The sequence below is a fragment of the Myotis daubentonii genome, chromosome 4 (genome assembly GCF_963259705.1).
Source record: "Myotis daubentonii chromosome 4, mMyoDau2.1, whole genome shotgun sequence".
Classification (NCBI taxonomy): domain Eukaryota; kingdom Metazoa; phylum Chordata; class Mammalia; order Chiroptera; family Vespertilionidae; genus Myotis; species Myotis daubentonii.
Genome location: NC_081843.1, coordinates 108,575,738 through 108,647,826, shown reverse-complemented (window position 1 = coordinate 108,647,826; position 72,089 = coordinate 108,575,738).

Below are 72,089 nucleotides of genomic sequence, written 5' to 3'. Positions count from 1 at the left end.
TTAAAATAATCAAATACATAAAATTTTAAAAAGCAACCTTACCAGGCAGTGCTATAAATTGCAAGCATCTCAAAAGACACTTTGAGAACGGAAAATCTCAATTAACAGAACCTAAACTGCTGGCTCCTTTACTGTGATTTTCAGTGTTCTACTTCCTGCAAGGGTGAGAAAACCAGACTGTATTAAAAGATTCCTAAACAATGCAGGTTCCAGCAAACGCTGGGGGTGAGAACACACTCGCCCACTCCCCGGGCTTCTGCACTATGGTCTCTGTGTGAAGTCACAGGCTTCAGAGGCGAGAGAGTGACTGAATGCATTTCACAAAACTCTGAATAACAGTTTTGAAGCAAACCAGTGTCTTCCACATTAGCCACGGCTGACCACAAAACACTTGCCCCACTTCCTCGTCATCCTGACGGAGGCTTTAATGCACGCACACACCCAATGGAGCCTTTACCGTAGGGCACTGGAGTGTCCCACCCCATCTATAGACCACTGACTTAGGAACAACCTGTCTGTCATTGCTTCTGTTGCATGAGGTCTTCTGATTATCGAGTACATATTAGGGTGATTAACGTCTCACCAGCCCAATGTGGTTTGAAGCAGCTGAGAGGAAATATGCCCAGAAATTCACAGCATGGTCATTTCCCTGAAATCTTTACAAGTGTCCCTCAATCAGGCATAAACATGCATTATTCATTCAATACACATCCTATTCGCTAAGCTGGGGGAACAGCACCCCTACCATGTGATTTGGGTAAATATAGATAGATATTCCAACCGTGCCATTTAGTTCATTCCGATTCCTCTGTTTTTATACTTTGAGATCCTGAATGTATTTTATATCTTCCTTTTGAAAATAACATGTTATTAAATACTGGACTAGAAATTTCATTTTCGGCTTCCTTTTCTCTCCCTTGGTTGCCTGTGTCATGCTCACAATGAAGTCACAGGTGCACTTTGGAAAGCTTAACTCTGCTCCTGAGTCATGTTGCTGAGCAACCAAACTCCCTCCCATCCCAGGAGGCTCACTCCTCTCCAGTTTCTCTTTGCTTTCTAAGGACACCAGGGTAGGATGAGTAAACTACACTTACTGTCTTTCCAAGTATGCGGATTTTCAGTGTAATCTATTTCCGGAAACAATTGTGACAATACTTACATTATAGGACCCACTCTAATACACATAATCTAGTAAAAATCTGGAAGAATCTTTATATTTACACACATACACACACACACACACACACACACACATATTTCTTTTTTAGTCTGATAGAAAGAACCCAGGACTCAGGTTAGGAAATATGGGTTCCAGGACCACATAGACCCTTGCTTGTGCATCCCCTGGTCTCTGAGACCAGAGTCAGCAAGAATAGGTTGTAAACACAAACCCCAAAAAAACCTCATGGAAAGAGTAAAGCTATAAAGGCAACATCAAAGGGAAGAGGCCTATAGGATCAAGAAATTACACAGAAAAGATCTTGATTATTAATTTCACCAAGGTGATTTATTATATCAAGGAATCTGAGTATCTTATAGATCTGTCCATTTCTCTTCATTCCTCCTGTTAGTTTCCTCATTCAGGCTCTCAGCATGGCTTTCCCAGAGCATTGCAACATACCCTAAAGAGTCTCTCTAACTCCCAGACTTGTTCCCCTTAATCCACTACCCACTTTATAGACTGAGACAGTCCGCTGTTTAAAATGCTTAAGTGGCCCTGACCGGTTTGGCTCAGTGGATAGAGCGTCGGCCTGCGGACTCAAGGGTCCCAGGTTCGATTCAGTCAAGGGCATGTACCTTGGTTGCAGGCACATCCCCAGTAAAGAGTGTGCAGGAGGCAGCTGATCGATGTTTCTCTCTCATCGATGTTTCTAACTCTCTATCTCTCTCCCTTCCTCTCTGTAAAAAAATCAATAAAATATATTTTTAAAAAAATAAAATGCTTAAGTGGCTCCTCCTGCCCTCGGGATAAAACCAGTCTCCTTAGCATGGAATTTCAAGGGCTTTCTTTTTCTTAAAATTAAATTTACTGGGGTGATGTTGGTCGACATGATCATATAGTTTCAGGTGTGGGTTTCTATGTTACAAGATCTGTATATTGCACAGTGTGCCCAGCACCCAAAGTCAATTTTCTCCTGTTACCATATTTTGCTCCTGATTATTTTCCTAGCCTTATCTCTTGACCACCTCCTACTGTCTTGCAATCTAATCTCCTTTCAGACTGAATTACAGACACACCTCTACTTCTAAGGTCTTTGCATAGACCATGCTTTCTACCAGGGATGCCATCTCACTCCTAACACCTTCACTCTTATCTAGATGAGTCTTAATCATATTCCAGATTAGATGAGACTTCCCAGATATCACCATCCCTTATACCTCAAAACATAATTAAGCGACCCTCCAATGTACTAATTACCAAGATAACAGATATTGACTCATAGTGCAGCTTTCCACTCTCTGACTTCTGAGCAATTCACTAAATTCAGAAGTCCATAAGGGAGGGGACTGTGACAATCAGATGAGTTTTAAGATTACATGGTCAGACTCTAAAACTACAATAGGTATATTTTCTTTTTCCCTTTAGGAGAGTGGAGAGATAAACTCATGCATTCATTCAGCTATCTTGATGGGGAAGCCTGGTGCCACAGCTTTAAATGGTTTTCTTCTTAGCACATGAAATGGTTTTGATATTGAACCCACAAACTCAGAATACAAGAAATGTAACATTTTAAAAAATATATTCACATTCTACTCTGTGGTAGTAATTTAATCTAGTCAATTCTGGATCATCTCATTCAAGTCTAGGAGTCTCATCCCTTCTTTGACATTGTATCCAAATTGAGGGGACAAGGGCTGAAGTTATAAATAGAAGATGGGAATGGAGATGGAAATTGAATCCATAGACTATTCAATTACTAAAGAGAAAGGATAATTACATAACATGACAAAGGTGCTTATTACTACTACAATGACACATATTCAAATATATAAATGCATCAAATTAACATGTTTTATACCTTAAATTTACACAATATTATATGTCAAATACACTCAACAAATTTTTAAAAAAAGGACTCCATCTCAATCCATGAGTGTTTGTGGGGTTCCTGATGTGACAGATTTGCTACAGAGCTTAGAGCACTTTCAAAACACAGAAGAACGTGGGAAGGAAGCCAATATGGGCAGTTGCTTTGTCAAGCAAGACTTTCCACCAGAAAAACAAACAAGAATCCAGTCACCCAAAGGAGAAGAAATGCCATAACTGACATTTCCAAACCAGTCAATGATGCTTAACATTTACAAAAGGCTATGCAAATGGGAATTAAACCATTCAAACTCTTTTCTGTTTGTTATATCTAAAGAAGCAAACATGTATACAGATTAAGGTTGTGCTCAGCCATCTGTTCAGGGAAATACATGCTTGTTATTGCTTTTTCATTCTTTTCTATCTCTCCTTCACTCTTTCCTTCTTAGTCTTATTTAAAAAGGCATCTTCAACTGGTGACCAAATGCACAAAATTCAGCAGAATAGAAGTAAACACATGAAATAATTACCATAATATTAAAATGGAACTAGGAAAATGACATTAGGGAGAGGATTGCAGACCTGTTGACAGGTTGGCGCTGAGCATTTTAGTGGCTCACTGAGGCAACCTGGTAGTTACAAGATTTACAATATATATGAGATGAAAACAAACCAAGTTTTCAGGAGAAACATTTCAAAGAGAAGCATTGTCAAGTCATTTGTCTTGATCACTCTACACACTACAGGACCATTGCAATAGAACCTTCCAAGTTCCCCTGCCACATAGCAGAAACAAATTCCAACCTAATATGAATCTGTGTCAGAACATTTTTGTTGATGTACAATCAAACTCAAGGAACATTAACAGAATAATTCTCATCTTAGTCCGGAATTTGTTTGTTATTTTGAAGTACCTGCTGCTTTCATAGAAGGTGGAACTTTCTTGTTTTTACTTTATTTCATTGAATGGTTTCTGTCTGTCTATGACTTATACCCCTGCAATGAATCTGTTTTCATGCTGTCACCCTGCTTTTGTAGGTGTTAACTGATGAACTTTATTCTTGTTCAGTGTGTTGTCTTCCATCCCTACCCTTTTATTACCTAAATGTCAGCCCTTTCATCGTCCATCTCCTTCCCAACTGCTCTCAATATCCTTGTAGAGGCTTGAAGGCTAGGCTAGCCTGAAACTCTCTCAAATCAATGAGAAGGCAAAAAGCCAGTATAAACTAGGCTCTGAGCAGCCTGCTCGTTTCAGAAAGTTGACCTTGCACTGCACTGCATGGTGGATGAGTTCCTTCTAAGAATATCTCTCAAGCTCTTTACTGTGTGCACTGAAATCTTTAGATAGAGAGAACTTCATAGACACCTTGGACTCCCTATACCCCTTAAATATTAAGAGGATTTCCAGCGGCCTTGCTTTGCTCCTGCATCTACTCTTTAAAAACCTCAAGAGATTTGCATCTCATTCTCAATTACTACAATTTAGCAGCTTAAAACAACATCCATTTATTATCTAACAGTCCTGCAGGTTAGAAGTCCAGCACAAGCCTCAATAGGTTGATATTTGGTGTTAAAAGGGCTATATTGCCCTAGTCTGTTTGGCTCAGTGGATAGAGCGTCAGCCTGCAGACTGGAGAATCCCAGGTTCAATTCCAGTCAAGGGCATGTACCTCAGTTTCAGGCTTGATCCTTGGCCCTGGTTGGGGCCCGTGTGGGAAGCAACCAATTGATGTGTGTCTCTCACATAGATGTTTCTCTCTGTGCATCTCTCTTCTTCCCTTCCACTCTCTCTAAAAATCAATGGGAAAGTATCCTCAGGTGAGGATTAACAACAACAACAACAACAAAAAGGACTATATTGTCAATTACCACTCTTAGTAATGAAGAGTAAAAATCTCAAGTCAAAAATGAGAAATCATGATATATCATTAAAGTGCTTTTACAACAGTTTTCTTGGAGTTGTAATGGAGCTTCAAATTAGAAGTATAGTAAGAGTCTCACAGATAAATGGACTGAAAGCAATAACAAAATTCACAGGAATAGAAATTTAAATATATAAGAAACATGAAAAAAATGTTAAACCTCATTAATAATCAAAGAAATGCAAATTACCCAGTGAGAACTGTCTATGGGGGCACCTTATCAAGTTGTCAATGATGAAGAAAGAATAAACAAAATACTGGTGAAGCTGCAGTGAATGAGCACATTAACAGCTTTCTGTTAGTAAAAGATTTCTGGAGAGCTATTTGGCAATCTATCTCAACTGCCAAGAAAAAGTTCAACACTTTGATTCCTGAAGCCCACCTCTAGAAATCTTTCCTAATGTTGTAGTTGTAGTCAATCATTTATGTAAAGGATATGGGAATGTAATTAATAAGAAAGAAAGAAATGGAAGAAAGGAGCCATTTGAATGTCCATTTAGGGAATGACAAAACCATATCATGAAGCATTATGCAGACATTAAAAGTGGTGTTTTTAAAAACCCTGTAATATAAATAATAATATCATATTTTTAAATGATTATTTTTTAAAGTATAGTTGATAGACAATCTTATATTGGTTATATTAGTATCAGGTATACAATATAGGGATTCGACATTTTTACTCCTTACAATGTGATCACTTCACTAACTCTAGTAATCATCTGTCACTGTGTACACTTATCACGATATTGTTGACTATATGTCCCTTCCCCTTCTCACCGTTCCCCCATCCATCCCTTCTGGTAACCATCCCTTTGGTCTGTTTCTATGGGTCTGTTTTTGTTTTGTTTGTTTTGGGGTTTTTTTGTTTCTAGATTCCACATGTAAGTGAAACCATACAGTATTTGTATTTCTCTGCCTGACTTATTTCACTTAACATAATATCCTTCAGGTCCATCCCTGCTGTTGCAAATGGCAACATTTCATTCTTTACTTTTAATGTTACATAATATTCTATTGTATATTTATACCACATCTTCTTTATCCACCTGAAAGTCTCAGGGCATCTTGTAATATGAATATGTCCAGAAATGTTTACCATATGTCTACACAGGAACTAGATGTACAGGGTTTAAGAGGAAGTAAATTTGAGTCAGCATTTGAGGTTTCAAAACAGCATTCTGCACACTGAAATGTTGTAGGATAAACCAGATAGACCAGTATTTGATCCTAGGCCTCCTCTGAGGAACACATGTAGATTCCCTGAGATGACTGACCTCTTGATTTCCAAGAACAGTTGGCTGAGCTGGACACTTAGATATGGTGAATGGCAGGCTTGGAGTTCTAACCAATCCTCTGCTTCTCTTTCCACCACTTTCTGTTCTGACTCTGAATATCTACTTCCCTGTTGATATCAGCAATACCCACCAGCACACTAGTCAGTGGTAAGAGTGGGTAAACTCTTCTTGAGGTTCCTGTCTCTCCAACTGGAGATAACAAGAATATGTGCTTGTGGTCCAAATTAAGGCACTCACTTAGGACGGCCTCCAGCCTGCAAATCACAAAACTTCAGCCTCAGTCCCCACCTGCTCCACTAATCTCGGCTGAGTTATTTGACTTCTGTGTGCTTCAACTTTTCATTGTCACTCTGAGGGATTTGGAGAAAACCAGATGTTTTTAACAAAGAGTCATAGACTTAAGGAGGTGGTAGTGATGGGGGCAAGCGCTACAGACTCCCGGAAATGTAGTAGAAATTTAACTTGCTGCTTTTTTTTCTGAGAAAAAGCTTTAATCAGATTTTTAAAGTTTCGGACTTGAAATTGTTGGGACCCCCCCCCCCCGATTAAATATTTCCATAAACACATTGAACATGTTCAAGGCATTGGGTTAGGCAAGATGGGGGAAAAAATGAGTGAGATAAGTACCCAGATCATCAAAATCCTGTGACACAACATACTAGTGCCACAAAGTACAACAGACTGCAGTGAGTACTTGAAGAAGTGGGAGATTACAGCATCTGGAGGTGGGCAAGTGGTAATTAGAGAATGCTTCAGGAAAAATAGTTTGTGCACATTAAGGAGGCAAAGCATTTCAGGCAGGGGAAATAACATAAGCCAAACACAGAGGCCAAAAACCCTATAGGATGTGGGCATGCACTCTGATACATTTGGCTAGAAGATAGAGTGTGGGAAGAATAAAGCAGAAAACCAAACACTGTAAGTATCTAAAAAAATAAAATGTAACGTGCACATGATATGGGGTCCTGGCTACGACCTATGTCTATCCTCGTGCTTGGGTCTCTCAGTAGCTTTTAATTTTGTAGGAATATGTGCTGAGCTTCCAATAATGGGGAACATCTCACACTGACATTCCATACATAAATAGATGAGATAGAGATAGATAGAGACAGAGACAGAGATAGGGATACCCTCCTTCCCATTTACAGATTATATATATATATATATATATATATATATATATATATATATATATAATATAATCTATGTTGTATAATATGTATGTACAGTAGTCCCCCCTTAGTCACAGACTTGCTTTCTGCAGTTTCATTTACCCTTGGTCAACTATGGTCCAAAAATATTAAATGGAAAATTCTAATAATAAACAATTCAAAAGTGTTAAATTGCTCCCTCCCACCCGGATGTGAATCATCCCTTCATCCAGCATATCTACACATATACACTAGCCGCAGATTAGTCACTTAATGGCCATCTGTGTTATCAGATTGACCATTGCAGTATCACAAGTTTATCTTCAAGTAATCCTACTTTACTTAATAATGCCCCAAAGCCATTCACAGTTATAATTGTTCTATTTTATTATTTGTTTTTAAACTCTTACTATGCCTAATTTATAAAGTATACACATATATAAACATCTATATGTATATATGTCAACTATATATACATACATATGCAGTTGATTCTCATTATTCATAGTAACTATATTCTGTAAAGTTGCTGTGAACCCTGAATTAGTGAATACAGAGCCATTGTTTCTAAAGGAAATACAGGATTAGGTTCCCATGAACCTTTCTTCTGAGCCTCTTATGACATTTTCATTAACCAATCAACACAACCTTATTTTATTTGTGTTTGTGCTTAAAGACACTTTTTGAAGCATAAATAGGAACATGGGACAGCGCTTTAGCACTACACTTAGGGGCCAGTTTAAACAAAAACAAAACCAAATCACCAAAAAAGCACTGACATGCAAAAATCATGACACTAATTAGATCATGGAAGGATACTTGTTTTCAGTATGAGAGCTGAAAGCAAAAAAGCAGGGCACTGTCTTGTTTAATCCCAGCTGGAAATATATGTATCAAGGAATTCACGTTTTTTGTCATTTCACGCATGTCAGTGAATGATTGCAAACATGCCATGAGTATTGATTTGTGGTTACAAATAAATTTCAGTGACCTAGGTGTATTTGTAAATATGAAAACCATAAATAAAGAGGATAAACTGTATGTGTATATGTGTGTGTGTTTGTATGCTTACATATATACCCTCCTTGCAATTTAACAGATTTACTAAATAGGAAAATCCATGCATTGTAAATAATGATGTAACTTGGTTGTCTTCTAAACACCTTCATTACCACTGTGACATCATCATTCTAGCTATCAGCCTCCTGGACTCAGAAGTGTTTTGTAAACAGAGAAAACACATCTATCTCTCAGAGACAACTCTCAATAACCAGCTTAAGACAGATGACTAAATTCAGAAAACCAGTATAGTTCTTTATGAAAAAAAGCTACTCAGGGGACAAGGCACCATAACTCTCTAGCCAACACCTTTCTGTAGTAGCTGTCCCAAGTGGGAGACCAAATAATACTTTGAAGGTCCTTAGTAAGGATGAAACTAGTGAATACTAGTCATATGGTTTGACTGTGTACTAAGTATCAAGCCAAAGGTACAATTAATAATTAAGTATTGAGTAAGTTAATATTAAAAATGTGCTTTATATAAAGTTACTCAAGTGCCTGTTTGGCTATGACAGCCTGGATTTTGGACTAGTGTAAGGTGGACAAATATTTTTGCAAGTGTTTTAGGAAAGCAGGCTTGCTTTCAAGAGGCACCTACACATCCCATTTTATAAGTTAATTTTTTTTCTTAGAGAAGATCCATAGAGAATAATAAAATCATTTTCCTACTGGATCAGAGGAAGAAACTAATGCAGCCAACATGGAGAAAGTGAGGCTGAATGCAGGCAGAGAGGCCTGGAGGAGAGAGAATCAGGGGACAAGGTCCTGCATCTGACTTCCAATTGGTGATAGGCAGGTGCCATCAGGAGTGAATCTCAATCTCTCCCTCATCCCTCTCACCTAGCTCTGCTAGCCTTATCTTGAAAGCATATCTCGGAGAAGGCACATTTCTCTCTACTCCTTACTCATGGTATCCTAGCCATGCTGCATTCTTTTATTTCTTGGATGATCCGATCTCTCTCCTTCCCATTTTCTCCTCTACTTGCAAATCTTGCCCATTAGCTCCTCAGTGGATGGCTGATCACCCTCCTTCAGGCCCCAACTAAAACGTTTCCCCTCAGCAAGCCACTCTCGTCTTACCCATCTGATCCTACTTTTCATTTCCTTGCTATAGGCTGTAGTGGTCTTGCTTAGTTATTTGTTCACGTGATCACTATCCAGCTCCACCTTCTGTTGTGTAAGCACCTTAAGGATAAGAAACACATCCCCTCATTTACATTACATCCCCCAAATATGCAAAAAAGTTTGCCTCAAATCAGATATTATTTATTGAATAAGTGAATATGAAGCCTACCTAGTCACCTATTATATTTAGTAATCTTACAAAATAAAGAAAAATGAGTGAAATCATAATTTATAATTACAAGATTTCAAACCTCTGGTTGCTTTTTATGGCTTTTCAAATTGAGGTCAGGGAAGTTCAGCTCATAATCCTAACCAAGCTGCTAAATGTGGAAAGTAGGCTGTTGAAGGCCAGCTCTCCAACAAAACCTGTTGATAAATCAAGGCTGAGTTTATTGCTTAAAGCCATAATGGAAAAATACCATCATCACAGAGCTTTGACAGTGTCTTGGGGAGGATAAGGTAAGATTGATATTTATTTAAATTTGGAAGTTTTGTGTAAAGTGGGTCTTTCAATAGAGGAGCAGTGATTAGAATTGAGTAAAAATCAGACAATTTATCTGGATTAGTGGAAATAGCAAGATAAGAATTTTAACACTACTGATTCCAAGATTATCTAGCAATGTAGACAGTGGGGTTTTGGGTAAATGTTTTTGACTCTCGGAGTAAAGTTTGGATCACAAAAATACTCTATAAATCCCATATTTCCACCACTAACCCAAAGACTTTGAAAAACACATAGATTACCTTTCCCCAATCCTCAAAAGTAAACATTTTTAAAACAAGTTTCCAGGGGAAAGCTTATGTATTTAATTTGATGAAGTAGGACTATTTTACTTTTTAAATATTTTTTATTTAGATTTTAGAGAAAGAAGAAGGGAGAGGGACAGAGAGATAGAAACATCAATGATGAGAGAGAAACTGCCTCCTGCGCACCCCACACTGGGGATCTACCCCAAAATCTAAGCATTTACGCTGACCAGGAATTAAACCAATGTCCTCTTGGTTCATGGGTCAATGCTCAACCACTGAGACACACTGGCCAGGAAAAATAGGACTATTTTAAAAGGGCAGAAAATATGGATTCCATTCAAATTACTATGCTGCTCCTAATACACCACTGAGGATGGCCAATTTCAATAAACTGATAAAAAGAATTCCATAAATAGATATTAATATTTAGTCAAATCAGAAAATAATAATATAGTCACTTAAAATGCTTTATGCTTATTTCAAGTGTAACAATAAAACACAAAACTTCAATAGTAATGTCATAAGTGCATATAAAACCTATTTCATATGAGACCCAGTCTATGTGTATCATTTAGTGCCTAAGGTGGGGTCAGATATCTTGTACTGCTGAGCTATAAAGTAAAGTGACTTTTGATCTAACTGCCTGATGAAGCCAATTAAATAGTATGTGTAATTGATTGTGTTTCTCCCCCTTAAAAATAACCTTTCAGACTGAATATACCAAAACCTCAATGGAATGTTATGAAAATATTTACAGCAGGATAGTCACTCTTCCAAGTCAAAAAGTTTCAAAGGAGGTTTTTACAGGTAGCCATAAATGCTCTCAAAATTAGAAAAATTTAGGTTGAACCACATGACATGGCCATTCTGAAGGCAACATCAGTCAAATACTATGATTCATGTCATACATTTTAACAGAATTTGAGAGTTAGATGGTATCTTCAAAAGTATATGGTACAGCCTCGCTCCTATCAGAAACTAACACTAATCAGAGATAAAGTTTGTCAGAGTCACCTGGTCACTGTCTGTGGCCAGACTTAGACCTCTGAGAGTCAGACCTACCCTATGTCCCACTGCGTTCTGCTCACAGATCGTGCCTTGACTTCCTGACAACTTTGTCAGAAAGTAAAGTATTTCAAAAAGAAGTGTTGCATTTGGACAAGCTAGGTTGCTGCTTTATTCAGTATGTTTTGCTTGGAGATGGTTGGATGAGAGCACACGGATTTCTGCTTCAGTTCTTAATCAATAGGAAATTATTTCACAGAAGTGAGATTGTCACATCACTCAGCCAGGGCTCACAGGCCCCTGGGAAATTGATTTTGGAGCAGCTAATCTTTGCAGTAAGCTTATTGTCCATTCTCTACGATTCACGGGCACAAAAGCAGTCGTCCCTGCTAACTGGCTAATGACACACAGACATGACTCAAATGTTACTCACAACCCTCTTGTGCGGCATTGATGTCTGTGGAGCTGTTCAGTTCCTCAAGGAATTTAAGCAATGGCAGATCAAACTGATATTTTTCCAATAATTCCTTTCATACAGCTCTTTCAACAGGTTGGGAGTCACTGCATAATTCACGAGAGAGCCCCTTGTACAGATGTTAATGGCAGTCTGCTTGCGGCTATTAGCTAAACTTACATTAGACTTTGGGCTTGAGTCACCAGGCGGAGAGCATCAGACACCCATGGCAGCATTCTCTGCATCAGCCTGTGCCCTGTGGCTTGACATGAGGATGGGAGACTGTAATTGCTTAAAGAGGAAATGAATACGCTCAGTGCCTCCCATGCTAGATGACTGCATGTTTATAACAGCGCATTAGAAAGAAAACCTCCCTATTTATGTCTATGTTTGTCCTTATCTGCTGATTTATGGCTCTCTAATGCTGTACGCTTTAACTACCTAGAATTTAATGCCTACTATTTTTTATGATATTTGACTACATGTAATAAAAACCCTTGCAAGCAACTTCTAAAATGGCAGAAGTTATGAGTCTAGGGAGACAGACAATAAACATGCATTCCCAGTGAAGGTCTTGGACTTGTGAGTATATCTATTCAATATTAAATAGCAAGCTATAAAATTTACAGAAAAATATTTCTTATAATAGTAGTATCTCCGAGAAATTGTCCCCCAAATCTGGAGATGGTTATTAAAATTGATTATTGCCTAACAGGAATGTTATTCCTAAGGTTTGTTTGTGGTTAATAATTAAAAATAAATTTAAGGAAATGGATTACATATCCCCATCCAGAGCTCCTTGCCTCCATCAAACTGTGTATGTATTAGCTATGATGTCCTGTCAGTTAGAGGTGTTGCAAATGTCTTCTCCAATTCTGTATTTTGATTTTACACTTATTGACATCTCTTGATTAATAGAAGTTCTTGTTTTTATGAAGACAACTTTATCAATGTTGTCTATTAAGAATAGTGCTGTATTTTTTACTTAAGTATTTTCCCACTGTAAGTTCATGAAAATAATGTCTCACACTGTATTCTGGAATTTTATTGGTTTACCTTTCATGTTTAGATTGAAAATTCAATCTGGAACTTATATTTTGTGCACAATGTGAGGCAAAGATCAGTTTGACCTGGATTCTTTTTCACATGAGTATCTAGTTTTCCCAGTAACAGCTGTTAAGAGGTCTTCTCCTTTGTGCCTTTGCCATACATCAACTGTCCTAATGCCCACTGATCTATTTCCATACCATTGGTCTACTTGTCTATGTTTGCAAGACTCTTGTTCCCCCTCACTCCTTAGATGAAGCAATATTTGGGATCTCAACCCAGTGTTGAGTAAACTCACCATGGTTTTTTCCCACTCATAAAACCTGAACTCATGTGCCTTTCATTAACCTCACTCTCAAAAGTGCCACTGAGTCTCATGTTTACCCACAATAAAATTAACAACCATCCCCAGGAGAAATATATCCCCACGTGCATGATCTCTATCCTACCCCAAATACTGGCCTAGTAATTCTCCTATCTTGTTAGCATTTCAGTTACATCAAGTAGACCTTTAAATGTGCTTGGACCAGATTTTCCCCTTGTCCTCAGTGGGAGGGTTGTTCCAAATTACCTAGTGTGCCATTACCAGAATCAAGAATGTGTATCATTTTTCCTTACACATACACTTAAATGTTTATTTCTAATTCTCTTATCTTTACGCAGTATTTATCTCCCAACTTTTTATGCATATTTTTAATGCTTCAATCTATCAAATGAAAATCTGTGCTTCTGCCTTTCTTTCCACATCTCCTGTCCCCTTTACTTCCCACCCAACATGAGCTTTCGCAAAAGGCATTGTTTTATATCCTTGATGATGGCTATTGGACATAACCACTGTAAACTATGATAATAAAAGCATTATATGTGAATTAGACCAGACAGACAAATGACCTTCCAGACATCATTCCGAACATCCTTCTGAACGAAGCCGTGGTGGCGGGGGCTAAGGCAGAGGTGATTAGGGACGATCAGGCAGGCAGGTAAACAGTTAGGGGTGATCAGGCAGGTATGCAGAGTGGTTAAGGGTGATCAGGTTAAAAGCCAGTTGTCCCAGATTGTGAGAGGGATGTCTGACTGCCAGTTTAGGCCTGATCCCGCAGGGATCCCAGATTGCGAGAGGGGTCAGGCTAGGCTGAGGGACACCCCCTCCCCCCCTCCTGCCCTCGTGTACGAATTTCGTGCACCAGGCCTCTAGTTTTTATATAAATGACTTCTGCACCCCACCCCTCCATACTGGGGATGGAGCCCACACCTGAGCATGTGTTCCAACCTGGAATTGAATCTGTGACCTCTTGGTGTATGGGATGACACTCAACTACTGAGCATCCCCAGTTGGGCTGTTTGCCTCCCTTCTCTGTTCTGAGACTTAAATCCATCATATGATGAGTTTCACAGAAAACAAAAAGAATTATTTATGAGTGTGAACCAAGATTGCCAAGGGGGAGCCATTTAAGTTGAGGGAACTAAACTAGAGCCAGAAGGTAATGAACAAGTTTGTCTTATACACATTCCACACAGCATATTCCTCCAGGAACTTTTGAGCTTATCAGCTGTGCCTGAACTTTAGCATCTCTTCACCATGACAACCAGACCATCTGTGGTTCTTACTTTGAAAGGAGACAACTTATTTTGCCAACAAGCATCCTTCTTTGTATATTGGGCTCAACCAATCCCTATTAACTTAGCCAGAATCCTTCCTTTACATAAAGAATACTGGACTGGGGACAACGCATGCAACCTTTATAAGCCCTGCATTTCTCTGTTCTCCCTAGAACACAATTTATGTTGATACTGAATCTGTGTCCCAGATTGCAATACTTCCTTTGTTCAAATAAACACTTTCTGTTCTTTATTACAGCCTATATATTTTGCTGTTATTGTTGTTAACAAGAGTTTTAATTTTTGTGTACTTCCAACAAACTTTTATGTGACCACAATAACACTTGCTATGTACTCTTCTTTGTCTCTAGCGATGCATTCTACATTGTCCAATTCACCAAACAAGTCCTCATAAATGTTACATATTTCAGGAAAATATACTCCATGATGTATTTTATTACAATTTATGAACCATCTGTGATTGGGAAAAGTTACACACACAGTCACATTACAACCTCCCACATTTGCACATTTCTTTGATACTTGTGCTTTTTGAGAAATTCATATACCACATGCTATTTGTCTTAGAAAAGATTAAAAAAAAAGATTAGGATATCGGAAAGAATTAGCATGAGATTCCTGTCCATGCTCATTTCGTTTTTCCTTTTATCTAGGTGAGTGGTGTGGCACTGGGAATATGACTTCACAATGGAGGCCATGCCAGGAAGACAGATAACCGAAGAATGTGCTGATATTGTCAAACAATCACTCACCACAGCAAGAATGCACTTAGGCGTATAAGAGATGCATCTCTACATGCCTTTTAAAACTGCCTAAGTGTTGGATAATTCCGGGAAATTATAGTTTCCTGGCAAACAAGCTGATTTGGCACTTCCTATAGCCAAAGTGCCAAAGATAGACCATGCACAGAGGAAGTGAAAGCCCCAGAGGAACTTTCCCCCCTGGCTGCTTTCACGACCTCATTGACAGATAATGGTTAGAAGGTAAATGCTTGGCATCATTTTTGGCAGGTGTGGGAAAGGCAAGGTGAAGAGGAGCTGAAAGTTTTTCCTGAAAAGGTATGCTAACCTTTGTAAAGAAATACCTATCAATTCAGAAGCTGGAAAGGCAGAAAAACCTTCATTCCAAGTGGCAGGTAAAGTAAATTCAGAAACTGAGAATGTTTGAACCCCGAAAACTAAAGAAAATACCCTCATGCTGAGGGTGTCTGCATCATGGAAACATTCTTTCTTTCTTTCTTTCTTTCTTTCTTTCTTTCTTTCTTTCTTTCTTTCTTTCTTTCTTAAATATATTTTTATTGAGTTTAGAGAGGAAGAGAGAGGGAGAGAGAGAGAAACATCAATGATGAGAGAGAATCGTTGATTGGCTGCCTCCTGCATGCCACACACTGGAGATAGAGCCCACAACCCAGGCATATGCTCTGACTGGGAATTGAACCGTGACCTCCTGGTTCATAGGTCGATGCTCAACCACTGAGCCACACCAGCCAGGCTGGAAACACTCTTTTCATCTCTGAGTTTCCTTAATAAACTCTAGCGTTCTCTTTGTAAGCTGGATGGTACCATGGAGTTACCTACCTAACAAATTACAGAGATCACACACAGCACATAGAATTAAGGAGTATCTTTCATCTATTTCTCTCAGCTTTGGGTTTTGGAAAAAATTACAAAACAATTAGAAAGTCCCACTGTATATTTGATGAAATGTATATTGAGTGATAATAATGAAGCTATAATGACAATGCTTCAGGATTCATATCTATCAACCTCCATTCTCTTAATATTTATGTAATACTATTCAAGGCCTTTTATAAATGCATCCACATTGAAAGAGCAAAATTAGTCACTGTAAACAAAACAAATAAACTACCAACATATCTGCCAATTTTATTTTTTTAACTCTCTCTCAAAAATTATAAATGACACAGCAAAACTTCTTAAAGGGCCATGTATTTTGAGATATCTATCTACAAAAAATTGTGTTTCCACTTGAAAAAATAAAAATAATGTTGAAATTCTGAGGTGATTTTATAGATAATTCCAACATCCCTTCTTTTTTCATAAACTCCTGAAGTTAAGCTGTTTTCCACATGTTAGCACCAGAGACCTAGTCTGACCCCTTAATAGTTTACTACCGAAGACAAGCCAGCCCAAATTGACACAAATCCAGCAAGATACGGTTCGCTTTAACACATCATTACATTCTGATTTCCCCCGTTTTCTATGCTGCTCTACTGCAGTAAGATGTCCACCTAACGGGGCATATCATATATACCCTCTGTCTCACATTTCAGTCTCTCAGAAACTTTCCTGGCAGCAAAAAACACATACTGACCAGTGTGCCCTCCTACTCACTCCCCACTCCACCCCACTACTTACACCACTGAACAGGTGTCCTAGAGCTTTACCTTTGCCCATGTTAAGCTGGATCAGAAACACTGGGGTAGGGGGTGCAAAGAACAAAATCTTCACTGTTTTACATCTAGTTCTCCTCACTTGGGAGGTTGACATAGACAGGTGTGTAGCAAATGAGTTTTGAAAAAAGAATAGAGACTAGAACACCTGATTTGGGCGTGATCAAAAATTTTTATCTAAGTAGTGATTCAACCATCCAAATTTACATTTACCTATGAGAGCATTTCATATGTAAGCATATGTAGCACATATGTGCATATCGTTTCCAAAATCTCTTAATGTGGTCCTACCAGGGAAAGTCAGACCAACAACAAAAAATGCTTCTTTCTCTCTCTTAGAAAATGTCAAAATATCAGTTTATTACACAGGCCACCCTAACTGTCTGATGGCCCTCTAAGTCAGCGGTTCTCAACCTGTGGGTCGCGACTCCTTTCACAGGGGTCGCCTAAGACCATCGGAAAACACATATATAATTACATATTGTTTTTTGTGATTAATCACTATGCTTTAATTATGTTCAATTTGTAACAGTGAAATTGGGGATCACCACAACATGAGGAACTGTATTAAAGTTTCGCGGCATTAGGAAGGTTGAGAACCACTGCTTAGTCTAAGTCAGTGGTTCTCAACCTTCTGGCCCTTTAAATATAGTTCCTCAGGTTATGACCCAACCATAAAATTATTTTCGTTGCTACTTCATAACTGTAATTTTGCTACTATTATGAATCTTAATGTAAATATCTGATATGCAGAATGGTCTTAGGCGACCCCTGTAAAAGGGTCGTTCAACCGCCAAAGGGGTCGCGACCCACAGGTTGAGAACCGCTGGTCTAAGTAATATAATTCTCTCTTCAATTCCTAAGAAAAAAATAAAGTTTATGGCTAATGAGATAACAGTAACTTCCCTTTTAAATCATAGTCCAGAATTTAGTGTGCCCTGCAAATCAAGGAGAGGAGTATAGTGTGCCCACAAGATCTCCCTGGGCAATGACAGTGTAAAATTTGTAGTCATCACTTAAATTTGATGCCAAGCCAAGCAAATGTTGTGATCCAGTGCCCACACTCTAGCTTCTTTGTTATGATCCTGGAAAATGTGTTGAGATCCAGAAGGCTAAGAGAATGAATTACAGAGATTGGCACGGCATGATTACAAACCAGGCAGGTGGCCTGGATTGGAATAAGAAATGGTTTAGGAGATGGTCAGCAAGCTAACAGAGAGCTGAATTGTTGTCAACAGATTTAATTTCATTTTCACTTGAATTATGCTGACTTCTGAGGTCAGTTTGCTAGCCTTCCTTCCTTCCTTCCTTCCTTCCTTCCTTCCTTCCTTCCTTCCTTCCTTCCTTCCTTTGTCCTAAAATGAGCATAGGCAAAGAGGAGGTGTTGCCTTTTGACACAGGTTGTTCACACTACCTGGTGACCCTCACTTGATTCCCTGGTACTTGGATGTCTATGGAGTGGCAGAGCCTAAGAGCTAAGCGCTGAGCGTTCCCAGCATACATTCAGTGGGTATAAGTGGGAACAACATGATGAAAATGTCCTCTGTGCAGGAAAGACAAGTAAAGATTAATTTTCACTACAGAAACTAAAAACAAAAGTAGCTATCTATTCAAATTTATCAAAAGCAAATTTTTCTGATGTCTGGAGGCCTATTACTCCTGATGTGTTCTGCCAAAGTTTTCAAACCAGAACAAATATCACCTCCTTTGTGACCCTTTCTCCAGAACCTGCTAGAAAATTCATCTACCCTCACCTCTGGACCCCCAAAATCACCATCCATCTTTCTAACATTTACTCCATTATGATATACTTGCGTGACTGCTTGCTGAGGTGCTTGAGTAGGCAATGAGTTTGCAAACTTGTGAATTAATTTGTAAACAATGAGTGGTGTGTTAGGACCATCTCAGTTTTAAAAGTAAACCATGGCCCAGCTGGTGTTGCTTAGTGGTTGAGCATCAACCTATGAACCAGGAGGTCATGGTTCTATTCCAGTCAGGGCACGTGCCTGGATTGCCGGCTTGATCCCTAGTGTGGGGAGTGCAGGAGACAGCCAATCAGTGATGCTCTCTCATCATTGATGTTTCTCTCTCTCTCTCCTCTCTTCCTCTCTGAAATCAATAAAAATATATAAAAATTAAAAATAATAAAAGTGAACCATGAACCCCACCACCAGAGCCAAATGAGAGCCTTGTGGTTCAAGCTGTGTCTTCATGGGGCGTATAAAACGGCACCTCTTTTTGATTTCTGGCCTACATTTTTCAGGTGGCAGCAGTTTTTTCATCACACTAGCATTCATCAAACAACTGGTGTCAACTGCCACTTTGTAAATAAAATATAGGCTTCATTTTGAGCCAACTTCAGGGATATGACAACCTCATTTGTTAAGAAGAACTACTCAATTCACAGTCAGTTCTTGAACAGCTCACTTTTAAGAAATTAGATGCCAAATAATGGGCGTGTTAAATAGAAAATGTCAAAAACAGACTTCTAATATGACTAACAGGTGTTGACTGAAACAAAAGCAAATATCTGAACCCAATGGAATGCTAATCTCATATAAATATGTTTATGCTGGCAGACACAATCTAGATGAAGAGCACAACATATTCTAAAACAGTAATCTCACATCAATATGCTTACACTAGAAAATGCTAAAATTAAGATGGACAACATTTTTTAAAATAGTAAGTTAAATTCCATCTCTTTGAAATTGATTTTTAAATTTTTATAGGAACATATCCTAAGAAACCCAAAACACCAATCAGAAAGAATATATGCAACCATATGTTCATAGCAGTGTTATTTACAATAGCTAAGATTTGGAAACAGCCCAAATGCCCATCAGTAGATGACTGGATAAAAAAAGCTGTGGTACATTTACACCATGGAATACTATGCAGCTCTAAAAAAGGAGGATCTCTTTCTCTTTGAGACAACATGGAGGGACCTGGAGAGTATTATGCTAAGTGAAGTAAGCCAGTCAGAGAAAGACAAGTGTCACATGATCTCACTAATACGTGGAATCTAATGAACAAAATAATCTGACAAACAAAATAGATCCAGAGATATGGGAGCATACAACAGACTGAAGATTTTCTGAGGGAAGGGAGAGATGGGGGGAAGGAAGAGATCAACCAAAGAACTTATATGCATATATGCATAACCCATGTACACAGACAATAGTGGGGTAAAAGTCTGGGAAGGGGAAGGGAGTGGAGAGGAGGGGATAAATGGGGGGAAAAGAAAGGTACATCTGTAATATTTTCAACAATAAAGATAAATTTTAAAAAATAAAATAAATTAATTTAAAATCTCAGCCTGACTTCATGCTACAGTGTTTGATTAGTAACTACTAGACTGAATCCATGGGAATTGGTTTGATTTCCAAGATTAATAGAGATTTCTGACAGATGTTTTGATTGAATTTCCCTAAGAGACTGTTAAAGAAAACAATGGATGCAAAAACAGCAACCCAGTGGTTAAAATAAAAGGTTTGAAGTTTGATGATATGTGCTAAAATTCTAGTTTCCACACTTATTAGCTCTAAGATTTTAGATGTTATTTAACCTTTCCAAACCTTCTTTTTTTAAAATCTGTAAAATAGGAGTAAAAACACCTAATTCTCTGGATTGTTTTAAGGATTAAATTAGGTATCATTTGTAAAACCCTTAACCCAGAGCTTGGTCCCTAGCAAGTAAGTGCCAAGTAAATGAGAGTTTCTATTATAACTTCAATTGCTTTGCCCAGAAACTTTCCATGAACTCTTACAGAAAGATATTCCCAGATGCTTGTTATGTTCTGTGCACTGAAATCCTAGAAACATAATGTGTTCTCATTTATTACAATTCCTCCCATTTCCTTTATCAAGATTAATTTAATTCATCTTCTGCCATCGTACTAAAATATTTCAAATTTAAGACTGTTTCTTCTACACAGTTCTTGTCCTCCCGCCAATAAATAGTATGGCCGTGCTTTACAAGTGAAGAGATTTGATTCCATTAATTTCCTCAATTTTCTCTTTCAAGAAGCTTCATTTGCCCCAAACCCTTTAAGATTCCTAAATTATCTATTTACTGATTATATGCTATCTATTATTAATTTACTCAAAGCTTTTCAGACAGAAGCTAATTGAGGAAGTCAACTAACTTATTCCAGGATGATGCTGGGTTATCTTGACCTTGAGTTCAACTTCAAGTAGAAATTCAATTAGATTTTTGGAGCCAAAAAGTTCTTCACTCTGTAATCCCAAATCTCTCTAGGGAGTTTTATCATCCATCCCATTCCCCATGAAAGACTGCTTTGACCCCCAGTCATCCTGCATAATCTGATGTTTTGGAAAAGATAGTTGTTCTCTGTTCTGGAAGACCATCCTTATTTTCTTACATTTGGCAAGAAAAAATTGCGAAAGGCCCCAAAGATTGAGAAACGCACAGAATGAAGCTCTAGGATCAGATTGCTTTGCCAATGGACTTCATTTTTCTTGTGTATGCCTTGGTTTGCAAGAGTCCTCCCTCCTTTCACTCTTCGTTCACTGTCCTTGGCAAAGCAGTCAGAATCCCTTCCTGTGTCATGAGATAGGTTCACTGTTTTACACTGTGACCCTTATCAAAGCACTTTTGTTATCCAGTCTCGGACATGCAGTTTCCAATCTAAAAAAAAAAAAAAAATCACCTCTGACCCTTGGGAAGGAAAAAAAAAGCTTTAGAAATCTTGGTAAGTGGGGACAAGCATTAGGATGTGATCTAAGAGCACCTCCTGGGCACAGGACAGACTGTCTCTACCAGCAACCACTGCTGTTGCCCTACTGGTGGAGGGCAACCAGCTGAAGAGTGTTCTTGTCCCTCTTAGGTGGGTGCCTCCTGATAAATGGAGCTCTTTCTGAGGCAGCTAATGTTCTTCATCTGTACTTGTCAGACCAATTCTCAGCCCAGCCTTCTGTACTCTGGTTTTGAAAAAGTAATGCAAAGGTATAGCAGTGAGCAAAAGTTATTAAAATTCCATGAGGGATCTAAACAAGAAGTGACAGAAAACTGTGGGAGCCTTAAATCATTTCCTCTTTCTTGGCATCACTTTTTAAACCTCTAAGTGATTGGGGCCAGGAGGAAGAGCTCTAAGAACATTTTCAGCTCTGACATTTTATCTATTAACTCTACAGATATTTTACTTTAAAGATCTCAACACTTTGCCATTGGTAACTGTTATTTTTAAACTATACACACACAGACACACACACACACACACACACACACACACACCAAGTTTATCTGCTAATGAACTGTCCAACCTCTGCTCAATGTGAAGGTATCTTCACATTTGCTGAAAAAGACCTTCACCAAGACAGAGCCCCGGTTAACAGCTCAGGGTCATGGATGTTGGAACCGCAGCCCAAGAGCCTACAATTTGGACTCCTTCACAGCTGGCAGCTCCTACTTTATAAATTATCAGGTCCATGTGGTGTTCTCAGTAAGGCTCCCATTGTTACTTCACTCCTCAGTATTCAATGCTAAACATCAAAAGAGCCCAAACATCAAAAATGTCAAGTCCAGGGAGCAAATGTTTTAAGAGAATTTATCCTGGTACCAATTTAACTTTTCTCTGAAGTTCAAGAACAGGGTGTGGGCCTGGCATCGAACCAGTAAGTTAGATAGGATGCATCCAGTTCTGATTCCTACTCCCTATTACGAGGTCCAAAGACGCCATGCTACTCTTGGCACATGTAAGTTACTGACCGGACAGGTTGTACTAAACAAAGAAATCTCCCTAATTACAGATTATTTTTTTAAACCTGTGCTACAACTCTGAAATTTGTATTAGCATATCCTGAAGGGCAGAGGGTTTGAGAGAGGGCAGGGGGAAGAAACTGGCCGTTTATAACATTTCTATGGTGCATTTTTTCAGAAGAACCCAGAGTACCAGGAGCTTTGTTCTGTTGTAGTTACTTGTACACATTTATCTTTTTGCTTTTGCAAACTCTTCTTTTTATCTGTTCAATAAAAAACAGCCAAGGAATAGTATGATTTAGTTCTGGGTAAATGCGCAGTAGTTTCTCAAGTGGCTCTTTCCACAACCTATTTGAAACAAGTTATCCTTTTTTAAAGTCTTACTTCTCTTCTGCTTGCTAATTACAATACCAGGCCTGCTCTGCTGTTTTGCCTATTTTCTTGGATTTGTCTGAGTCACATGAATTGATTGTTTTAGTCTCATGATAGCAGAAAAAACAACTAAAATCCCGCAAATTTATCCTCATGAAGCGTACTGTGCACAGAGAACTGGGCCAGTGAGACTCCCACACACAAAGCTGTCAGACATCGAACAATGAGTGACAAGGTCATTAGGTTCAATAGAAGTTCAGGGAAGAGAGAACCCTCACAATACATGATCTGCTATGTAGATATTGTTATAGTCCAGGGAATAGGCTCATTGAGAAAATAAGCTTGCCCTGGAAAGCCGAATAAGGAAGAACTTCAAAATACTAGACCTGCAGTTTTGAGAGCTCTATGCATCTCCCACAATAGACTGGATTTAACCAAAACTTTCTGATGTCATCCAATTCTGCTCCACTTATCTAAATGAAGGTATATTTTCCCAGCTGAAAATACTTTTTCTTTTACAGAACAAGGGCTTTTAAATGTCAAAAGTTCTGTAATCTAGCTCGTTACACTTCTGAAGCCAGGAATAAGCAGGTCTTGTGAACCTGGAGAGCCTCATGACCATGAAACGGAGTGCACAATACCCATCCTAACATCCATTGCTATACCAATGGGCTTTGAAACAGGTAGTCTGTGTGATGGAGGCCATTCTTAATTTTTCCCAAAGCTGATATTTCTTGGAATGTTGAAGACAGCTCTCTGAGGATGGGAGTAAAATAAGGAGAAACGTGATCAGGACAAATAACACGGATTGAGCAGCTGCCTGTAGGAAAATGGTTATAGGTCAAAACACATGAGTTGGAAAGCTAGCGAGACACATAGGCAGCCTACAAAGTTCCAAATGAACCAGAGTTCGTTACCGAGCACATCATCCTGGTTGACTGTTTTTCAAACATCACAACACATACTTATCATACTTGCATGGCTTACTAACCAATTTTGAAATCTGGCACTTGGATTACAACAAGGATTAAATTTTTAATCTCAAAAAAATATAAAATGCAGATTTTTGTAGGATGTAATAGGGAACAAAGAAAAGAGGGTACATTCTCTAGAGCAGTGGGTCTCCGAGGGTGGTCCTGGAGCAGCTGCATGAGCTGGGAACTTGTTAAAGATGAAAAGTCTAACAGAATCAGAAGAAACGTGGGCGGGGGGTGGGGGGTAGCAATCTTTGTTGCATCAAACCTTTCAGCTAAGTTTTGAGAATCGCCACTCAATGGTAGGTAGGAAACACCATACTTTTTAAAAGTTCATCTTTTAAGAGAGCAAGGCTTTAAGTCAATCTATAAAGAATTTTCTGTGTACTTACTCTGCTGGTGGGAAAGGCTTATAAACTGGGCCTAAAGGAACAGTTTCAGCAGTTCATACAAAACAGATAAAGAACAGGTTAAAGATCAGCCAAAGCAAATATCTTAGCAGAGCTGCGAGGAGGCAGGTGGGTATAAGGCAGTGTGAGCTGGAGGCATCGGAAAGAGGAAAGGTAGGGTGTGATGGTTCCTTATAGGAGACTTGCCTAATAAGCCAGCATCTCTAATTCATGTGAGAATACTCACTCCACTTATCCAAGAAAAAGCTCCCCGCCCCCCACCCTCGGCAAAAAACAAAACAAAACACACAAAACAAAACATGATGAAGCTACACGCATCACAGCCATAGGGGTAGACAGTGTCCTTCTCTGGGAGCAAAGTGACCATCCTCTTCAGGTTGAACTTCCTGTCTCAGATATAGGGGCATTCACAGCCGCCACGGAGTGAGAACACGCCTGGCTAGGTGACCTTTGGCAACAGCCCAAAAAACCAAGTTGCCTCAAAAGTCTCCCTGGGGAGGAAGACAGTCCATTTGGAATTCCACCGTGAGGCTCCCCTTTGGACAGTGTTTACAGCTCCTAACAGCAGATGGGAGAAGGGCCCACTGTGGGGCAAAAGTAACAAAGCCATTCTGCCCCACCCCACCCCGTGTGGCACGGCCATGCGGCAGAACCAAACATTGGCCCAGTGTGTGAGAACATGGCCCAGCCAGCCCTGCCCAATCTTCTCCCCCAGGCAGTGGCAACAAAGGATGTGCCAGAAAATGGCATGGAGCCCTCTTGGCTTCCAACTCCATGTTAAGGAAATGGCCAAGTTTCCTTGAATTGCCCACTATGCATTGTTAAATGTGAATCTAACTAAAAATCCTTTTGATGTTACTCATATGCTCACAGAGGCCTGGGTTCAGCATTCTACAGATACACTTACTGACAACCCATTCCACAAATCTACTTTAGTTTTTGATAGCAGACTAGGAGTTGTGCCTTACTTTAATGTTCCAAAGCATGGATTGATGGCCACCTATGCGAGAATCCCTCAGTGTCTTGTTTAAAGAGCAGATTTCCAGGTTCCATTCCAGACCAATAAAATCAGAAATGCCTTAGGGTGGAGCTCAGGAATCTGAAATTTTAACAGAATTCCCAAGTGATTTGTATGCCCATTAAACTTTAAAACATGGATAGTTGGTTTTACAGTCAAACTGGCCTTGCAAAATTTCAATCACAACCATATGCATTAAATATTGGTACATGCTTTGTCTTGGCAATGCTATAACAATGAGAGAGAGGGGAGAGAGAGAGAGAGAGAGAGAGCAATATTGAGAAGATTTTGATGAGGGGCATAAATAGGCAAGTGCACTAAAGGATAGGAGAATTGAAATGAGGCAAAGAGAAAGTGAAAAGGATTGCTGTCTCTGTATATCCACAAACTGGGAGACTTAAAACAACAAACATGTATTCTCTCACAGTTCTGGAAGCCAAAAGGCTGAAGTGAAGGTGTTGGCAGGGCCACACTCCTTCCAAAGGCTCTGGGAAAGACCCTTCCTGGTGTTTTCGAGCTCTGGTGGCTGATGGCCACCACTGATTTACAACAGCATCACTCTAGTCTCTGCCTCACAGTCAACTTCTCTCCTCTGCGTGTCTTTTCACTGCCTTTCTTTTAAGGATACATGTGATTGCATTTGGGGTTCAATTGAATAATCCAAGATAAGCAAGGGCCTCTTCTCAAGATCCTTAACTTAATTACATCTGCAGAATGCCATGAATTGTAGATGAGACCCTGGTGCCAACCACAGGTTGAACTTTAAATTAGTGGAAAATCTAGGCCTAGGTCCTGCGTCTCCGTTAGCATGCTCTGTGTTCCACGTGAGATGGAGGAAGCTCAGCTCCTCCTGAGGTCGGTAATGATCTGGGCAGAGGGAAGTTTACAAGCTGAAAAGGGTAAGGACAACTAATCAGATGCAGTAGTATTAGCTTGAGTAAGAAGAGTTCTGGAAATGGGACGTCCACACAGTAACGGGAACTCTGTCAGTGAACCAACCATTTCCCTCATCCTTGGAGAGACCTGGGAGAGAGGGTACCTAATATGCAAACGTCAACCTTTTCACTTGCCAACTCCTCAGGCCTTGGGAAACTTCCTCCACACTAAAACATACTGAAATGCTATGAGCCAGGCAGTAAAATCTCATCGTGCAATTCATATGCCCTAGTTGCAATGAGTCAGTAACACTCGGCATAAAATATGTTTGAGTAGGGTAAATCGCTTCAGAAATATAGGAAGCCACAATCCAGCTTATGTCTAGATACAAGGAACTTTAGAAAGTGCCACTTAAGTCTTCTGGTTCCAAAAATGTTTCCAGTGCACAGGAAGTCACGATAGGATACAAATGCAAAGTCACAAATTGTCATAGCATTTCACACCATGACTCACTCATACTGAACAGTGCACAGTCTACCCTAAAGCTTCAAATTCAGTGAGTGGCAAGGCAGGATGTCCTATGAATTGGACATTAGATCCCATTTTGGTCCTCATGAATGCACATAAAGGAAGAGAGGATCCTGTGCTCAAGGGATCCCGATGAGATGGTAAGGCATCTTCCAGACCTTTCTGCAAACTTCCAGGCTCTGACCCTCGCCTGGGACTCTGTGTGTCTGAATCTTAGACACTGGCAAGTCCTGCTCACAGTCCACCCCTTCCCAGGGCCAAAGGGCAAGCACAGCAAACTAGAACCAGCACGGCCAATCTTGGGGATTCAGTTTCTTCCTAACCTCGTATAACTGGGAAGAATTTTTTTATCATTTTTAAAATTTGATATGTTCACCTGATGATAGTCTCACTGCCAATGATACTAATAACAGCCCTTGGTTGAGAATGAGTGATCCCTCATTTTGTACAAGTTGTTTCATGTCATCCCCCAGCTCTCAGAGGTAGAAGGTGATCCCAATTTTACAGAGAATGAAACGGACTCACAGAGGGTGAGCCACCTGCCCAAACGCACAGGTAGGAGGGAGACTGCCGGCTTCCTTTCCAGTCTGTCTAAAACCAGACCAGGCTCTTCTCCTGTGTGACCCCCACTGGAGCCATTTCTTCCCACCGAAATGTCACTTTGAACTGTCCCTCGCTTTCTGGTGCTGCACAATGTGCTTATCTGTGTTGATTAATTTTTCGCTTCAGCCCCTTTGATGTGGAATCAAATCTCAGATCTGGGGAACCTATGGGCCGTGTTGCAGAAATGTAAGCATCTCTGCTTCCTTCCTTAACTGGGTTTACAGCACACATCTCTAAATCCTCATCTACACTCTCATGCAGAAATATCACCCTTCCAGGAAGTAAGATGAGCCCTGTGGAAACTGATCGCTGTACCTCTGTGGTGAGTCATCTGAGCTGTGCCATCTTCTCAGCACTTTCAGAGAAACGGCCATTTCTTCCAGCATCAGCCAGCTTTTTCAAAACTATGAAGTAAGTTTGGCCTTGGGGCCACCACTTCTCTCAGCCTTCTACACCTTCCTTAGCACCCGGAACCTGGAGGCCCAAGTTGTCATGGAAGGCTTATCCCCTGCTGATATCCTTTATAAAAAGGACATTTGATTTTTTCACAAGCCTTGCCAGTACCTTGGTGCATTCCTCAGCTAGCTGCCCGGTAATTTATTCTTTTGCTAAGTGGCTAACACCTCGTATTGTCATAATTTGTTCTCCATCCTCAGAAAATAATTTTGCTTCAACTTAAGTTTTGCAAAACAATCTCTAAATGTGGGATTTCAGTTATAGGGGCCAACCAATGAAAGAAGCAATTTTGACAAAATTGTCCCAGAATCATGGGATTTTTTAGCTCAAACCTTAGAAACCAGTGCTTTTCCTTCTTCCTGCAGCCTTGGTTTTATGGTTTGGAAATTAAAGAGTGGGGAGGTTTACCCAAACCAGCCAGAATGCAATCCAGGTCTCCCTTTAGTGAATTTTGTTGAACAATTCCTCCTAAATTATGTCAAGTCAGTAGCTATTTATTTCCACCTTAGATCTGCCACCCTTGATAAGTATTCAAATATCTTATCTAAAATTGATGCCTTCTCATTTTTTTTCATAGTAATAAGCACCAAAAAGGCATTTAGATAACAAAGTCTTTCCATGGGAACTTTCAAGAAGTCCTATTTCAACATTAAAAAAATAAGATCTATGTATAAGCACAAGATGAAAACTTATAATCTCTCTCTGTTTCCTTTAGTTAAGAGAGAAGGCTTCCAGAACACAAATCAAGTCATTGCAAAAGCCAACTAGACTGGCCCAGCTCAAACTCTGACACTTCCTGTTTGGTCTGTATTAATGCCTCACCATTAGTGGAATGGTTTTCATCTGCTATTACCATATGTCACTGAGAGACAGTCTCCCTCTGTTAAGAATTTTGCTGCCGAACTCCCAAAAATCCCCACAAAGTCTTTTATGAGACTTTCCAATCAGCAATAAATGCTGTGATAAAGAAAACCCAGGACAATGAAGAGGGGAAATTGGTATGAATTTGGAGTCAGAATTAAGACCTGGAAACTAGAACTCTAGAAATAGAGAGAGATAAGGGCTAGGCAGGTAATAGAGAAAACCAGAGATGGTGTGAACATATCTGGATTCTGCTATTTAAGGGGAGAAATAGAAAGGCCTAATGATATTTTTAAAGAAGTGGCTGTGGTTGGCCAAGCTGAAGGGACTGGTGGCATGCTTGAAACCTGAGCCTCTGCGTTTTGGGTAAGACTAGAGGAACCTGCAGTTCCTTTCCCTGCCTCTCTTCCTATCCACTTCCCATTTGGAATCACAGTGAGATGATGAGGAAGCTCTATTCGAATGACACTTCTTCCCATCTTTCAGGACTCAAAAGAGAGAAGTGGATACTTAAAAGTACTCTCTAGGGCGTTGATCATTTTAACACACTCCCTGGAGAGATTAGCTCCAACTCAGGGAAAAAGATGGGCCATCCTTTTTGCACTTCCCTCTGAGGCCCTTCCCCTAAGAGATTTCTCAACCCTGAGCTAAGATATACTTGTAGATTGGGGAAAAATAAGAACTTACTAAGAAAACCCACTGAAAACCCAATCACACTAAATTTCCTACTTGACTTCTCCATCCCAATTTCCTCCTCCTTTTCAAGACATATTTCTTGAAAAAGACTGAATTTGAGGAATGACTGGCTTTGAAATGATGTTCCAATCTACTTTACATTCATCACATAATTTATTATAATCATATTAATCATTTATCCTTGGAATCATTTTTTTAAAAGTTACCATAGAGCCATAAATGAGGCCTATGGTTCCAATCCCAAATTTGGTTAAATAACCTGGTGTTCCATTTTAAGCTAACCCCAAGCACAATTTAAATAAACTTTTAAATTTATTTTTGTTTTAATTTTTATAAGTATTACATGGGTCCTCCTTTATCCCCCATTAACTTCTTTCAGCCCGCTCTCGTCCCCACCCACACTCCAGGCTGAATAATCGTTTTTAATGAAAGCTACCCAAAATCATAACGACCATCTGAAATTTCCACAATGCCCTTTGCTACACCCAAATTATCACTGCTGGTTTTATTTAAACAAGCTGCATGTGCTCAGAACCATTATGGGATAATAAAATAATTTACAGGGCTGTGCAGTCAGTGCCTGGTTTGGTTTAAAAATAATTTGGAGTCTGTAATTGATAATACACATCAGAAAACAAGAAACTAACAAATAACACATTCTTTTTTAAAAAAAATCCTTATAAAATCTAATCAGAGTCAGTGGTTTTATAAGCAGAGAATTTTAGAAAACCCAAACAGAAACTTAAAAATTGGAAAATACCCTAAAAATCCTTATTACAAAAAATGAGTCAGCCTCTCCTAGAATGATTCTTTCAGACAGACTCTTCATTTTGGTAACAGGCCTGAAGTCATATCAAAGGACACTATTAGGAAAATATTACCTTTTTTTATATAAAACTACAATTCATCAAAGGATCATTTGGTCATTCATGAAACTATTTTAAAATAACAAATACCAAAAGCAATATTTAAAGTCTTTGTTATTAATAATTTGAAACATATGTGGTAATACCATGAAATGTGGCCACTCCACGTTTCCATCAAGATTAGCTTTGTGAAAATAGACTCTGGATCACACAATAATACCTAAAGGGCAGAAAAAGGTACTTTCACAGTATTATGGACTCCTGAAGTTAATTTATAAAAATCCATGCTAAGAACCCCCGGTGCCAAGTTAAGCTCCTGATGGAAAAAACAGAGGTTAGGTATGCATTTAGATGTGTTGTAACAGCCTTTGCAAGGTAAGAAATCCGTCAGCCCAGGGTTTGGTGGCTCCTCCTCTACACTAGGATTCCAAAAGCTGCAGGAGGTCACAACTTAATGGTCCCTGCAACACTGGGAGAGTGGCCTGGGTTGCTGGTGAGGGTCAAAGGAATGGGGTATTTTTCAGGTGTCCAGAAATTTGGCTGACTTGGAGGTTGTGGGCAGTGACTGAAATTTGTTCACTAAGCAGTGACGTTGGGTGATGATGGTTATCACTCCCCCCACCCCCCCACCCCCACAGACACCCACCTCTCAACCTCACTCTTAGGAGCTTAAAAAAATAGGTGATTTACAGTTGGTTTCTTTGTACCTGGATAGATGTGGGGCTGGCTCTTTCAAGTTACACCTTTGAGAAAGAAGGCGGGAGTAAAATCCCAACAGGGGAAAGAGGAATTCTGTGACACTAGAGTCTTCATTCTAAATCCTCCTCTTCCACTATTATATGTGGGTGAATTTTGCCATGTGCAATAGGTAGGGAGAAATGAAAGAACTATACCTCACCGCTCCAGCAGGGGAGAGACAAGACCAGAGATTGCACATGAGAAAGAGCAACACCCAACAGCAATACTTCCCAAGATGGGTCTGGCTGAGCGCACAGTGGACAGGGCAGCAGGGAGCTCCGAGCCTGGCAGCAGCCACCGAGAGTGAGCAGGCTGATCCCTAGCACAGCACTCACAAAGTAGGTGCCTTTCAGCTTCTTTGGAAGGAAGTGGGGAAGGAGAAAGTTAGGGAAAAAGGAAGGGATAGAGGAAGGGAGGGAGAAATTATGAAGTAACACAGGGAATGAGGTCTGACCAGAGTGTGTATTACTTTGCTAGGTTTGCCATAACAAAATACCACAGACTGAGTGGCTTAAAGAACAGAAATCTATTTTCTCACAGTTTTCACGCTAGAAGTCCAAGGCCAAGGTACTGGCAGGTTTGGCTTCTTCTCAGGCCTCTCTCCTTGGCTTGTCTTCTTGCTGTGTCCTCACATGGTCTTTCCTCTGTGTGTGCACAACCCTGGTGTCTCTTGGTGCAGCTAAATTTCCTCTTCTTATAAGGGCATCAGTCAGATTTTATTTTAAATCAATCATCTCTTTAATGGCCCTATCTCTGTATACAGTCATAGTCCGAGGTACCAGGGCTGGAGTTTTAACATATGACCTTGGGAGAACACAATTCAGCCCATGACATTAAAGAACAGTTTTTGCTGCACCACAGCCCTACCTCATTTTCCCCTTACACCCAAATCTTGACTGATTCTCAGAGATGAGGCACTGCCAGGGTCCCAGGCCCTCATGTGAGCAATGAAGGCATGAAATCTCTCCAGCTCTCCCTATAGGACACCCTACTGACTCAATAGTCAGAGTCCCAACTACCAAGAATGACCATGGGTGACAACAGAGACAAAGGGTAGAGGTCCAACCTCAGAAGTTGCCTAAGATTTTTTTCTAACACAAAAAGGCCCTATGTGAAAGGGTGGGATAGTTTAGTGGTGCCTGAGAATCTCTGTCTCTGGGAGTGTCTTTATTCCCCACTTGGAAAAGGAGATAAAATGAGAGAAATGTAGTCTCAATTCAGGGGTGTGTTGAGGGAATTCGTCAGGACCACAATAATGTAATTGTCTAAAGATATTGGGAAAGAAACAAACTACCTCACACCACTAGTTGGAGCTTGCATGATGTGTTACTAAAGCAACAGGAATAGAAGATCCTTTTAGAAAGTCCTGCCCTTCTCCTGGAGTTCTTACAGAATACCTGCTTTCATTATGCTTATCTAAATGGCTTTCTATGAAAACGCCCAATAGGAAAGCCCCTATCTTGTTGGCTTCAAGGCTTCCTATTTTCGGTTGCACTCTGCCACAGTGTGGGTCAGTCATGAGCTCCAACGATGACCCCTCTGACGAGATATGTGACTGCCGCCCGGTGCTTGACCTTTCTAAACTGCCATTTCTACATCCATAATAAACGCAATCACCTCAACTTATGGAAGATTAACTAAGGTTGGAAACATAACTAAAGGGTTACTTGTAGTTTAAAAGTTTCAGACTAAAAACAAATGTTGTTCTTTATAGTGAACCAGAGACTGCTGATAGTGAAGATAGAATCAGCAGAACATAAGAAGGTTCTATTCTGCAAGATCTACTTCTTCCCAGCTTTCATCCAAAAGTTACCAGGACTGCTCTACTAAGTAGCTGTAGTGATAATAATAATAATAATAATAATAATAATAATAATAATAATAACACATTTCTGGAACTTTAATGGTCTTCTACTTCTTGTAATGCTATACTTTTCTGAATTAAGTTATATTTCCTTTTTTTTCTTCTTTTTTTTTAATTAAATCTTTATTGTTCAGATTATTACATTTGTTCCTCTTTTTTCCCCCCCATAACTCCCCTCCTCCCAGTTCCAGCCCTACCTTCCGCCCTCACTCCCCACCCACTGTCCTCATCCATAGGTGCACGATTTTATCCAGTCTCTTCCCTCATCTCCCACACCCCTTTTCCCCCCAAGAATAGTCAGTCCATTCCCTTTCTATGTCCCTGATTCTATTATGATCACCAGATTATTTGTTCACTTGATTCTTAGATTCACTTGTTGATAGATGCATGTTTGTTATTCATAATTTGTATCTTTACCTTTTTCTTCTTCTTCCTCTTCTTAAAGGATACCTTCAGCATTTCATATAATACTGGTTTGGTGGTGATAAACTCCTTTAGCTTTTCCTTATCTGTGAAGCTCTTTATCTAACCTTCAGTTCTGAATGATAGCTTTGCTGGATAAAGTAATCTTGGTTGTAGGTTCTTGCTATTCATCACTTTGAATATTTCTTGCCATTCCCTTCTGGCCTGCAAAGTTTCTGTTGAGAAATCAGCTGACAGTCATATGGGTATTCCCTTGTAGGTAACTGGGTTTCTTTCTCTTGCTGCTTTTAAGATTCCCCCTTTGTCTTTTGCTCTTGGCATTTTAATTATGATGTGGTCCTCTTTGGATTCCTTTTGTTTGGGGTTCTCTGCGCTTCCTGGACCTGTAAGTCTATTTCTTTCACCAGTTGGGGGAAGTTTTCTGTCATTATTTCTTCAAATAGGTTTTCAATATCTTGCTCTCTCTCATCTTCTGGCACCTCTATAATTCTAATGTTGGTATGCTTGAAGCTGTTCCAGAGGCTCCTTACACTATTTTCGTATTTTCAGACTCTTTTTTCATTTTGCTTTTCCAGTTGGGTGTTATTTGCTTCTTCGCATTTCGAATCTTTGACTTGATTCTTGAGCTCCTCTGGTCTGCTGTTGGGTGTCTGTATAATATTCTTTATTTCAGTCAGTGTATGCTTAATTTCTAGTTGGTTCTTTATCACAACATCGAGGGTCTCATTAGATTTCTTGAGGATCTCACTACATTTATCAGCGGTCTCACCAGTCTTTTCGAGGGCCTTACTAAGTTTATCGGCAGCTTCTAGACAGTTCTTGAGAGACCTTAAAAGTGTGGTTTTGAGCTCTATATCTTCCATTTCTGACATTTGCATCCTGTTTCTTTGTCTCCGCATTTTTTTATCTTTTCTTGGTGCACCCCCTAGTGGTCTTTGTGCGCAGTCTTGTTGTAGTTAAGCCTTGATTGTTGTCGGCAATACCGGGGATGATTTGACTTCCAGGCTAACTGGCTATGAGAGTCAGCTGTGTCTGCAGAGGGAGAGCTTCTGTGCTGGACCTCTAGGGCGGTGCTAATCTAGCGTTTGCCTGAGGCTATCCGGCAAATGGCTCTACACAGGGCTTGGGCGGGGCGGGTCCCTGGGGATCTACAGGGTGGGCCAGAGTGAGCATTTATGGCTGCTCTCAGTTCCCTCCCTAGGGGCTCTGCCTCACAGAGTCCCAGCAACCGCTGCAAACATTGGAGAGAAAGCTGCCTTCGAGTTCCGACCGAAGCCAGACAGTCCCGCTTCTCCCATTTGAGTCTGGGTCCCTAGAGACTTGCCCGGATCTGGAGCTCAGCGTCTGAGACTCCCTCCCGATTGAAAACAACAACCGCGCCCTCCACCTCCAGCCCGCTCCATGTGCACTCCACACCTGAGTATTTCACTTCAGCACCGCACCTCCTCTGAGTCTGGGTATGATATTCTCTTTCCTCCTAGTTGTAGAATTTCCACTCAGCCAGCCTTCGTGTGGTTCTGGATGATGTCTGTTCCATCTTTTAGTTGTATTTTTGATTTGTTGTTCAAGGCAGCAATTTCCGGAGTTAACCTATGCCGCCATCTTGGTTTCCCCTCTCTTTCTTCTTTTAAAAAATATTTTTATTGATTTCAGAGAGGACAGGAGAGAGAGGTGTGGGGCGCAGCTACAGTGTTTTGGCCAGGTTCAAGCCTCGGACTAATGAAAGGACAGGGTCCTCTCATTGCCACGTGCAAGTCCCAGCTGGAGGGCAGGGCCCTCCCAGCACAATCATAGCCAACGCTGTGGTTGTAAGCTTGAACCTATGGTCCGAACACGTAGCCCACGTGCCTTGTGATAGAGTTCGGGTGCATGTAGTTGAGTGAGGTTGAAACTCACGAGAATGCTGTAAACAACGTGATCACACCCCTGCTCTGCCTCGTGGCATCTGCTATAAAATAAAGACATGGCTTGTGGGCACTGTCATTGTCTCCTCATCAGGGAGCAGTGTCCCACGGAGACCCAGCTTTCATTCTCTTGTCTGTCTTTTGTCAATCCTTTCACCCCCCCACTCAGGGTCACTGAACCAGACTGAGCTGGCATGGCACATAAGGTGCCCTGGGGCTGAGTACGCCATGGCCGTGCCGGCTCCCCACAAGAGGGAGAGAAAAACATCAACAATGAGAGAGAATCATTGATTGGCTGTCTCCTGCATGCTCCCCCACAATGGGGAATGAGCCTGTAACCTGGGCATGTGCCCTAACTGGGAATCCATTCTTAACCCTCTGGTTCATAGGTCAACTTTCAGCCACTGAGCCAAGCCAATAAATTTTCTTTTCTTAAATAAATTTAATTTCCATATTAATAGCAAGTTATCAATAATAGAATAAAGAAGAAAAATTACTTCACTAGTTGCAGAAAAACACATTTGGTAAAATTTCATATCTATTTCTGATTTTAAAAAACTATTAAGAAATGATAGAGCCCTGGCTGGTGTAGCTCTATTTGCTGGAGTGTCATCCTGACCTACACCATACACCGTAAGGTGGCAAGTTTGATCCCCAGTCCAGGCACATACCCAAGTGCCGGGGTCCAACCCCAGCGGGTCCAGGGGTCCCCAAAGGCGTGGACGGAGTCGGCGAAGAAGGAATGACACGGGGACAGCGTTCAGTTGATCAGCAACCTAGCCAGGATCTCTAGCCCGGATCTCCAGCCAAGTTCTGGTCTCGATCTCCAGAGAGGTTCTGCTCAGGATCTCCAGCGAGGTTCTGTAGCCATGTTCCCTCGCTAGGTTCTCCAGCCAGGTTCTGTCCAGGCTCTCCAGTCAGGTTCAGTGTCCAGGTTCCAGTCAGGTTCTCCTGCCAATCTCTGTAGTCAGGTTCAGTCCAGGATCCCTTGCCATGTTCTCCCGCTAGGCTCTGTCTCTAGGCTCCGAGGCCAGTCCCTCTCCAGGATCCTCCGGCATGCTCTCTCCAGCGAAGTTCTTCTGTCTCTAGGCTCCGTGTAGGTTCTGTCTTCTTGATTCTGTTCTAAGTTCTGAGTGTTTCTGTCTTGTTACAACTGTATTTATACCAGTTGATTCAATCCTATCAATCTCTATTACAAAGGTTAGGGCGTTTCTTATCTCCATTCCAGGGAGAAAAGATTATGTAGTTTAAGCATGATTGTTCGTAGTTAAAGTGATTAATTACCCGCCCGGCACTTAGTTGAGGGGTTTTATTCCCTCCCTAACTTCAGGGGAAAATCCCTACCTGGGGATTCAACCTTTCTCGGAGAGGTGACCTTGGTTAAAACACAGTGCCAAGAAGGTGAGCCAAACATATTAAGAACCGTATGCCATATATGCCAGGTCCCTTGAAACAGCAAGGATGGACCGGCTCCCGGCACCCAAGTTGCAGTTCAATCTAGTCAGAATATGTATAGGAAGCAACTGATTGATGTTTCTCTCTCACATCAATGTTTCTCACTCTCAAATCAATGAAAACATATCTTTGGGTGAGGATTTAAAAAAAAGAAATGATAGAGAACTTTATTAATCTTACTACAGATTGGAAAGAAACCAGTGTTAATAGTGGGAAGGCTAAATTTGGAGGTGGGAGATGGGAGAGAACAGCTGTTAAACATCCACTTTAGAAATCGTCAGCAAGATGATTTGATCTGAATAGAAAAGTGTCAAGAAAATCAAGAGAGTGGATTCAAGCAGTATTTCCCGAACTAGAACACTAGTATTTATTAATAAAAATCTTTGAATAATAATATTATTAAATTTATTGAATTGTTGAATTGGGGGGTATAGCTTTCAATCAAATAAACTTTAGAAATATATATTACATTCCCCTTTTGAACATTTGAAATACACTAAAAGTTTTGCCAAAAAGAAACATATTTAACTTTTTTTAATACACCATTTTTAAAACTCACTTGATCCCACCTCCCCCCAATGACAAAAACAGTGCTGTAATTATCAGATTTATGACAGCAGGTCTGATTGGGAATTATCAGTGCATGTTTGGATTAATTAGGTGTCAGGTGTCAGTGTGCAAGCATTTGAAGATATCTATGTAATGCATTTACATAACTGTAAGTGATACTTCAAAAGTGACATCAGAAAAAATATATATAGCCCTAGCTGGTTTGGCTCAGTAGATAGAGCATCAGCCTGAGGACTGAGGGTCCTGGGTTCAATTCCAATCAAGGGCACATGTTTAATCCCCAGTGTGGGGCATGCAGGAGGCAGCCAATCACTGATTCCCTCTCATCATTGATGGTTTTTTTCTCTCTCTCTCTCCCTTCCTCTCTGAAATCAATAAAAATATATTTTTTAAAAAGAAAGAATATATGCATTCCTATGCTTATAGCAGCATTATTTACAATAGCCAAGATCTAGAAACAGCCCCAGTGCCCATTAGCAAATGGGTGAATAATCAAGCTGTGGTACATTCTCACAATGGAATACTACGCAGCTATAGAAAAGAAAGAAATCTTACCCTTTGCAACAATATGGATGGACCTGGAGAGTATTATGCTAAGTGAAATAAGCCAGTCAGAGAAAGACAAATACCATATGATCTCACCAACATGTGGAATCTAATTAAAAAAATAAACTGACGAACAAAATAGAATCAAAAGCATGGATACATGGAACAGACAGGCAGGTACCGGAGGGGAGAGGTGTGGGAGTGACTGGGTGAAGGTGAAGGGATTAGCTAAAGGACATATAGGCATACCCCATGGACATGGGAAATAGTGTGGTGAAGGCCAAGGGAGGGGGAAGTAGGGTGGGTGGAGAAGGGCAGAGTGTGTGTGTGTGGGGGGGAGGAGACACCTGCAATAATATCAACATTAAAATGTTTAATTTTAAAAAGTGGCGCTAGAAATTCCAATAAGCTAGTCAGAGAACTTTGCTACTAATCAGAATGCACTGTCTAGCAGAGTGGTCCAGGATGACTGGAATCTGGAGGGACCCAGGTTGCATAAGATAAGAATGATGGTCAAAATCCTGCTCATCAAGTCACAGTAAATGGTTCTCCAAAACGTGGAAGCTGGGAAATCACCTCCGTGGGCTACTCTTTTCCTGACACCGAAACTAAAGAACGTCATGCCTCTTGCCCACTGGCACATGAGATTGTGGGAAATACCTTTAATCTGCACAGCATTCCTTTGAGTTTCCTGTTATTTAAGAGTTTAATTGGTGTGACTGTGCTAAGACAAACTCAAGAAAGTAAAACAAGATCTGAATTGCTGGGGGCTGAAATTACAGAGCATGAAGGAAATTCTCAAAAAGAACATTAGCGCTGAGTAGCTGTCAGTATATTTCACACCAAGGAAAAGCAGGAGGACTTCTCTCCCTTTGGCATGCCTGGTCTGATCGAGCTCTGGAAATGTGGAAGAAACCCTCAAAAGGAGAAAGTAAGAGAACAAGGACAGTTTGTTCCAATACCAGGTGTGCTGTGACCTAAAGCAAGTCCAGGAATTCACCTTCCTCGATCCCACCTCTGCAGAAGGCAAGAGCAGCAATAGCCATGTGGCTGGGCTGCCCGCTCCACAGGCGTGCTAAAAATTACTAGAGCAATTAATACCTGTAAGCAAGGGGGCTAGGAAAGGCCTTGGGGTCAGGAGAAGACGTAACTCCCACAACTCCTTCACCAATGAAAATCTGTGACCTTGGGTCACTGTTAGCTTTTTGGTCCTCTGTGTTTCTCATGTATAAAATGAGAGTGATAATTCTAAAATTATGTGAGATTGTAGAATTAAATAATATTTACACATATATTTTAAAAATCACAAGATTTTAAAAGCAAAAAATAAAATCAAAAGATGTGCTGATTCAATTATTGTAGTGATTATCGCTATACTTGAGGTTTCTCTGTTTAGAAAAGCTATACACACATAGGGTGGAGCAAAAATAAGTTTACAGTTGTTCGTATGGAAATAATGCAATAATTAATAAATAATAATACAAGAATAAACTCTGTTTTGCATACTACAACTGTATACTTACCCTTGCCCCACCTGTTGAGAGAGACCTCTCTTTTTTTCATATATATATATACACATATATATACTCCTCAATACAAAATGTTAAACCATTTATTCCCAAAGTTGAATGCCTTGACTCATGCTCCATTCAATGGTTTCCAAAAGCTCATAAATAAAGCCCTGGTTCCTCGTTCCACTTTCTCTGCTTCAAGGGGCTATTTTACCATTTTTATTTCCAACCTGCCCTTAGGTCATTCATCTAGAGACTTTTCCCTTAAGAAAGGTATTTCTGTAGTAGCTTCTGTTAGGTCTGAAGTTGCTCCACAGGAAAGAGCTCTTTGAAAGCCCTCTCTGCCCCTCCCTCTTATAGATCTGGGACATGGACATGCAAGACCCCCCTCCCCCCAGCGTGCACACTTTCCTTCTTAATTGAATTTTCTAGTTAACAAGAGAATAAATCAGAAACCATTTTGTGCCCATCTCCACCTAGTCCTCACCCCCCTTTCCTCTGGCTGTCACCACACTGTTGTCTGTGTCTATGTGCCATGTAAGCATGTGTTTTGGCCAATCCTTTCACCTTCTTTCATCCAGTTCCCCCTCCTGCCTCCCCTCTCACAGCTGCCAGTCTGTTCCATGTATCCACGCATTGGTTTCTATTTTGTTTTTTGCAATAGTCAAGATCTGGAAACAGTCCAAGTGCCCATCAGTAGATGAGAGGATAAAAAAGCTGTGGTACACTTATACAATGGAATACTACTCAGCTATGAAAAAGAAGAAAATCTTACCTTTTTTGATAGCCTGGGTGGACCTGGAGATTATTATGCTAAGCAAAGCAAGCCAGTCCGAGAAAGACAAATACTATCTGACCTCACTTATATGTAGAATCTAATGACCAAAATAAACTGACAAACAAAATAGAGGCAAATTCTTCAAAGACATTGCAGTGAGTATATACTGGCTCCAATGTACAGAGAGAAGTTGATCCAACTTCTCGATTGTTTATTTTGCTAGTATTTTCTATTTTCTCCTGAAAGTGACACACCCCAAAAACTATATTGATTAGTTGAGGTTTCAAGTTACATTCAAGTCTCTTCTCAGATCCAAAATAGTTCACAAAAGGATTTTAGTTCATCAAAATTTCATTCCTCACCCAAAGTAAGCAATGCATTTAGGGGGCCTAATTCCAAGTGAAAAGACTTCCCAAAGTATCTTGTATCCTTTGGCAACTTTTGCCTCCTCCTCACCTATCCTAAACACCTAGCACTGTATGCCAACAAAAGTACCCATAGCCTTGGTCAGTGTGGCTTAGTTGGATGTCATCCCATACAAACAGTTTGGGGTTGATTCCTGATCAGGGCACATACCGATATTTCAGCTTGATTCCCAATTGGGGTACATAAGGAAGGCAACAGATGAATGTTTTTCTCTCACATTAATATTTTCCTCCCTATCTCTCTCCTTTCCCCTCTTTCTAAAATCGATAAATTTAGCCCTGCTGGCATAGCTCCGTGGTTGAGCTTTGACCTATGAACCAGGAGGTCATGGTTCGATTCCCTATAGGGCACATGCCCTGGTTGCAGGCTCCAACCCCAGTAGAGGGCGTGCAGGGAGGCAACCAATCAATGACTCTCATCATTGATGTTTCTATCTCTTTCTCTCCCTCTTCCTTCCTCTCTGAAATCAATAGAAATATATTAAAAAATAAAAATAAAATCGATAAAGTTATCTTTGGGTAAGGATTTACAAAAGGAAAAAAAAGTGCCCATGATAAACATTCCCATTTACTAAGGCCAAAAACTGGAAACATAGAAAGTGCACATTTTAACCCTCCATCTAGAAACAATAATCAAAGTATCTAAGTGACAATGCCAGGTGGAACCTAACCAGCAGCTCTCTTTCCTACTTGTACCACCTGCCACTTGACTTCCCTAATAACAAGCTGGAACACAATTGGATAAATTATTTCCATTTACACCATTTAGAATCCCTTGCCCCTCAGGAAAGCCTGTAACCAGTTGCAGCCTGGCCAAGACACCCCCTCTCCCCACTTATGGTAGTGAGGATACCCACTCTAATAAAACACAGAGACATGGTATCTGTTTTCTCCATCCTTCCTGCTTCTGCACTACTTTCAATCCTCCTAAAAAAAGTTGACTCTTTAAAATATATTTTTCTATTATAGCATTGCCCACTATGCAAATAGATGGTGATGATATTGGACAATGCATTTCAGCTAATAGGATAAAGGCAAATACTTATGTCCCGGGTTGAGATTCCTGGGAATGGAGACTTCGAGATCCCGAGTACCCTTGGGATCAATATTTGGGAAAGGGAAGGAATGGAAGCAGAAATGGGCAAAATGTAAAGTCAAACCACAGTGACTGCCCAAAAAGAGCCTTGACCAGTGCCAGGGGGATCTCTGAAGCTAGAATGGACCTTTAGTTGTCCTGAGTCAAACCAAGATAATCAGACTTTTATACTGTATTTTATACTACTATATTTTATCAATCATTGGAATGGACCACCTGGGAGAGGGCATGATGGGCAAGATGGCTGTCTATAACTGAGATCATAACTATTCTCCATTAGCTCTGACATTTCCAGATTCGATGGGAAAGCAGAAATTACACGTTTAGCTTATGATATTGCCTACTTTTTCTTCAGGAAAATAAATGTGTTCAAAAGAAATTTCCTGAGAAATTCATCTCCAAGGGCTGCTCCTCTGTGACCACAACACCTTGGGAATGATTTGGCATTAAGAACCAAAAACAACCCCTAACTCTGCATATTGCTTGCTTCCAGATGGTAAACAAAATAATCAAGTCTCAGAATCAGAACACATTTTAATTAGATTTTTTTAAATGACAGTTGGGTTATGGTATTTTCTGCAAATAAATAACAGCTCTTACAATTTTACAAGTAGTGGCTGTGACAATAGCAAAACCAGAGTGGTTCCAATTATCTTCCCAGATTGAAAGTGCAGAATCAGAGTTCTTGTGTGTACCCACCCATCTACCGCCCATGGATAATTCAGATAACGATGGCTACATACTACTCTGATTCAATTCTGGTCAAAATTTAGAGTTGTTGGACAAGATTTCAATGGACTGTGTTCCTGACTAGCTATTTCTGGAATGTGTTTCTTTGTGTATGCAAACTCTAAAAAGAATGTAAGCACTGAGCTAGGTGTACATCCATGCAGAAGAAATTCCAGTTTTAGTAGAGAGACCACATGGACACTCTGAATGGATGAGACATAAAGATCACGTCCTGCCAATATTTGCTGGACTAACTTAGAGAATTTATCATTGATGTGAATAACTATGCAAGGCCACCTGTCTAATGATATGCCCAGTGGGAAAGAATCTCCGTTCTGAACTGGCTTGGATAGTATGGCATTATTGCAAGTGATACAATTGTTCTAGAGAATATATTTTGAAGTCACAGTGACAAGAAATACTGGCTTTGATTTGGAAGTTGCAACTATTATTTCTTTGGGTTCTCATTTACCTCTGGGACAGGTAGCTTTTTTACCCAAATCAGTTTATCCCTGACAGTCACATATATAACCCAGAGTAATGTATGAATGTCAAATACCATACTTTAGCATTCAGCAAGCATGTCTATTATACTGTTCCTAATGGCTTTAAAAAGAACAGCAACAACACCCTCTAAGTGATAGATAATAGATCGGAAATTTATCTCCAGAGTTACAACAGCACATGTGGGTATACCCAGTGCAGATGTTTTTCCACTCAGGAGCACATTCTGGGAAGAAGCCAGTGAATTCAGAGAGGACAGAGTAAAAAATAAAACAAAACAAAACAAAATTCATTTGGGAATTTGCTTATCTCTGACACAATCCACAAATGTGAAAGCCTGCTACTGACAAGTGCTGGCAGGCAGAACGAAAGGCATCCAAACTAGTGAAATCCAAAGAGCTAGCTGTCCACGTGAATCGACATTTTATGTGATCTCTTATTTCACTAGCAGGCGAGCTTTTGTCCCTGGGCGGCTTCCTGGAGCTACAGTCTGAGGACCAATTTATTCCTTCTTAGTAGATTTCTGTTCTCGTCCTTTGAATTCTCGGCAATACTAAACTGATTAGCAGGGAGGGCCAGGACCAAATATTAATGAGATAATTATGATGTTTTCTTATACCAGGCAGCCAGGGATTTCTGGCAATAACCAGGAGGATGGGAAGCCGGACAATATAAATACTGGTTTCCAGATATGACACTCTGACATTTTCTCTGAAGAAACAGAATTTAATAATAAGCAACAGAGCAAAAACAATGAGTGTGGGGCCCTGGAAAGAGAAGCACTTGTTGAAAGCTTGCTGTGGCTTGGGGACTTCGTTTATGGAACTTTTATGCTCACATTCTGTTAAACATACCCTATAGTCACATGTAGCAAGGTCACAAAATTTAAGTCATGCAGCCGCTCAAATATGCATAGAAAATTGAATTTCTTAATTTTTCTTTAAATAATGTCTTTTTCTTGAGCCCCAGACATTAACTTAGCAAGAGAGAGTGAGAGAATGTCTACTTTAATATAATGCTTACTTAAACCCAGTAATTTATACATCTTTCTAAAACATGGTGAGTGCTGTTGGTATAAGAGGTGTGTGGCTTACCCTTCCCTTATGGTGTGAATCCTCAGAGGTGTGAATCCTCAGTGGCACTTGTCCTCCTGGCCAATGGGCAGTGCTAAAGGCACTACCTGGCTATTCACAGACTGGTCTACTTTTTGCCTAGCCTGCAGTGGTCGGCAAACTGCGGCTCGTGAGCCACATGTGGCTCTTTGGCCCCTTGAGTGTGGCTCTTCCACAAAATACCAACTTCTGTGCATGGGCCACGAAGTTTCAATCGCACTGTACGTGCGCGCCCGCACGTGGTATTTTGTGGAAGAGCCACACTCAAGGGGCCAAAGAGCCCCATGTGGCTCGCGAGCCGCAGTTTGCCGACCACTGGAGGGGAATTACTTCCAAGGATCATCTACAGTTTCCCCTCTTTCTGACTTGATTCTAAGCTTTTCAGACCCATATGGATCTCTGCCTCATTCCTCCTGGCTGAGACCAGCAGGTCATGCCCAGATTTGGATGTGGGATCATCTCTTCACACTACCACGGCCTTGTGGGGGTTTTTAATCCATCCTTTGACAAAGGCTTTACTAAAAACTTTTCATAAGACATGCATCTGATTAAAACCAGCCTTAATGACACGGAGCTTTTTGATAGAGAGAAGAGCAAGAGAAGACCGATCGAAAGACCAGAATAGGGCAGTGTATTTCTGGGGATCCTTGAATCCTCAATTTCACACTCATTTACTATATACACCCACTAAATCCTATTGTTCTTCCCTCAAATGAAGCCTAGAATGCCTTTTAGTCCACTACATTTCAGCTGAGCCTTATATTCTTATCAATTTGTATTAGAGGAAAATAAACTTTACACTGTACCCAAAGAAACCACATAATAGCAATGTATCTTGAACATATCACTCGCACAAACCTCCACAAATTTGTCTTTACAGAATTACTATTTAAAGAATTTGAATGTTGCCAAGGGCCAATGTAATCAGCCACTGGATGTGGAATCATGTAGTGTTTAGTTTTTTTCAAAGGCTATTTAGTGTATAATTTTGTGTTTTAATATATTTACAGACTTGGTGTCCAGCCTGTAGGTTGAGATTTATAATTTTGTTCAATGCTGTCTGCTGTCTGTATAAGGGCCTCATGATACATTCACCTCCGATCTAAAGGACAGGAGAAAGTTGTTTCTTTTAATAAACTATCATGTGGTAGCTGGTACTGTCAGACAATGAGAACCATGCCATCATCTGGTTTCCCTCTTGCCCAGGCTTCTGAGAATCTGATTATAAAGGTTGGATATGATTAGTAATACTCTGCTTAGTCTGGGACTTGTTTTATGTTTTTTTCTCTCCTTCATGCCCTTGACCTGCAACTTTATTACTTAAAGTTTGACTTTCATTCCGTTACAGGTCTCATCCTTCTGTACCATGTTCTTACTATGAACCAATTTACATTCCCTCCCCCTGCTGCCTGAAGCTGAGGGCTTACTGGAGTTCTCCAGCAACATAAATATTTGGTGGGATCCTTTTTGTCTCTTCAAAAGCAACATCAAATCTCCAGCTACTGGGAAATGGTGCTTTTCCCTATTATTGGCATCAGTGAGCGAAGGCATATGTCTTTAATGGAGGTTTTGGCAAGCATATTAGCGTTATTATTAGATGGTCAGAAGTAAACTGAATGGTTTGTTTTCTGTACTGCAACAAATTGATGGTCTAAATCAAGCACTGAAGTTTATATGTGGTAGAAATATTTACATGGAAAAAAAGACCTGATCGATGAATGCACAGCATTAAGCAGATGTAAGTTTTACAAATTCCAGAAGTCAACATATTTCACAAATCGTAAGAAAACTAAGAACGAATGAAACTCAAAGGAAGTAAGCAAACGCATGTTAGAAAATGAGCTCCACCCTCAAAGAGTCTTGTTCAGTTAGTATCTTCCGGGCGTAAGGAAAAGGAAACTTACTTTAGTTATCCCCAGTGGTAAAGTACCGTTGGAGGAACAGAGGAGGTGTACTGTGTGGAATAAACATACAGGAAAAGTCACACAACTAGACCGGGATCCGCAGGAGAACCAGGCTACAGCTTCTTCACCTACAGCCTGGACACCAAGTTTATAAACAGAGCCGACACATAATAAATGGTTTATTGGTATCATATTACAATGAGTAATGAAGTAATATCTGTTTCCCAATTTCATGGGCTTACTCTGTAGTGATATGTCACTAATATCTCTGCTTGCCCTTTCTTATCTCATCACAATTTTCTTACTCTTTATTTTCACTTTTATGCATTATCTTATGTATTTCTCCTTTAATACTTTCTGCTTTTTCAAACTCCATCTTAATATTGACCTATGATCTGCACCACATAGTTTAATTCTCTCTATATGTCCCCTGATAGGCCTCCCACTTCTCTTCGTATTTTTTAATTTGATCCAGACTAAGAATAAGTCTAATTGGCCTATATATCTTTTTGTACCAGGCCACATAATAAATCATTGGCCAGTTTCTGGATTAGATAAGGAAGACCATGAGGTCATGTGGTACTCCCAGACCTGCCTTCTGAGCTGTGAGCAAAAATGTTTTTCAAGGGTATGGCACATCAATGGATAGAAACATCAATGATATGAGAGAGTCATTGATCAGTTGCCTCCTGCATGCCTCACACTGGGGATTGAGCTTGCAAAGTGGGCATGTTCACTGACTGATAATCGAACCATGACCTCCTGGTTCATAGGTTGACACTCACCACTGAGCTATGCCAGTTGAGCATAGATAATTATTTTTAATAATAAGTTAGATGAACTTGGGATATGATGGAGAATGAATTAATTAATAGAAATTAATGTGAAGAATTTATCATATGCAGCACAGAAGGATAAGAATAAGACGTTTGAAAGAGCAGCTAAGACACATAGGGATAGAATGAGAGACCCCAGCGTATGTCTAAACAAAATGCAAATAGAAGAAAATAAAAATCAATGAATTGCAATGAATGCCATTCCACTACTGAAACCCTTCACAACCTTCCATGTCACTCAGAGTAAAATCCCAAGTCCTTAAAACCACATTTAAAGCTCTACAAACTCCTGACCCCCTCTCACCTGCCACCTTTCTGACCTCACCTGCTCTTGATCTTTGCTTTATTCTGTTTTTCCAACCCCACTGTCTTCATTGCTCTTTGAACTCTCCAGAATGCTCAGTATCATAACTTTTCCCTCCACCTGGAAAGTTCCAGAATGCCACATGTCCTACTCCCTCACTCCTTCAGTTCTTTGGTCACATGCCATCTTCCTCAGGAAGAACTTCCCAAGCACATGCTTGAATTTATGTCCCCATTCCTGCTCTCCCCATCCTTTTTCCCTGTTTTATCCCTTCCTTAGCACTCAGTACTATCTCATATTCTATACCCTTTATATATTTTCTTGTGTCTGTCTTTCCCCACTAAGCTGTAAACTTCTTAAAGACAGAGGTGTTTATCTCCTGCATTTATTGCTGAATTTCTAGTGCTAAGAACAGTGCCCAACATATTGTGGGCACTCACTATCTGTTGATAGAATAATAAATGATCATTGGCCTATGGGAAGTGCTCAAAAGCTAAGAATTGATTTGACCATGGCTGTTAAACTACAAATAAGTCCCTACTTATTTGAACAGTCTGCTAATTATTCCATTCCAAGTATCAGTCACATCATCTTTGTAGTAATGACAATCATATGATGTGCCAAATATCTCTTTGATGTTTTGTATTTCTTATATCACTTTAACATATATTTGAAAATGGGAAAATTATTATCCCTCTCTTATTGTGCTTATGAGACTGAGATACAAAAAGTTATCTGATTTCCTCATATTCATATACCTAGAAGGTGACAGAGCAGATTTGGAGCTTGAGTCTGTCTTCCACCAGAGACTCTGCTTTCCACTCGGTGGACTGGTCTTCTTGTTGCCCTTGTTCAGGACTCCCCATAATCACCCACCTTCCTCCATGATACCTCTTTTATTATAATCATCTTCCATAGAGACTCTCATGAACACAGTATCCATTCTTCCTTGCTAAGCCTGATTTGCCCCAATATCTCTTCTTCTAAAAATAACTCTGAGCATCCCCAGCTCCAACGGTAAATCTTCATTAATTTAAGCTAATAAAAAAAAAGTGACATCACCAAAAATGGCAGAGGAGGGAACTCCAGGTCTCCATCCTTTCACAAACACAATTAATAAACTCACAAAAACTGTCTGCTTTTAAGCCAATATGTCAATCCATCCTCCTTGTCAGTGATTGGCTTAGGAATATACTTTTCATATAATTCCATCCAATAAGACATGAGGAGAGTCAGCTGGGGCACTTCTGGAAACTATGCCTCACTCCTAAGTGTAGAAAAGACAGGAGAAATGGAATCAGTCTTCTTCATCTACACATGTTCATATTTAAATGAGATACCTGGTCCACTGCCACCATATTTCAACGAACCAGAAGATAAAGTTAACACAGGGGAGAGGATAGAGTCAATAGAATTTCAGAGAAACAAAGTTAGAGATCTTAAATACCAAGCCTAATGCCTACCGTATCCATGAAAATCATGTGAAACTTTCTCAAAGTGCTTATATGGTACTAGAGGCCCAGTGCATGAATTCATGCACAGGTGGGGGTCTCTCGGAGTGGCCTGCAGGAATTGAGCCAAAACCAGCAGTCCAATGCCACCTGCCACTCCTGCCTGCCACTCCCGCTCATCCCGCCCCACAGCGTCTGCAGTGGGCTCGCGCCCAGTCAGTCCTGATCAGGAGAGGCTCATGCCACTGCAACAGCACTTGCCAGCCATAAGCACTGCATCTGGCGCCCAGCTAGAGGGGGATGGAGGGGGGCTGGGATGCAATCAGGCCTCTGGGAGCGATGGGATGCCTTTGCAGCCCAGGATCCAGATCCGTCCTGATGGCGTTTGCGCAGGTTGTCATGAACCACCTGGCAACCACTTTTATATCATTTCTTACATGCAGAGCATCTAGGGAGGGGAAGTGGCTATTTTGCCCAAGGCCAACTTCCAGGAGGCCAGTTGGGATCCTGCCAGAGGCACTGGCCTGTTCTCCGGAGATTGGGTCTGCAGGACTACTGAGAAAGTGAGTGGCTGCTGCTGGGCTGTCGGAATGGGTTGGTCGGCTGAGTGTCACTCCTGCTGTGGGAGTACACTGACCACCAGGGGACAGCTCCTGCATTGAGTGTCTGCCCCCTGGTGGTCAGTGTGCATCATAGCGACCAGTTGTTCGGTTGCTTAGGCTTTTATATATAGAGATAAGCAAGGTTGACCACCTTGCTTATCTATAACTGAAAGCATCCTGATGAAACAGCATCCCCTCCCCATCTTAGAAATATCCCAACCTCCAAAATTCACTTAGATAAATCTATCTTCAGTTCTATTACTTCAACCTGGATAGCCATTCCAGGTTGTGTGACTTACCATAAACCTGGACAGCCATTTCCTAGCTGGGTGACTTAAAACAAGTTATTTCTGAGCTTGAATTGATTATGGGACTGCCACTAAAAATAGATAGAATTCATTGATTTCCTTACTGAGTAGCTAGAAAGTAGGGGTAGGAGAACTGAAGTCAGAGATCAGGCCCTAATTTGGTCCTGGAGTGCTACCTATAGAGCAGTCTATTGGAGCACAAAGAAGTTGGGTTTGGCCAAACTCACCATGTGAGTTGATAGGCAAGCTGAGACTGACTATAAGCCAAGTTCTTCACCTTCTGGGATAAGACATTATCCATACTCAGGATAAGTATAACTATAGCAGGTGCATTCCTTGTGTAACTTATTTACACAAGGGAAAGAGGTTGAGATTGAGGGGAGTTCAATTATACCTGGCAAATGCACACTTGAAATTGTGTCCACCCGTGATTCTTCTTCACAGCAATGACAGAGGCTGCCATATGGAAATGCTGGACCTCTGTCAGGTGAACAATTATTGTATCCACCCTCTTTGTCAAGAACAATATTAGAAAACCCAAGCCTGTTTCATGTGTTTCATCTTGTTTAGTAAATAAATTCCATTGACTTATTACATGAAAACAATTGTCCTCCATCATGCATGTATAGTTCTCAAAACCCTGGCTTCTTTCTGACCTTTGAAGTCATTCTTGGGAAGATATTTACATTTACATTAGAGTTGTTCAGGGTAATGGTTTACCTTTAAGTGGAAAGAATATATATATATATATATATATATATATATATATATATATATATATATATATATATAAATTAAAAATATATATATATAATTAAAATATATATATATATATAATTTTAAATTACTGGAGGTAGAGAATGCCTTAGTGTATAAGCAGTATAATGTGTAGTTAAGGAATGCACACTAAGGAACTAGATCAACTGAATTAAAATCCTAGCTTTAACATTTCCTAGCTGCGTGACTTAAAACAAGTTATTTAACTCTTCTGCACCTCAGTCCACTCATCTGTAAAACTTAATTCTAATAGTATCTGATGATGGTATGGACTAAGTTCTAACAAATTTCCTATTATATATAATATATAGTACCTATCTATTCTGTGGATTTAATGAATCAATATATGTCAAGTGTCTAGAACCCAGCCTGGCATGCAGTAGTCACTATACAAATGTTATCCATTGTTATTATTTAGTACATTAATGGTAGATGCAGCCAGCAAAGCTAGTGTCTGCTATATTCCAGGCACAGAGCTGGATGTCCCAAATACAATCATACACATATTAGAAACACATATTTCAGATACTTCAGTCTGAGAGTATAAACAATGAATAGACAATTGCAATGTAAAACTATCAATGCTAGAAGAGAGGTAGTACAGGGCGCCATGCTAAATGTGAGTGAGGGAAAGTGGAAGAAAGGAAACATTACCTAATCCAGTGGTTCTCAACCTTGGCTGCACATTAGAATCACCTGGGAATCTTTTTAAAATCCTGATTTCTGGGCCTCGTCCTCCAGAAATTCTGTTTCTTTGTTACTAATGTTGTGGCCCACCCCATCACAAATAAACAGAATTTCCGGAGGAAGAGGCCCAGAAATCAGGATTTTAAAAAGATTCCCAGGTGATTCTAATGTGCAGCCAAGGTTGAGAACCACTGACCTAATCTGAAAGAAACCTTCTTGGAGGGAGAGGCACCTTAGTTGGAATATAAAATAATATTAGAAGTTAGCTATGCAGACAAATGGGGATAAAAGTGCTATAGGCTAGAAACATCTCAGTGTTTCACTAGCACCACAATAACTAAAGACAGCCTCCCTGCTGTCCCACCCTCGTCACTGCACATAGTGAGTGTGTCTCAGATGCCTGTCGGTGACCATATGGAGGAGGGAGATGTGGCCTCGTTCCCTCCTCTGCCATGTGAACACAAATCCTAATAACTTTCCATCAATGTTTTGCCAGGTTCACAGTCGCAGACCTCAGCTCTACAAGATGGCGTTCCACCTCTAGTCTGTGGAATTTTCCTGACGCACTGTACACAGCAGCAGGCCCACTGCTTACCCCTTCTAGGGAACCCACCTGGATGCTCCTAGGTTAGTGGAGAATAGCCCATATGTGCCCATCTTTCATCCTGCTAACCCCGCGTGCCAATGTCTAGCTCCTTTTAGCATCTTCTCCTAACCCAGAGTTCCCCTGCCTCCCCTCCTTCAAACAGACCTATGTTCTTTTTGCTAATGGTTAGCAAGCTCCAAGTTTTTCCGTTTCTTAAAAATGTTTCTAGTTTCCTGTGCTAGGTACATGAAACTTCACATAACTATTCTTTTACAGCTATTCTTTCTCTCATTCTGTGTGGGTTAGAGGGAGGGAAATTTTCCCATCCTGAGAGGAGATAAGAAAAGACAGGACATTAGAGAGTCATGTGCCAAAGGTTTCTGATATTCTTTTCTTTGGTTGCCTGAAAAAAACCAATAACAGTACCACCAACAATAATAATCAAAGATATCTTACACTGAGAAAATTAATTTCCTCCTGATAGCTCTCTGTTCTATGCATCTCCCTCAGCCTATCACCAACTCTGAAAGCATAAGTTTTAAGTCTTATTGGGCTTGAGAGAACGCTGACTCCCTTTGACTCACGTTATGGCTTCCCCTATTAATTTAATCTCGAGAGCATTTTTCCCAGCTACTGAAATCCTCCACAACCCTCTCCCTCTGTCCCTAGTGTTAACATAGCAACACATAGGAAAGTCTTATGGGAAAAGTACTTATACCAAACAGTAATGGTAGTAATTTCCAATAGTAGAATTATAGGCAATTTCATTTTTATTCATTGAATTCTTTCTTTATCTTTGACCTAACAAAAATTGCCTTATAATTTTGGCAAACTAAGAAAAAACACCGTTCTTTTAAATGAGTGTGTCATTGACTTCAAATGACACTTAAGAAAAAAAATGTAAAAGCTTCTACTTAAACATTTTGGACACATACAATGTCTCATCTCCCTCAGCTGTGACCATTCTGGACTTCTAAAAAGTATAGGAAGTTATTTTTTTAATCTATAATTACATTTTAAAAAAAAAAGGAACTTCAGTGGACTAGAAGCCATGAGGAATCTCTGGAGGAAAGATATGCATAAAGAGACTGTCAAGTTTAAAAAATAAATTCCAGCTAATGTTATAAACTATAACTTAAATATCATGGTAAAAGTGGTGTTGAAATTAAAAGCCAAACCCTTAAATAAAATAAACAGTAGAAAAGACAGTGCTAAAGTTGAAGTGGTGAACTTGGAGATTGAGCTGATGACTTTTCTAGGACACATTACAAAGGAAGGAAGAATTGGAAAGTATTAAAGAAAAGTCAAGAAATATTGCGGACTGAAGGGTCCCAGGTTCGATTCCGGTCAAGGGCATGTACCTGGGTTGTGGGCACATCCCCAGTAGGAGATGTGCAGGAGGCAGCTGATTGATGTTTCTCTCTCATCGATGTTTCTAACTCTCTATCTCTCTCCCTTCCTCTCTGTAAAAAATCAATAAAATATATATTAAAAAATTTAAAAAAAAAAAGAAATAGGAAATTTCAGCACTTTCAATTCCCACCTTCTAGGAACACCAAGGAGGAGAAACTAAGACAATTTTAAGGAAGCAAAATTCAAAGGGAAAAAATGTGATTTCAGTTATGTCCAAACTTTCTTTAATAATGAGGGGACCATATTTAGAGTTCTTATTTTATTCACAATTAACTAACTGAAAAATGTGCCAGGCACTGTGCAAGGTAATGGTAATCTAATAAGAAGAATAAATCCTCTGGCCAGAGAAATTTCCACATTGTCTTAAGGGTTAAAAGTTCATTGATCCATAATCTTTTGCATATTTATTGCAGTTCACCTGTCTTGACTGGAATGACTTGGCAAAAACAAGACTATTTTTTTTCCTATTGAATTGCTGGATTGTTTGACAAAGAGTATCTTAGCAACTGATTGTTTGAAGACACGAAATCATAGAGAGACTCAGTTGATAAAACTGGAACAGTTGAACTCACAGTCTGGGCGCCATTCCACAATAGTTAAATGGTCAACTTTCATGAGGTAAACTAGAGTAATTTTCAAATTTCAAATGAGGTAAATTGAAGTCCTTGAAATATTATGAACTTAAACTACACTGAGAAATAAAAATCATTAGTTTTCTACTAAAAGTTAGTAGACAGTCTCAAAGATAATCTCAGCCACTAAAAAAGTCAGCAACCAGAAAAGAAAATAATATCCCAACAAGATTTTTAGAGAGAAGGAAAATTTGTTGTCAACTAGGGAAATTAAAAACAAGATTTTTGTTTGAGATAATCATATGTAAGTAAACGTTTGACGATTGAATTAATATCCAGAAAATTAAATATTTTAAGGATATCACAAATTCATGTTGGAACTTTCATTGAACTTTAAGTCAGATACTGATTGACACAGAAAAAGGCTAAAAACTTAGTAAAGAACCATTAGAAAACAAAAGAAAATAGAAAAGATTATAAGTAAGTAGGAAACCCACTTAAGAAGGACAAAGAGACAGGTCAGTCCAAAGACTAGACTTGCAACTGAGAGAAGGAGATAACCTGTTGCACAATGGAACACGAATGTATGATATATATTTTAAATATTGACTCCGCTTGTGCAAGATGGATGTGAATACACACGCAAAGAATTACTACAGTTGGGGTGAAATTGATGTCTGGCTATGTATCTATGCCCTGATTTCATCCCAGTGTTCATAAACATTATACCACGGTTATATTTTCAAGTGTCTTCTGATTAAATAGGTGAAAGGCATGGTGTTTTGTCATTAGTTCCAGAGAATTCCATGAAAGCAAATATTTAGACATAATGAGTAATTTTCAATATCAGGGCAGGTGCTCTGAAGCACTATAAAGAGTATTAAGGGCCAATAAGATGTCACCAGATCTATATTCATGGTTATCAACTTGTATCTCTGTAAACTCTAGATATTGTTTTCATTTATTGTTTTGTTTTCTCTTTTTTCAGAGTTGCCTGTTTGTGGCTCCTTATAAATTGTTGATAAATTGTTCCAACTTGTCATGTATGGTCTGACCTGAATACTGCAGAGATACTAAACTAAATTAAATCTGCTGTGAAAAGAATTGACTCACAAAGTTGACCACCAACGGTCACACTGTCTTACTTATGTACGTAAGATAGCACGCTAAGGTCTTCAGAGCCGAGGCGCCCATTGGAGTTTCCACTGGGCTTTTCGGCACACAAACCATGCCTTGAGCTCATTCTTTGCTTGACTTATTTCTTTTGTGCAACATTCAGTAGCCATTTATTCTCTCTTGCATTGCCACCAAATTACTTAAGTCAGCATAAGTAACTTGATGATTTTACTGAGACATAAGAAACTTTATCAAATAGACGTTAACTACTGTGTTGTAGAGGTTAGATGAATTTTTTTTTAATTGCTAATGTTTATCATGGTTATATTTTGCTCTAAAATAAATGTTAATTGTTAAAAGCTGGATTTTTTCATTTATATTTATTGCTAAAAGTATTACAGATGTCCCCTTTGTTCTTTTTCCCATTGACCCCCTCTACCCTGCACCTGCCCCTTCCAGGCCTTCGCCACACTATTGTCTGTGTCCGTGGGCTGTGCATGTATGCATAAAGTGAATCTGATTTATTAGGAACAAACTCACAAAAGACTAATGGGTCATGAGGCCCAGCAACAACTTGGCAGGCTCTGGTTGCAATTACAGGCCTCTCCTTCCCGGTGTGTACAGTGTTAGTTTTGCAACAAAAGGAGGTTGGAGGCCTTTTCTAAGTAACAATAGCACAAATAACAACTAATCAATCAAACCCCTCACAAATCATGAGAAGGCGAAAGCAGGCCCAGAATAAGTAGAAATCAAATAGGATGGCCAAGATTGCCGGAATAAAGAGCAGGAGGTGAAGCAAAACCACCCCCTGCTGCTGTCTGAGCACATCTCTTGAATGTTGCATGGAGATAGGAGTTAGAGCAATACCCCATGAAAGAGTGGGCAGTCCCTGTGTCAGTTGACTGAAGGAAGAGGTAGGTACTCAAAAGAAAATCTGCACTAAGAAAGCCACAGGGAATGGGGAGGAGACATGGGGTGGCCAATGAGCCCAATACTTGAAATGGAGACTTGGGTTCGAGTCTTGGCATTATAGGCTCCTGTGCACATGACCTTAAACGACAATGTCTCTGAGTCACAATTTCTATCTGTGTAGAGTGAGATAATACTGACCTTGACCTTTCCACATGATTATTATGAGGATCAACTGATCTTCGTGTTTAAATTGTAAAGTTTTTCTCAATATGTTTCTTATTTTTCATAATAAACAGTAGCAAATAATTATCAGTATTGGTGGCAATAACTAGGAAAGAGCACAGCCAGTATAATCAGATCAAAGTTAAGTGCAAGACCAAAGAGACTGACAAAAATGTAGAGAAGTTATAGAAGAGACATGACTGCAGCTGTTAGTAAAGAGCTTAGACTTTGAACCCTCCTTTCTGGATTTGAATCCTGGCCCTGTGACTTAGTAACTATGGGACTGTGTGAAAGTTCCTTACACTACCTGGGCTTCGGTTCCTACATCTAAAAAAGGTAGATAATGGTGCCAACTTCATGGATTTGGAGTGAGGGTTAAGTTAGTACATGCACATTATGTAAGTGTTTACTAGTACTATACCACTGAGCCAATGCATGAAGCTGTTTAAATCCTTCCTCACTGGGAACTAACCATAAACTCTAGGATTAAGTTGTGTGACTCCAGATTTGTAGAAATATAGGGACCTTAGACAGACTTCTAAGCAGGTCATTACATAAATCATCAGAGTCACCCCACATTGACCACATCTCAGATTTCAATTCACAAGTGCAAACAGGATAGAAAAAGTTAACTTTTCCATCATATCACTACTTTCTGACTGTCCATTTATAAGTAACAAAGCAAATTAACTTCTTCAGAATACTAGATAGGCCCTGGCTATTATCTGTATTGACCAAGTGAAAAAATGCATGTAGAGTCAATTTCATTACCTCTACTAATCTTGTTTTACTTATCCTCACATTTGTTAACAAAGGCAAGGTATGTATCTTTCTTTATACAGTTTATACCAGTTGCATAAGAACCTTGGTTTTCTTGTATTTTTCCTGGCTTCCAATTAGATAATAGAACTCTATAGTCTATTTTATAACCATTTGCTCTTCAAAAACTTCTAGGACACTGCAAATCACCACAGAAATAAATAAGAAATTGGGTAAATAGGTAAATGGGATGGATATCAGGATGGATGGATGGATGGATGGATGGATGGATGGATGGATGGATGGAAAGGTAGATACATCGATGAATAGATGATAGATGATAGATAGATAAATAGATAGATAATTTTTCTTTGACTTTCTTTGGTGCTTTATACCAAGATAAGAAAGGCTCAGAAATTGTCATAATTATATCAAGTTTTAGGTTTAAAAAATTGTTAATAGTGGAAAAAATCAGTTAGAAAGGATCAGAACCAAGACAGTTGATATGAAGATAAATTCAATTTTTAAATATTTGCTTAGAAAAAGTTAGAATTTATCAAAATATAAAACATTCATCCATGTTCCATCACTTTTAGTGTAATAAATATATCATAATAGTAAGAATAATCAGAATTTTCTAACTTCTAGCAAAATCAAGAAATGAAATATATCAAAAATCACAAGTAAATACAAAATTGGTTCTGTTTTGAAATATGAATGGCCTTGGTCATATTGAATTAACTTCACAAGATAAAATATCCATGGAACTATTCATTTTGGATGGCATTCTTAACAATTAAGTCTCTGGATCTCATCTTGAAAAGCAAACTGGTTACGTATATTAAATGAGATAACATACAGGAAGGCACATTGTAAAAGAGTTATAAAACAGCACATAAATATAAATTCTAAATGTTGTAACACATTGCACAGCCACTGCACATGCTAAATGTTCAATAAACACCTGAGTTAATGATTGAGGAATGGCAGTCGTCATGGGTGAAGCAGTTGGGCTGAACGGCCACACAAGGACTGTTTTCATCACTCTGACAATGCTCTGGCTGAAAGGGTAGGTTTCAGTGAATGTTTTCCCTCTAAACAGTGTTACTCAGCATGACAATCTACCTCACTCACCATTATTCAGTACTGTTTCCAGTGTACAAAGTTACTTTCAACAGACAAATATTCATCATAATCAATACTACTCAGTGAAGAAAACACAAGCTCTTAAAACAAATATGAGGTAAGGGTCTAAACCAGTATTGGGAAAAAAAGACATCATCAAAAGAAACCTCAGTATAGAATATGTGAAAGTAAATACATGAAAGATATCAGTAGCCATAGAATGAAGAAATCGGGGCATGTATTTCTACTCATCTTTCTACCACCAATACAGCAAATACTGCTATGGGGCAGGTACTATACAGTAACTCCCTCAATAGCTTAACATTTTACACCTTTTCAGTGTACTCTCCTATAATGTAAAACCAGGCGACTAAAATCATATTTCCTAGACTCCCCTGCAGCTAAATTACCTTGAACTTGGGTAGCAGAATGAAATAAAGGTCACTCTGCTATTGCTTCAGTTATTTCTGCAATTAGCCTGGTTGTAGACGTGTTTGGATTTCTACAATAGCAGCAAAAGTTGTAGTACTAGCCTCATCCCTCACTTCATAGCTGTTAAGAAAGTCTGAAACCATTTTGTTGGCATGACAACAGGGGGTGTGATTTTATTTTATTATAATAATTATTATTTTAATCCTTACCAAAGGATATTTTCCATTGATTTTATTTTTAATATATATATAGATAGATATAGATATAGATAATATAGATATAGATATAGATATAGATAGATATAGATATAGATATAGATATAGATATAGATATAGATATAGATATAGATATAGATATAGATATAGATATAGATATAGATATAGATATAGATATAGATATAGATATAGATATAGATATAGATATATTATTGATTTCAGAGAGGAAGGGAGAGGGAGAGAGAGATAGAAACATCAATGATGAGAGAGAATCATTGATGAGCTGTCTCCTGCAACTCAGTCCCTTATGGGGACTGAGCCTGCAACCTGAGCATGTGCCCTGACCAGGATTCAAACTCTGACCCCCTGGTTCATAGGTCAACGCTCAACCACCGAGTCACACCGGTTGGACTTTCCATTGATTTTAGAGAAAGAGAAAGGGAGAGAGGGAAACATGGATGTGAGAAACAGTAATCAGTTGTTTCCTGTAGTGCCCAACAAGGGATGGGACCCACAACCTGGGCATATGACCTTACTGGAATCAAACCTGCAACCTTTTTGGTGTATGGGATGATGCTCCAAACAACTAAGCCACCCGGTGTGGCAGGGGTTGTGATTTTCGCATCCACAGTTGTGGTGGCTTTCTTAGCCATGGATTGCTGCTGAGGCCGAGTGTGCTAGCACCAAGTTCAGCAGCACCTTTCAATCCCTAAGCTGAAGGAAACGTCTCCCACTTGCTGGCCATGGCAAAGGATGCAACTCTTTTGGCAGGCCAGTTCTTTGGTGTTTTCGGGGGAGTCATTCATGGAAGCTTAGCCCAGAGCCTTCCACTGGTATTCAAACCACTCCATTCCCTGCCTTAAATTTCTTTCTATTCAAACAAACTCAGAGGATTTGTTTTTTACAACTGAACCTTGACTAATACAATAGTCATAGTTCATGTGCAGTGCATGAAGATATAATAGTGCTGGTTTTATGAAAAATTACAGGCACGTTCTCTGAACATACCATACCCATATCTTTGTTGGTAGAAATGAATTTACCTCCTTCCAACACGAAAGACACAACTATTTGTTACCTTGTCTGACAAGCCGGATCTAACTTCCTTAAGCCCGTGTTTTTCCTCCCACGGCACACATGCACATACCTTCACTATAACTATGACTCTGTGTTCCATTTGTCTGCATGTCTGTTCCCCAAGTACACTTTACAAAGACATTACTTCTCCTAATGTATGTATTCCCTGTGGCACAGCATGTCTTCAATAGAACTGGTAGGAAAAGAAGAAGGAAAGAAGGATATTGAGTCAAAATAACTGGGTTGAACCCTGGCTTCTCCAACTCTCTAATGAGGCAACCCAGGGAAACTGAGTAAGCTCTATGTGCCTCAATATCCTGATTTTTAAAATGGGGATAGTAAGAGTATTTCATTCAATTACTATATTTAATTATCATATTTAATCCTTGATTTACTTGATAGATTTAAGAGATGGAGTCTTTAGGAAAGTGTGTAGCACATGGTATTGCACAAAAAAATGTTGCCTTAGATTATTAAAAATTAACTTAGTTTTAATAAACATATAGAATTAGCACTACCCTACCCTTCTTCATTATGAACATTATATATCTTAAATGAATGATTTAAAAAATCACATTCTAAAAATATTCTTACTAAAAATACGACTCATTAACTAACAAAAAAACAAATAAACTGTGGTATCTAAATTTACAGTATGTTATTTTTTTTAAAATTCTCTCAGGGACAACCAGAGACTAGTGAATCATCACCATCACATTTTAGAAGACATGCCTGTCCTACCCACTGTCCATAAATTTTGGCAAATTTTCACCTTTCATTTTTTCTTTAATTTGTTTTCAGAGCCAAGGAAGCCCAAAGAGACCTACCTCTCTAAAGGTTTCTGGAAAATAAAATCCCTACATCTCCTCTGATCATTTCTCAATGCTAACTTTCAGGAATCTTACTTATATTTCCAGTATACCCCATTGCAAGAAAAGTCTTCTTCCTGTGTTGGACATGAAATTAATTTCTCCAACCAACAATGACTTGTTAAAACTTATATTTTATTTAAATCTATAAATTTTATACACCCACTTAAATAAGGTTGGATATATTATTTGCATATTACACCTGAAGTTTGCAAAAATATTAGGGATAAGTTGTTTTAAAAAATACAAATGAGAATTTTAGAACTAAAGTATACAACGAGTAAAATTAAAACTTGCTGGATGAACTTAGAGAATGACAATGATGCAGGAAAGACTCAGTAAGTAGAAATTAATTTATCTAATAACATATTTTTAAAATTTTAATAAACAGAATCTTGAGGACTTAAAATTTTAAGAGATGAAAACTTTCCAAATTGCACAAAATGTATAAACATCCAAATTTAAGATAAGTTGTAAGTTAAATAAATGGGGAATAATTAAATCGTTGCACAACAATTTAATGAAGTAGAATATAGCCATTATAAAACAGTGTGAAATTATAATATATATGCAAATATGGATAACTTTTAAATATAAACAGAAAATTAATTTTATTAGACTAGTGAGACCATAGGTATTATTTGGGAAGCAACCTTTCTTAAATATTGTGACATTGTCTTTATAATGGAAAAAAGGAAGGGCTACACCAATTGGCATTTATTTATTGAGGAATCACATTAAAGAATTCTGTTTCCCATACTATACAGAAAAATTAAAAGATTAGTTGATTACTGGAGGTACATCGCTTCTACTCTCAACTGCACATCTATAGGATGATAAGGTCAGCTCAGTGACACCTAGGTGTGGGGAAAACAGAAGCCCGTGGCAACCAGACATTACTAGGTTATGACAAAAACCCTGTAGAGCTCCCAAAACAGTTCCCAAAGCATTGGCAGCTCTAAAGGAAAAAAAATGTTTCCTTAAGATGGACAGTTATGAAACTAACCAACTCCAGACTATTGCTGCTTATTACAAAAATTAAACATCTGCTTTCTCTTTATCAATGGCTTTCCCTCTACTTCCATGAAAAAGAGAAATAATATTTTCAGACTTTTCCTAAATAGATTAGTAGGTGGGTAAGTGTTGAGCATTATATTAATACCTAGAAATATTTCAATACATAAAATTATTCAAATTACATGATGCATCCTTTTCACTAAACTTACTCGCAATAGGCTTATGTAATTAAAGGGGGCTTTAGGCCAAGTCAATAGCTACAACCTCATGGAATAGTTGTCTAAGTCTCTTCCTCTTAAAGTTTTATTTTCTGATTTGGAAAACATTACTTATGGAGCCAATCTTCCATTAAATACTAAATTCTTCTCAGCTAACTCCCACAGGGGAGGCAATTTTAATGCAGCATATGAATAGCAACCCATGGAAGTTGCAAATACTTGTGGGCAAGCCCCACAACTATCTCATAGTTCATTGCACCATTTTTTTTTTATTTCATGAGCCAAGTTTATATATTCTTCCACATCCAGACTAGTTCCCTTTAGAGGTTCACAGAAAAGAAAAAAAAAGGATTGTATAGCACACCTAAACCTAAGCACCTAACGCCTGTTCAAACATTTTTATTCTTCACAGAAGTAGACAGCAATTTACTATTAATAAATCAGATACTATCACAATGTCCCTAATTTTCTAAATTCAATCACAAGAATAAAACATTCTTATCAGAACAATTTGATATCTCTTCTATATACTTCACATTTATATTTGTTTATTCATCCAACCACTATTTGTTAAGTGATGACTATGGGTAAAATACCCTACTAGACAATGGGGACATATTGCTGAATCAAAAGAAGATGGTTTTCCCAAGTTGCTGTGTTTCAGTGGTTGAGGGTTGACGTATGATGTCAAAGTTTGATTCCTGGTCAGGGCACACGCTCAGGTTGTGGGCTCAATCCCCAGTACGGTGTGTGCAGTAGCCAGCCGATCAGTGATTCTCTCTCATCATTGATGTTTCTATCTCTCTCTCCCTCTCCCTTCTTCTCTGAAATCAATAGAAACATATTGTTTTTAAAAAGCAAGCTGATTTCTATCCTCATAGAGGGGAATACAGACATTAAACAACCAATTACAAAATTATGTATATGAATAGATGTTTTCAAGAAGAGCTACAGAGTGTTAATAGCATGTAGCAGGGAGTTTTAAAATTCCTGGGCGGGGGAGTAGAAAGCTCCTGCGGTGAAATATGAAGATTAAATAAACATTATCAGGGTAAGATTGAGAATGAGGAGCTCGAGAAAGGAGAGAAAGGACAGTGCAGACAGAAAAAACAGCATGTGCAAAGAATCTGGGGCAGAGAGCAGAACCTGAAAGATGGCCACTGTTGCTGCAGTGGGCAGAGGATGAGAGCACAATATACAGTGAGATTGATGGGTGGGTAGAGACAGATGAAGTCATTCCTTATAGATCATAATAGGATTTGGCTTTTATTCTGAGAGCAGTGCAAAGATGCTCAATTTGGGGGAGCAAAGGAATGACATAAACAAACTGTGGGTTACTGTTTTTTTAATCACTGAAGCAATAGATATGCAATGGTTTTAAAGAAGTCCCATATAGAAGCTAGAACATCAGTTCATCTATAAAAGTTCAAGGAAGAAATAATGGTGTCTTAGACAAAATAATGTTTCTCAACTGACGGCGATTTTACACATTCACCTCGAAGTCCATGTGGCAATGTCTGGAGACTTTTTTGGCCGTCAAAAGTAGGGATAGTGGTCCTATTGGCATATAGTGTGTAGAGACAAAGGATACTCTTCAGTACCCTACAGTGCATGGGACAGCCCCCACAACAAAGAATTACCCAGTCCCCTAATGTAAACAGTGCCAAAGTTGAGAACCTGGGACTAGAGTGATGGCAATAAAAATGAAGATAAATGGATACATATTTAGAAAGTTGAAATGACAAGTCTATACTGATTGAAAACAAAGTATTATAAAAGAAATAGAAAATGTCAAGAATAAGCCCCGGGTTTCTGGCTTGTGCAACTGAGTAAACTGTGAGCCATTTACTGAAGACCCTTTAAGATTGGAGAGAAGACCAAGGTTGAGTCTGAGCTGCCTTTAACACATCAAGTTACATAAGCAGCCATACATACTGATTTAAGTTTCAAAAAAGTAGCAATCACAGAATGGGCTGAAAGTCAAATAAGTTCACAATGGTGCCATTTGCCAAAGTCCTTTGTTGGAGGTGAGATCAGAAGACTGGTAAGTGTAGTGTGACTAAGGTAGGAAAAGGGAAGCAGTGACTACAGTCATATCTTCTGGAAATTTGACTATGAGGTGGAGAAAATGGCTAAGAATTATAGTGTGGAAAGTGTGTAAGGTTGTTTTTTTTAGGGATTTTGTGTTTGTATGCTGGAAAAGTCTGGGGAATTTCTTAAAGGCTGCTAAGAAAAAAATTTTAAAAAGTGAGTTGATCCACCCATTTAGATAACCTAGTAACAAAGGAATCAGGCTTGACAGCTCTCTCTCAGCCACCCCTCTACGCAGTCCACCTCTCAAGTGATTTCATTTCTCTCCACAACCCACAATCCCCAAGCCAAAGCAATCACTTGGTCACCCAGACTACAGAACAGCCTCCTCACTGTTTTCTTGCCCTTTATGAGTGTTCTTCTCCGCTGTAACCACAAAATTAGGTTATGTCATCCCACCGCTTAAAACCTTTCAGTGACTTTTAATTGCTTGAGGAGAAAGACTCAAATTCTTCATATTGCCTACAAAGCCCTTTCCCTGTTTCAATTGTCTGTCTCAACTGACAGCAAGTTGCTTCTCACCCTCTCTGCTGGAGCTTCATTAGCCTTCTCTGAGTGGTATCTCCATCTGGTCTTCACACACAGTTCCCTCCACTGGGACCTTTCTTCATTCCTCACTCCCTACTCATCCTTTAAATTGAAACTCACAAGCCATTTCCTTAATGAAGCATTTCCAAACTTGACAGGTCAATGTAGCCACAGAACCACTCTTTTCTCCTCCGTGCCACCTCCCTGAGAAACGACCCCACAGGTAATTTTGTGTGTATCTGATTTTGTGTCTGCTCATCTCTCAAGTTCTGTAAGAGCCCAGGCCCTGCCTGATTTTGTTCCCTGGTTTGTGGCTAGAGCTCAGCATGGTGCCTGATGCTTAGGAGGCCCTTAGTAACTGTGTTAGGTAAATGGATGTATCCTTAAACAAGGCTGTGAAATGAGGTTAGTTGGTTTGTTGGTGTTATTGCTGTAGCTGTTTCTGACTGATGGTAAGTCTAAGGCTTAAGGATTTGAGTAACTTGCACAAGGATAGCAGTCCTCACTGGTGAGCCAGCATTTGGATGCATCTCTCCTTCACACCTTTTCCACTCTGCCACAGCACCTCCTAAATGCAGTCAATTTTCAATCCAATGTACAGATCAAATGACTCTTCTAGGTTAATTCAGAGGTTGAATATGCCTATCTCATGATTCCCACCTGAATTTTTAGATCACCACTTCAACTCATGATAAATTTCAAATTCTACCACAGGAGGTGAAGTGGGTAATTCATATAAAAATTTCTTTAAAAAACTTACCTCTGAGAACTGCAGTTTTTGTATTAGCACTTTCCAATAGCAGTGAAACATTCCACTATAACCAGGTAAACTATGTTCATGTAAGAACCTAGTTATCAAGAGTGCAGGACCAGTTTCTAAAAGATTCAGACCTAGCTTGTTGGGAGAATTAATAGGTCTATATTAGCCAGAAACTTCTGAGAAAGCAGTTTAGAATATAATTATAGATATGATGAATAAATTACATCATTCAACCACTTCAGCAATACAATGCACTCTGAGTATGCTAAAATGTCAAATATTCTGGTGCCACCAGATTTGACATATTCATTACTTACAAATTACCATTTTCAAAGATGTAAAGTGCTGTAAAATAAACTCACACTAAAGCTATAATAAATACTCTCCCTCCTGATATCAGCTCCACCAAAACACCAGATCATATCTCATTATCAATAGATTCAGGCACCCCCAGTGACCCATGCCTCATCAGGGCTCCCACTGCTTTTACTGCCTGCACCAGACATGAGACACATGAGCAATGTGCACCTTGTACTATTCATAGATGGATGCCATCTTGTGGAAATTTCCAACATTGTCTTGGACTCAGAGTCCAGGGAAAGGGGGCTCCATTACTGAGTACCTATCCAATTGTAAGCAATGTGTAGAAACTCTAAGGATATCATTTTATTTAACCTTTAGGAGAACCCAAGTGATCAATGTCTCCATATCACAGGACACGTAGAGTCGGGAATGGTCCCAAATCAACAAGAGTCCAAATTTACTGATTTCTAGTAAATTGAGGGTTTCGGTACTTTCCTAATAATATTGCAGAAGTGTCTGAACCCAGCAGATATTACTGTATGGCTTCTTCCCAGTCATGTAAGATTCAGTGCAGTGCTTAAAGAGTGTTGCCTGATCCAAAGAGCTGTTTGACCTTCTTTATCAGTTTTATATTGTTTCTTACAAAGTCTTTCTTCCTGGGGAGGACTTAAGAAAGATAAATATAATGCTATGATTTGTTTAGAAAAGTAGTACACAGGACAAGTTTTCGTTTTGGCAAGAAGTTTCCGGTATCTATTTTTCATAGCAAAACCATCAACAAATGTCCCGTCTGCCAGGAAATGATCAGTGGCTGTCCAACTTTCAAGAATCCTTTAAGAACATGATTTCAAAACATTTGCAAGGCTGACAGACCTGCACTTGCCTGTCTATTGTAAACCTTTACATAATAAAATCTACTAGGATTATTAACCCAACCTTAGCAGGACTTGCCCACGATTTGAGAGATGAACATGTTGTTATCCTATTTTATCTCAGATAATTAGCAATTTTATTTGGTAATGCGAATCCTCTGGCTCAATTTGTTTGTGTGTTCACTGGCTTGTTTGCTTTGAATCTATGATTCAATTTGCAATGACGACCTAAGTATGTGCTTTAGCTTAGGTTTACAGTGGATTAATAGGCTAAATTCAGAGAGCGCCATCGTGTCTGGAATTAGGAAATGCTTTGCTTTGCTCTTCTTGAAAGACAGGAAGTAGTTTTAAGATGCAGGTGCAGTGTTTTCTCAAAAAGGGCAAGCGGAGGCTAGTGTTTAACCTGGAGAGGAGTCTGTGGATTTCTATGTAATTTCATTGGGATTTTAGAGAGATTATATTTTATGATTTAATAATACATATGACTGAGAAGAGGAGGACAGAATTTTAAATTACTCTGAATCTAACGCACAATCCTAGAGAAAGAAGGAGGGAGAGAGGGACTAAGGGAGAGAGGGAGGGACGGTTATATTATTTAAATTTACTATTATAACACTGTGATTTTAAAGTATCTAACATAAATATGGATTCTGTAGGCCCTTATTTTTAGTTTGACACCAATGATGCAATAACAATCATAATCACTACCATTTATGGAGCTCTAGCCAAGGGTTGGGCATTGAGGCAGGCACAACTCATCATTATGTCATCTTCTCCTCCCCACATCCCAAGAGGCAGGTATGACATCACACACATTTTCTAGAGGAGGAACCTGCAGCTCAAAGAGAGTTCCAGAACTTGAAGAAGGTGGCAGAACTAGAATTGCAAAGCAAGGCACCTTCCCAGGTCTGACTCCAGACTTCATGTCCAGCATATGCTTGTTCATTCATTTTATTAATTTTATTTCTTTCTATCTTCATTTCACTACCCTATTTTAGAGGGAAGTACACATTTAAAAGTGCTTCTCAGAAAAAAGAAAATCCTCCTTTGTTTTAAACCGTAAGCCTCCAGAGACAAACAGTGAGGACTATATGCTTCAGGCATTTTTGTTTAAAGCACACACACAGCATTTCTTTCTCCACATCCTCACAAATCACATCAAATTCTCTCAGAGATGAGTCATGCTGTAATAATAAGACTCTGGATCTCACTTTCGTGCATTATTTTCCTTATCTAACTTGCCCACATCTCCGAGATTGTGATGACATCTTGGGAAGTAAAAGAATAGATTGGGATCTTAGAGAGATTATATAGGAGGGAATTGAAATCTCTTATCTAAGATACAGTCTCTACTTTTAAGAAGTTTCACTGTACTCTTTACACTAAACTATTCTTGGCAAGACACTTTTTATTGTCCTCAAATGTTACTAATAAACTAAAATGTAAAGTTCAAAGAGACCATTTTTGCCTAAAATGAATAAATAAGTCCTAGTTAGCAATTTCATAAGATTAGCACCCAATTTCAGATCAGTCTTCCACTCTTGTAAGCTGTAGAGAATAAAACATTATCTAAAGGCCTAATCACCATATTCCCAGTTCTTCCTAGGCCTGTCCAGCAGGCAGTTTCTGAAGGAATTCCAACTCTTCCTCACCATGTCATTCTTTATACACAATGACATTTGATCACTTTTCTGTTCCAGTGATAACATTCTAGATTCCAGGTCTTGTACCTGAAGTGGCCATACTGAAGTGGACAAACTTTTCTGCTACAAGCACATAAGAAAACACCAGCATGTTCTAGTTAAGGAAATTCCCTTGCCCTGCCATGTGGCTCAGAGTGGTTGAGCTTTGGGCAACCCATGAACTGGGAGATCAGGGTTGGATTTCCAGTCAGGGCACATGCCCCAGTTGCGGCTCAATCCCCAGCAGAGGCAGCCAACTGATAATTCTCATCATTGATGTTTCTCTCTCTCCCTCTCCTTTCTTCTCTCTAAAATCAATAAAAATATATTAAAAAGAAAAGAAATGCCTGAGTCCCAGCAGAGACAAGACAGGGGGTGCAAATCCTCCCCCATGCCAGGCAGCAAAGAGGGAGGAGCGCAGAGCAGACCCGGATACAGGCTAAGGCTGTGGTTTAGCCCCAGGCACATCAGGGACTGGCTAGGATGCAGCTGGCACTGGCTGTGGTCCATCCACATTCCTGTGGATTCTTTACCAACCTGTGTACTTTCACTACAACGTCAGCATCTGCTTCTCTTTGTCAGAGAGTTGGCCTCCGGAACCCTTTGAGAGCTCAGTGCAAAGCAGGGAGCTCTAGGAGTTTGCACCCCTCTGGGGGAAGCCTTTAACCTATGATTGACATGTAAATACTCTGGCTCCATTGCATCTGATGAGGAGGACTCTAAATTGTAACCTTCAAACTTGTATGCATGCATATAAGCATAACCAATGGACATAAGACACTGGGTGATAGGGGAGGCTAGGGGACTGTCTAGGGCGGGGGGAAAAAATGGACACATATGTAATACCCTTTGTAATACTTTAAGCAATAAAAAATAATAAATAAATAAATAAATAAATAAATAAATAAATAAATAAATAAATTGTAACCTTCAAATCTGCCCCAGACTTAAGACAAAGTTTCCTCAGTGGCATTTTCCTTGACACCTTGCCCTTGCTTGACAAAATTCTCTTTCCAGTCCCATTTCTGCAAACACCTGCCCCCATTTTTTTTTCTGGGAACATTTACTAATAAGTTAACAGAAATCCTCACCTCAGAGTCAACTAGTAAGTGTTCTTTGTACACTTAATTTCTCATCGTTGGCTGCAGGTTTTCTATGCATAATATCCATCCTCCCAAATTTCTAAATTGTGGTGTCAAATCTTGTACAATTTTAACTTTTTGTGTGCTTGAAGTATTCAGTTTCAAAGAATTGGAGCTTCTAATGTGGAAATGTAACACTAAGCTTATGGATTTGTCAGTTACAACTATTTGCACTTATTTGTACTATGCTTACTAATATACTTGGATCTACTCCTACCATCATTTATTCCCATCTTCTGATCATCCTTCTGTTGTTGTTGCTTTATTACTTTCTCCTTTCTTTCTTTTTTTCATTTTCCACATTGTGGAAAATTGTACAGCCTAGTTTAGTGTTTCTCATCAATTTTTAGTATGTGTACTTAACCAAAATTTTAATGTTAATTCGTGTCTTTATCTTTCTCAAAAATAATACAAAATTTTTAGAATGATTATCTCTATCTATATTCCTGTAGTATATATCATACTTATCTAGCAATTAATTTCCAGCTTGATTTTTGTTTAACTCTCCCTCTGAGATTAATCATTCTTACCATCACTTTTTTAGATTTACTAATTCTGTTTTCTGGTTTTTTTAATTCTGATTTTATTCTGAAGCAAAATGTGCTGGGAGCATTCCTTTCATTTTTGCTCAGAAGAGCTTTGCCATGATTGTTGCAGAGCCGCCCCATTCTGAGTGAGGTCCCCCACGTCTGCTCCCTGCCTCCTCCCGAGTAGTTCCTTTCTACCTGAAACCACAATGTGGCTCAGTGGGCTTCTAACTTCAGCCTGATTCCCCAGGGAGCACGGGGACCTGACTTGTTCACAGAGTGATTCCACCCTGAGGCAAGGGGACTGGTGTCAAGAATATCTGTTAGCCCAGCCAGTGTGGCTCAGTGATTGAGCAGCAACCTATGAACCAGGAAGTCACAGTTTGATTCCTGGTCAGGGCCTGGGTTGCGGGCTCCATCCCCAGAAGGGGACATGAAGGAAGCAGCCAATTAATGATTCTCTCTCATCATTGATGTTTCTATCTCTCTCTTCCTCTCTGAAATCAATAAAAATACATTAATAAAAAAGAGAATGCCTGTGTCAGACAACAGATGGTGGTAGGAGATGGTGAGGAAGGAGATGGAAGAGGGTAAAAGGGGTCAAATATATGTTGACAGAAGGACACTAGACTTGGGGTGGTGAGCATACAATGCAATACACAGATGATGTATTATAGAACTGTACACTTGAAACTTATATAATGTTATTAACCAATGTCACCCCAATAATTTTTTTTAAAGAATCAATCTTTAGCTGCTGACTGCTTCTTGGGGCCTGGGCTGAAACCCCCCACAAAAGGGCTGCTGTCTGAGTGAGGGCTCTTCTCGGGAGAAGGGGTAGCGCAAGCTTTAGCTAGGCACTCACAGTACCCAGCGTGAGAGTGCCCCAGCTGGTGATGGGTGTCTAAATGGAGGTTCTAGAGCAGGGGTCCTCAAACTTTTTAAACAGGGGGCCAGTTCACTATCCCTCAGACCGTTGGAGGGCCAGACTATAGTTTAAAAAAAACTATGAACAAATTCCTATGCACACTGCACATATCTTATTTTGAAGTAAAAAAACAAAACGGGAACAAATACAATATTTATATTTGCATGTGGCCCACGGGCCGTAGTTTGAGTACCCCTGTTCTAGAGAATTTGCTACAGTTTGCAAAACCTGCCCAATAGCATAGTCTGCTGGCACTATGAGTGTGGCCTGCAAACAATGTATTGAAAGGAATAATTGCTCTTTTTTCTTTTTTTTTTTTTTTTTTTTTTTGGAAGCTGCCCTGGATAGAGTTTGCTCTTAACTTCCTAATAGTCGATACCACTTTATAGTTAGAAATATTATATTTAGTCTGGAGGGAGTGAATAGAGAAGCAAGTTCCTAAAAATTCCTTTCAGAACTGCAATTAACCATGCTATTTTGCTGCCTTATTTCGGGACCACTTTTTGAAACTCAATGAAAAAAACATGAGCTAATTTCAGACTTCCTATGTGTTACAAAGGGCAGAACATTCTTTGTAAGGAAAATATATTTGCATCAGGGTACACACGTAACCAGTCAATTTAATTAAGCACAGCCAGTTCATCATCTGGGCTTAACCGTATTGAACTGCCATATAAATTCAATATACAAGAAGGAAATGTTTGGCACAAATAGTAGAGCCATAAAATATCTCACACAGTGCTTCAGTGTGGACACAAGACAAGTTTTTGATAGGATCTTAGAAAAACTACAATAGACATACATGTACCAAAGTGGCAGTACCTCAGGTGTTTATGGAAAACAATAATAATTTATCAGACAAATATAGATGGGTCATTGATGAGAGAGAATCATTGATTGGTTGCCTCCTGCATGCCCCCTACTGGGGATCAAGCCTGTAACCCCGGGTATGTGCCCTGACTGGGAATCAAACCCTGACCTCCTGGTTCATAGGTCGACGCTCAACCACTGAGCCATGCTGGCTGGACCCAGTTTCATCTTTTATCTTAAATTAATTACATGATCAATGAATTTGAAAGCCCCCTAATGAATATACATTTAAGTTTCTAATAGGCCATTGGGATTGGTCATACATATGGTATAAACAATCATCATTTGATCCAGTCATCTCATTATTGTCCATTTTTTATGAACTCACCTAATTCATGACCCTACTTTGATAAATTGATGGATATATGGTCAGTGCTAACCCATGGAAGTTGGAAGAGGAAGAAGGGCCTTCCCAGACAGTGCTGGCCTGTGTGCTACTTTGTTCTAATTCTGAACTTGGGAATTACTGCAGCAGAGCAACCCACTGCAGAAAACATCCTCTCGCCTCACCCACACAAGGTGAGATCTTCTCAGCCCTACCTCTGGATTCAGACAGACCCTAGCCACAGGCCTAGTCCCGGAAGAAAATGTAATTAAGTCTGTTTGTGTTTTTTACTCATTAAATCAGTTAGGAATACCAATGAGGAATTGTATTTGGAATAATCTAGGCAAAATACAATAGAACCTGATATAGGGCAATAGCAATAGGAATGGGGAGAGAAAGAGATGACTTGTGGATGTTTATGAGGTGAAACCTATCGACTTTAAAAAGTCAAGGTCAGGGTATGCTGACCAAAACACCTACATGTAACCTGCCAGGTTAGATACCTGAATCTACCCACTCATTCCAAACACCTGATTCTAAACTCAGGACGTACTCTTGGCACTTACTGTTTCTCAGTGCCTTCCTGCCTCACTCAAAACATGAGGTACTGAGCCTACCATCTGTCTCAGTCAGTCTCTAAAGAAAAATGGGGTGTGGCAGAATTATATAGTTGAGGGAGGAGTCCTGATGAGAACCTTTGTTATAGTTAGCCATTCTTACTGCTGAAAATCTATCTAATCTCTTAGGTGGA